Source organism: Muscardinus avellanarius (genome assembly GCF_963383645.1).
Source record: "Muscardinus avellanarius genome assembly, chromosome: 15".
Taxonomy (NCBI): domain Eukaryota; kingdom Metazoa; phylum Chordata; class Mammalia; order Rodentia; family Gliridae; genus Muscardinus; species Muscardinus avellanarius.
In genome coordinates this window covers 19,641,729-19,712,326 of record NC_137801.1, presented here as the reverse complement: position 1 = coordinate 19,712,326, position 70,598 = coordinate 19,641,729, and the positions used below count along the sequence as shown (strand labels likewise).

Here is a 70,598-nt window from a genome sequence, read left to right as displayed (position 1 = left end):
TCTGGGAGTGTAGCTCAGAGGTAGAAAACCCATGGGTTCCATCCCCGGCACCCCGACACACACAAATAATAGTAAGTAAAAAGCTGAGCATGGTGGCGCATGCTTGTAATCCTAATACTTGGGAGGCTGAGACAGGAGGATCCAGGTTCGTGGACAGCCTCAGCTACTTAGTGAGGCCCTTTGCAACTCAGTGAGACCCTGTTTCAAAATATAGAATAAATGCCAGGTGTGGTGGCGCACGCTTGTAATCCCCGCGCTTGGGAGGCCGAGACAGGAGGATCGCGTAGGTTTGAAGTCAGCCTCACTAACTTCCGAGACCCAGTTTTTAAATAAAAATATAAAAATAGGTCTGGGAGTGTAGCGTGGAGGCAGAAGGGTTTCCAGGAACCCCAGTACCACCACAAAAAAAAAAAAAAAAAAAGAATAAAATATAGGGTTGGGGGTATAGCTCGGAGATAAAAGTCCCTGGGTTCCATCCCCAGTATCTCACACACACACACACACACACACACGCACACACAATGTGATTTTGGCCAGACATGGTGACACAAGCCTTTCATCCCAGTACTTGGGAGGCTGACACAGGAGAATTAGAGGCTCAAGGCCAGCCTCAGCAACTTAGCAAGACACTGTTTCCAAATAAAAAATAAAATTAGACTAGGGGTGCAGGTTGGAGGTAGAATGCCCCTGGGTTCAATCCTTAGTACCACTAAAAACTAAAAATTGTGACTCTGAAGTCACACTGGCCTTCTCAGGTACATACACCCAGCCTGGAGGCTGCTCCCCCACCCCCGAGGGTGCCAAGGCCTCTGGTCCCAAGGACAGATGCCCAGGGGGACGCTTTGCAAGGGTCACTCTGCACAGAAAGGTCTTGGGAAGTTGTCAAAAACCAGGTACTGCTGGGCGCGTGGCGCACGCTTGTAATCCCAGCATTCGGGAGGCTGAGACCGGAGGATCGTGGTTCACGGGCAGCCTCAGCTACTTAGTGAGGCCCTCTGCAACTCAGTGAGACCCGGTTTCAAAATAAAGAATAAAAAATTGGGCAGGGGGTATAGCTCAGAGCTCGACTGCCCCTGGGTTCCATTCCCAGACCCACAAAACAACAACAACAACAACAAAAAACAGGTACCTTTTAGACTCCCCCCCCCCAACACACACACACACAATGGGCTCTTGGAGCCGCTACAGAGCAGGTCACCCTGCACTGCCTCGGCGCCTGGTGTCACTGTCCGGGACAACGGGGCTGAGGGCACCGCTGGTCTCTGGGCCTCTGCTGGGCTTCGCAGGCCTGGCTGCTCCGTTCCTTTGAGCAGCATGAAAATAGAAGAAAATAGAGTTGGGGGCAGAGCTGGGCGCTGAGTGCACTTCAAGCCCATTGTCGTGCGCTGCGGCGGGAGGAGGCTGGCCGCTCCCGGCTTCCGAGTGCCTCTCCCTTCTGCGCTAATGGATGTGCGTTGCCAGTGCCCTTCCTGGCCAGCGTCACTCTCCCACCAGCACCCCTGGATGGAGAACTCTGCATTCTTCTAGAAAAGCAGCAGTCGTGCCCCGGGCCCCCACAAAGACTTTTCCTCCACAAAAGCACCATTGTGGTCCCCGCTGAGTCAGAATGACGGTGGCCCCGGGCTCCGCCTGCAGTGAGCGGTGGTAGGGAGGTCACCAGAGAGTCCGTGTGCCCCTCATGTCCAGGACAGTGCCAGCGAAGGCCTCCTCCAGGAAGTCCCTGGGGTTTGGGATGAGGATGAGCCAGTGCCTTTTTTTTTTTTTTCTTGGTGGTGGTACTGGGATTGAACCCAGGAGTATTTTACCATCCAGCAACACTGCTAGCCCTATTTTATTTTATTTTTATAAAACAGGATCTCCCTAGGTTGATGAGACCCTTGCTAGTTGCTGAGGCTGTCCTCGAACCTGTGATCCTTCTGTCTCATTCTCCCAAGTAACTAAGATTACAGGCGTGCAACACCATACCCGGCAAGGCAGTGTCTCTGAAGGAAGACACAGGACTCTATAAGGCGATATCCTCGTGCACGGAGACCAGGGGCAAGAGGGCCCGACTGTGTGTGTGTGTGTGTGTGTGTGTGTGTGTGTGTGTGTAGTACTAGGGATTGGACCCAGGAGCATTCTACCTCCAAGCTACACCCCAGCCCTTTGTATTTTTTGGTTTTGAAACAAGGTCTCGCTGGCCAGGTTGCTAAGGATCTTGCTAAATTGCTGAGACTGGTCTTGAACTTGGGACCCTCCTGTATCAGCCTCCCAAGTACAGGTGTGTGCCGACATGCCCCTCTGAGTCTGACATTTCTAGAGCAGGACTGTGCGTAGATTCTTGGGCCTTTCTGGAGGCCCACCACGCTGCGATGGGCCTGTGTCCGGAGGCACCGCAGGGCTCTTTGACACTGGCCGTGCACAAGCCGGCTGTGGGAGCAGCATGGGAATGAGTGAAGTAACCCTTCTGGCCTCCTGGGGACTTGGGGTGGGCAGGCCAGAGAATGGGCCACACCCATGAGGGGGCTGGAGCAGATATTCAGAGAGAAAGAGGCAGCGAGGAACGCCCTGGAGACAGGGTAGAGCTTAGCCCCTCAGCCCAGAGGGCCCTTAGGGCCACATCTGGATGATCACTGCGTCCATCACAGAGCTCCATTCTAACCTGAGCTTAAATCCATTGAATGTCAGGCCTGGAAGCTGGGCATGGTGGCACATACCTGTAATCCCAGTACTTGGGAGTCTGAGGAGGATTGCAGGTTTGAGGCTAGCCTTGGGAATTTAGCGAGACCCTGTTTTAAAATAAAAAAAAAAACCAAAGCCCGCCATGGCGGCGCACGCTTGTAATCCCAGCATTTGGGAGGCTGAGAGAGGAGGATGGCAAATTTGCAGCCAGCCTCAGCTACTTAGTGAGGCCCTCTGCAACTTAGTGAGACTCTGTTTCAAAATAAAGAATACAAAATAGGGCTGGGAGTGTAACTCAGAGGTAGAATGCCCTGGTTTCAAATTCAATCTCTAGTACTGCAAAATAAATAAATAAATAAATAAATAAAAATAAAAAAAGCTTGGAGGTAGAATGCCTCTGGCTTTAACGTTCAGTATAAAAACAAAACAAATAAACAAGCAAAAGACAACAATGGAATGTCAGGCCTGGAGAGGACCAAAGGCCAGGAGCCCCAGCCCATGGCCCAGGTGCCCAGGCTGGCGGCCACAGGGCTGGGCCGAAGCCCAGGGCGCCTGCCCCTCCTCACTGCTAACTCCTGCTGGCCTCTGCCTCAGCAAGGGTGCTGGAGGCGCTTCCCAGGGAGGGGCCCAGTCTGGGGCTTCTGGCCCCTTCTGTCAGGCTAATGCACACATTAGTGGGTAAAGGCGGTCTCTGGGGTGTCTTCAGCATAGCCCCTTGGCTGTAATAAAGCAAATTAAAACCCCATTCAAAGGTCAATTGAAATCTCTTTCATTCCAGTTCTCTGTACAAATTCATTCCTCTTTGCCCTTGGGGTCAGACTGAATGCCCGTGGAGGGGCGCAGCTGTCTGCTGTCGAGCTGAATGGGAGCCCTGAAAGGCACAATCCTGGGCGTGGCAGGGATGAGGGGCAGTGGGCCCCTCCCCATTCCCTGCGCCATCTGGGGCACCCTGGACTCTCTGTCATGCTCCAGGCTACAGGGCCTTTTTCCAGAGACCCACTCTGGGCCCACTCTCCAGGCTCCCCTTGGAATTCAGAGCGAGTGTGTGAATGTGTGTGTGTGTGTGTGTGTGTGTGTGTGTGCACGTGCGCGTGTGGTTCCAAGGATAGAACCCAGGGGTATTCTGCCTCTGAGCTATATCACCAGCTCCTTGCCCTAGCCTCGAAGCTGTTATCCTCCTGTCAAGGCCTCCCGAATACTGGGATTACAGGACCTTACCACTGCACCCGGCAAGGAATTATTATTGTCATTTTTTGGTACTGGCAGTTGAACCCAGGGGAGTTCTATTTTTGAGCTATACCCCCAGCCCTATTTTATTTTTAAATTTTGAAGCAGGATCTTGCTAAATTGCTGAGGCTGGCCTGGAACCTGCCGCCTTCCGGTCTCAGCCTAGTGTTTGCATTGATGATCTCAGGGGTCCTTAGGATTTCTCCAACCTGCATACACTCTCTAGAGCTCTGCAGGCAGGGCTTGGCATGTGTCCAGAGAAACTCAGAGAGGGCAGTTCACTTGCTCAAGGTCACAGAGCTCATGGATTCCTTCTCCAAACCTATCCCCACTCAGTCTTTCCCACATCCCTGAATGGCACCACCAACCGCCCAGAGGCTCAAACGAGAAATCCAGAACCATTATGGTTCTGGCCCTTTGCTGCAGGTCCTACTGCTTTCTAGCTCCCAGACAGAGGCCGTGGGTTGCAGGCCCTCTAAACGCTTCCCTGGAGACAGCCAGAGGCGCCATCTGAGGTCCTGCCGGGTGGTCCCACCTCGCAGGCTCTCTGTCGCGCCATGCTTTCTGCTGTCCTCATCCCTTGCCTCCCCCAGGGGCCGCCTCTGCACCTGCCTCTGTAACACGCTCACACTCTGGTGACATCTCCTTCCAATTAGACCCTCAGAGGTGAAAAGCTGATGACGAAAGTCGCCCCAGCTCTGCACCCGCAGCCACCTGGCATGACTGCGGCCGGGGGTAGGGGCATCATCCGGTCTCAGGAGCCTCACACACAAGGACTCCAAACACACTCACCCAAAGACGTCCCTCCCTCCCTCCCTTCCCCATCAGCACCCCCAAGCCGTCGTTGAGCTGTTGAGCCGCTGAGGATGAGGCTCACACACACACACACACACACACACACACTGGGGATAAAACCCAGGGGCATTCTATCTCTGAGCTACACCCCAGCTCTATTTTATTTTTAATTTGAAACAGGGTCTCCCTAGGTTGATGAGAGTCTCACTACTTGCTGAGGTTGCCCTCAAACCTTCGATCCTCCTGCCTCGGCCTCCCTAGTGCAGGAGGGATTGCAGGCCCCACACCCGGCTGGGTTTTCCCAATCTAACCCAAGGCGATTTCTCTTCTCTCCTGGGATGTTTCCCTCCGCATGTGATCATACTCCACGACCTTGCAGCTGTTTTATCTCTGATCCTCATTACCCTCCAGCATTTCTACAAAGACTTGTTTTATTTTTATGTCAGAATCAAAGGGAGAAATAGATAAATCTGAAAAAAAGAATGAGATTTTTAAGGCATACTTCTCTCATTAATAGAATGATGGGAAATAAATCAGAAAGGACACAGGTATAGGAAGGAGACTGACTATTCCAGCAACCACAGGATACATATTCTTTTGAGGCACACACGAAACAGGTCAAAGTGGACCTTAGGTTCATTCATTAAGAAAGCCTCAAAAAATTTCTAAGGTCTGAAATCAAACAGACCATGTTTTCTGACCACAGGGGAATTAAGTTAAAATTTGGTTTCAAAACACATTAGAAGCCAGGCACAGTGGCGCACACTTGTAATCTCAGTAGTAGGGAGGCTGAGAAAGGAGGATCACAGGTTCAAAGTCAGCCTCAGCAACTTAGTGAGACTCTGTTTCCAAATAAGAAATAAAATCAGATTGGGAATGTAGCTTGGAGATAGAATGCCCTAGAATAAAACCCCAGTAGTGCGCACACACCACCACCACCACCACCACCACCACCAACAACAACAACAAAATACTAAAAATTCCCAAGCACTGGGAGTTAGCCAAAACATTTCTCAATAATCCATAGGTTAAAGAAGATATCTTTAGTTGGAGGTGGTGGCGCATGCTTGTAATCCCAGTACTTGGGCGGCTCAGACAGCAGGCTCTTGGCCAGCCTCAGCTACGTAGTGAGGATACTCCACACTTAGTGAGACCCTGTTTCAAAATAAAGAATAAAAATAGGGCTGGGGTGTAATTCAGAGGTAGAATGCCCCTGGGTTCCCTCTCCAGTGCTGCAAAAAAAAAAAAAAAAGACATCTCAATGAAAATAAAGTATTTTGGGGTAAGTGGTAACAAAAACATGACATTTCGAAACTTTTGAAATGCAACAAAAGCCATACTTAGAAAGAAATTTTTGGCCATATCTATATGTGTTCAAAAAAGAAAAAGAAGAAGAGCCAGGTACAGTGGCACATGTCTGTAAACCCAGTACTGGGGACACTGAGACAGGAAGGTTGAGGATTTCAGGCTAGCTTGCAATAACTTAGGTAGACTCTGTTTCCAAATAAAAAATAAAATAGGGCTGGGGATATAGCTTAGAGATAGAATTTCTGCCCCCTCCCTGTTGAATTCCCTAGTATCAGATACACAAAAGACATAGGCTGAATATCCATGATCCGAGTAAAAACCGTTATTTATTTTTGGGTCCTGGGAAGTGAACCCAGGCATTCCACCATCGGGCTATACCCTCAGTTAAGTTGCTGAGGCTGGCCTCAAACCTGTCATCCTCCTAGTATAGCCTCCCTAGTACTGGGATTACAGAATGCTCCACCATGCCCGGCCCACTTACAGCCTCTTGGTCCGGGCACTGGTCTGGATATTTTTCTTCACTGGGTCGGGCAGTCTGACCCTTGGCCATGGCTCCAGCCACCCTTTGTCTCTGCCCATTCCTACCTCCTGGTTCTCCAACCTGCCTAGTGGTTCCTACTGTTGTCCAATGACCTTCCGTCTACTTGGGCCAAAGCAGGTTCTGCTGCATGCAATTAAGAGCCTGGCTGAAATTGGGCCAGTCTGAACTTTTCCTGGTCTGACTTGACAGATAAGGGCAGTGTTGTCCTCTTCTCCTGGGCCTGTCTTTTGAGTCCAGAGCCGAGCCGTTTCACTAAGGTTGTCTGAAAGTGCCCAGACCACCTGCCAGCTCACAGCCGCAGGGAGGGCGCAGCGCCTGGAGGGAAAGTGCTTCACAGAGCTGCCCTCTCCAATACGGAACAGAGAGATCGTGATTTCTCAGTACAGTTCCCAAACATTGGGGACATTCAGGCACAACGGCTGCACTCCCTTGGTGGTGATATTTACCTTCAAATGCCAAGCAGGTGGATGCCAGCCCCCCATGCACACAGGTGATTTCACCCCGATTTCAGACCTCAGAGGCAGCGAGGCCTTCCCACACTGGGGTGCTAAGCTCCGCTGTCCTAAGCCGAGACCCAGCACCAGCCTTAATTAAGTCCTTCCTGGCCACCGGCCGCCAGGTGCATCTTTTGGCAGGATACTGCTAATGCCTCCACCCGGCTCTCCGGGTGCCGCCCCGAGCTCAGCCCCTGCCTGGAAGCCCCCTCCCGCGCCCCACGGCCCCCCTTCGCAAGCCCGGGAGTCGCATGTTGCTGCAGAAGCGTGGCTAGGAGGGTCACGTCCAATGCCCAGGGAGCCCTGCAGGTATATAAGGACCAAGGACAGCGACTGGGATCAGAGAGGCGGTGGAGGAGGAGACAGAGGGGTCCAGAAGCGACTGAGAAAAGCTCCCGAGCATTTTCATCCCCCAAAGCAGCCTCCTCGCCACAGGTAAGGGGCCGCGGCACCGAAGCACTCCCATCCGGAGCCCCTGCCCCGGGAACTCGGGATGCTCGGCAGCCCCAAAAGACCGGGCTTTGCAAGCTTCCTGAGCAGACTGCGGGGTGAGAAGCCTCCTGCCGAGGAGCGGCAGAGGCAGGGTCCCAACCCCAGAGGGCTGCGATGCTGCCGGCGGCGCCTCCAGGGAGCCGGGACCTGGGCTCCTTCGGGGATCGCCGCCGGATGGGGCTTTCTGGCACTCGGGGACAAAGGTGACACTGGGCTGCTCGGACCCTCGGAGACTCCCAGCGCCCTCTCGGGAGATCTTGGGAAGGCTCCCCGTCGGGTTCCTCTTCTCCCCGATTTTCTGGATAGGCGCCACTTCTTCAAAGTAAGATACCGCTTACTGTAGAGCACAGGAATGTTGAAAACCGGCGCAGGAGAGAGGAGAGAAGGCCAAGTCACAATAAGCTTGCATTCTGTATATATATTTAATTTCAGAGCCTCTAATCCTTGCTCACACGCTCCGAGGTGGCTGAGCTGTGATAACGGTATATACTTCGGGGTTCAATTACAGGACTGAACAGTCGAGTCCCTCCTCTCCAAGTCCCAGACTGGGTTAAAAACAGGTGGCCCGGAGGGAACTGTCCGAGGTCCTGAAACTCCCTGTCTGGTTCCAGATGCAGGCCCTGGGGTGCTGAATCCTGCACACAATTACAACTGACTGAGGCTCGGGCGAGGGACGTGTCCAACGAAGGAGGGACCGTCTGGGGGGCGTCCAGACCCCCCAAATTCTTCATATATAAGTGGGGCGGGGGTAGTTTTCACAGAATGGCTGGAAGGAGCCAAGTAAACAAAAAGTGTGTTTGTTTTGTCAATTATAAGATATGTACAGATTGTGTCCAGTATAATGACGTACTTCGACACTCTGCTCTAGGAGTGTGCATTTTGTGTAAGGATAAGACTGCACTTCTGTTACCTGGGCAGAAGGAAATGGCCGGTGTTTCAGAGACACAGACGCAGTGTTTTGTTTAGGGAATTCTCTGAAGTCGTACTAAGTGTAGTTCTCTATAAAGTTAGTGTCAAGATGAACAGTTTGTAAGCTATTTTTCTAGGGCTTTCAGTTATTGGATTATTACACTCCCCCAGTTGCAAAAGGCGCAGGACTTGAGATCACCTCACTTTTTTTTACGGCATCTTTTAAAAATGGCACAAATAAGATATTTTTGTCTATTGTATAAAGATGAAAAAATACACATAAAGGCAAAACAAGGTGTTTTCAGAAAACCACCTCACTTTTTTACAAATAGAACAGGAGCTCTGGCTGGGCGTGGTGGCACACACCTGTAATTCTAGTTCTTGGGAAGTTGAAGAGGATTGCAGGTTCAAAGCCAGTCTCAGCAACTTTGTGAGATCCTGCTTCCAAGTAAAATAGAAAATAGGACTGAGGGTTGTAGCTTGGAGGTAGAATGCATCTGGTTCAATCCCCAGCAACACACATACACACGCACATGCACACACACACACACACACACACACACACACACACACACACACTCACATTCAAAACAGGGGCTCTGAGAGGGTAGGGAGTGGGAACATCTCCGTGTTGTACAACACAGCCAGCAGGGAGGAGGGGGACTTTAGAAAAAGGTGACTTTCCAGGAAGGCCTCCTTAGAGACTGGAAGTCACTCCAGAAAGGCCCCCACTGAAAGGACTTGGGAGCCGGGCGTGGTGGTGCACGCTTGTAATCCCCGCGCTTGGGAGGCTGAGACAGGAGGATCGCGCAGGTTCAGAGCCAGCCTCAGCTACTTAGTGAGGCTCTCAGCAACTCAGTGAGACCCTGTTTCCAAATAAAATAGAAAATAGGTCTGGGAGTATAGCCCGGAGGTCGAAAGCCCCTGGGTTCTACACCCAGTACCACACACACACACACACACACACACACACACACACACACAAATAATAATAATAAAAGGAATTGATATATAACCGAGGGGACTGTTGGACCGCTCTGATTCTATTTTTCTCAAATAATATGTTATTTATTTATTTATTTCAATACTGGAGATTGAACCCAAGGGTGCTCCACCATGGAGATCCACCCTCCAGCACTTTTTATTTTGAGATAGGTTCTCTCTAAGTTGCCTGGGCTGACCTCAAATTTGTTGTCCATCTGCCTCAGGCTCTTGAATAGGTGGGATTACAGGTGTGCACCACTAAGCCTGGCTAGGATACTGTGTGTGTGTGTGTGTGTGTGTGTGTGTGTGTGTGTGCGCGCGCACTAGTGGGAATTGAACCTAGGGACATTCTACCCCCAAGCTACACCCCCACCCTTTTTCTTTTTTGTTTTGAAACAAGGTCTGGCTAGGTTACTGAGAGTCTCACTAAATTGCTGAGGCTCCTCTTGAGCCTGCAGTCCTCCTATTTTGGCCTCCCACGTTGGGATTATAACCACATTTGGCCTAATATGTTGTTTTAAAATAGCATTTTTCTTCTCCTGTAACGTCTGGGTGTATTTCCGACCTGTGTGGTGTGCTACAGCACTGCCTTGTTGACCAATTTCAGCTTGTCTGCTTGAATGGAGCATGAGCAGGCTACAAAAGGGGCAGCCTGCCCCTGGTCAGGAGGGGACAGCAAGCTTGGCCAGTGCTGTCTGTGGCCCCCATGGCTGCTCACTGGCTACCAGCGCCATCTAATGGCTGCTCGGAAAATGCTTGGCCCAAGCCTGGCAACCATTCCGACTCCAGTCCAGAGCTCCTGGGGAATGGGTAGGGGTGGGGCGGAGAGAAGTGGCTTCCTGAGGTAGACAATGAGGGCCAAGGGAGGTCTTTCATTTCTAAAGCCTCTGCTCTAAAAAAGATTTGGCTCGGAGCCGGGGTGTGGTGGCGCACGCCTGTGATCCCAGGATTTGAGAGGCTGGGACATGAGGATCGCAGTTCGTGGGCAGCCTCAGCTACTAGTGAGGCCGAGGCCCTTTGCAATTCCGTGAGATACTTTTTTTCCAAAGTTAAGAATAAAAAATAGGGCTGGGGGTGTAGCTTGGAGGTAGAATGCCCCTGAGTTCAATGCCCCTCCAGTACCACAAAAAAAAAAAAAAAAGAAAAAAAAAGATTTGACTCATGCCTTACCCATGGAGGGATTTCTTTTAGGCAAACTTATTTTAAAATATAAATGTTCATTAGGAGTGACAAAGACACTTAGTAATCCATGCTGTGATGTGAATTACTTTTCTCATCTAATTAGACTTCTTTCTAACAGCTGGTGGGGAAGAAGTTCTGAAATTCAAAATGATTGCAGAGTCGGTGGTGACCGAGAGGTGGCTTTTGGGGCTCACCTGGGTGAGGGGGAGTGTGGCAGTATGAGAGCCAAAGGTGCTGAAGAAAGGACTGAGACCCGGGGCCAAAGGGGCCTGACCTCCTGACCCCAGCATCTGGCCGAAGGTGCTCTCTGGCCAGATTCTCTAATAATATCTCCAGTGGATATTCACATTGGAGGTGGCTCCCTTCCGTCTATCTGTCCATCGTTTCTCCCTTGACATCTACATCTTCTTCAGATTCAGCTATTTTACACTACATCTGGGAGACTCAGAGAATGCGGCTTGATATATACTGTGTTCAGAAGATGAGCCAGTTTTAAGAGAATGGGATTCGAAGCCGGGTGGTGAATGGGATTCGAAACAGGTTCACGCTTGTCATCCCAGCATCGGGAGGCTGAGACAGGAGGACCACAGCTCCTAGTCAGCTTCGGCTACTTAGTGAGGCCCTTTGCAATTCAGTGAGACCCTGTTTCAAAATAAAGAATAAAAAGAGGGCTGGGGGTGTTCGAAGGTAGGATGCCCCTGGGTTCCATCCGCAGTACAGAGAGAGAGAGAGAGAGAGAGAGAGAGAGAGAGAGAGAGAGAGGAGAGGAGAGGAGAGGAGAGGAGAGAAGAGAAGAGAAGAGAAGAGAAGAGAAGAGAAGAGAGGAGAGGAGAGAATGGAATTCAAACTAAACCTCTCCAAAGTTACTAGGGTCTGGGAAATGGGATTACCTGAGCGATCTGTGTATAGGACATCAACCTGAGTTGCCTGAGGTCTTGACTAAACGGGCCAGGAGTTCTATTTGCCTTTATGCAAACCTATATTCACAGGAAATAGAGTTTCAAAGGAATGATAAGATCCTGGAGGGGAAAAGACCATTCTCAGCAAGCGCTATAGCTTCATGCAGGCACTGCAGAAAGAAAGGTCCTTGCTGAAAGCAGAACTCAGCCTCAGCTTGGTATGAACATGAACATAAGGGTCTCTCCTGGGCTCCAATTTCCCCCTCTCTCAAATAACGGGTGGACCAAGTGAGCCCCAAAATAGCTTCCAGCCCTAATCTCCTTAGGGATCTGGTTTTAACAGGAGATAAAGGGCAGATCGCCCCTGGTTTTCCCAGGTCTTCTCTCCCCCATCACAATTCCACCTCACACATCTCCCTTCTCAACTCTGCTCCTGTCTGTCCTCAGAAAGCCCCGGACTCCTCAAGCTAGCCTTGTTGATGTTGGCGCTCGGTCCTTCCTGGTGAGGAGCCAGCATTGTTCTGCTCCTCGCAGGGGTCCCACCGATCTCCTTTGCCTCCGCAGAGCCTCAGGCGGCCACCTGGAAGATGCCGAGACTGTGCTGCAGCCGCCCGGGGGCCCTGCTGCTCGTCTTGATGTTTCAGGTCTCTGTGGAAGTGCGTGGCTGGTGCCTGGACAGCAGCCAGTGTCAGGACCTCGCCACAGAAAGCGACCTGCTGGTATGTGGGTCACCGGTGCCCCCTTGCATCAGATGGGACGGGGCTGGGGGGCCCAGAGGAAAGGGGCATGGGGAAAGGGAAACTCATTTCCACTGAATGGGGAAATTCAACCCAGGCAGGAGCAGGATTTTGACATGAAGCCAGAACTGAGCCAAGGAGAGGACGAATCAGCTTTCGGGAGAAGGGTCCTGTCCACAGTGTCTGCTTGTTTAGCCTTACTCTCTGCCCTGTCTTCTGTGCAGACTTCCACACCATCTAACCCCCTGAGAGAGAGAGAGCCACACTAAAAAAAAGGGCTCCCTCAGTTCATCCTACATCTTCGTTCTTTTAGCCCCCAAAGTATTCCTCTCTAAAATAGCCTTGGATTGCTGGGCGTGGTGGCGCACGCTTGTAATCCCCGCGCTTGGGAGGCTGAGACAGGAGGATCACACAGGTTCGAAGCCAGCCTCAGCTACTGAGTGAGGCTCTCAGCAACTTAGTGAGACCCTGTTTCCAAATAAAGTATAAAATAGGTCTGGGAGTATAGCCCGGAGGTAGAAAAGCCCCTGGATTCCACCCCCAGTACCGCCAAAAAAAAAAAAAAAATAGCCTTGGATCACCATTTTCACTCCATATTTCTTCCCCCTTTATCTACTACCAATGATTAATCCAGCTAGCTATTAGCTATTTCTACACTTTATCTCTAGAGGGAAGGAGAAAGACCAAGGCACTTTTTTTTGGTAGCTGAAGCCAAACGTCTCATGATTTTTCTGGAGGACTGGCCTCCTGTCAAGTTCTTCTGCAGTTTTTCCAGAAGCATGTAACGGCCTTTTGTGGCAGCATGGAACGTCCTCCAGGTTACTACAGTGTTGTGTGTGTGTGTGTGTGTGTGTGTGTGTGTGTGTGTACACGCACATTCACATGTACACCCAACCCCTGCTAAATGAAGGTGGGAGACTCATCACTAGGGCCTGTGTTTTTTTCAGTGGTGAAGGCAAAGGAAGACCACATATTTTATGTATAACATAAAATAGAAGCAAAGAGCTTGGGGGAGTCTGTGAGTTCTGTTTCAGAGAGACTTAAGAAGACTGTTGATTTGAGGCACCCACTGCACAGCCTCTCCAGCTGAGAGCTCACCAGGGCCGGAGCCCTGGACGTAGTCAGAGCCCATGCGTTCAATGAGCCTGGGGACCTTGCTAGGTTCTTTTATCTGGGTCTCCTTTGTTTAGAGGAGGGGAGCTCAATTAGGTAGTTTTGCTGGGCATGGTGGCACGGGCCTGTAGTCCCAGTACCTGGGAAGCTGATGTAGGGGGAATAAAAAATAGGGCTGAGGGTATAGCTTGGAGGTAGAATGCCCCTGGGTTCAATCCCCAGTGCCCCCAAAACAAAAACAACCCAAAAAAAGAAAGAAAAGAAAAAGAAATTTAAAAAACTCAAGGCTGAAGCCTACGGGTCATTTCCTTAGGCAAGTCCACAGCACAGTCGAGTCCTCTTGGGATGGAGGGAGAGACACCCGCTCCAGGGCATGTGTCATAAACAACCCTGGCCTTCCATTCCTCCCTCCAGTCAGAATGAGATGACAGGGAAATGCCATCTGTTCCGAGGTTCAGAGCTTTCTGGAGAAGGTAGAGGGATTAATTCCGAAGACTCAAAAGAACCAGAGAAAAGGAGCCAGTGGGCGCAGAGAAGTTTTGCAACATCGCGTAGGGACAGTGCTGAGGTAGGGCCTGGAGTTTGCAGACCACGGGGGTAGGTTTCAGGTATTGTTGAACGTCCAGGCCCTGGACGCTAGACTTCTATACCCTGAGAGACCCTCAAATTTCAGCCCGGACCCCTCCTGGAGTTGAGCTGAACCCACCTTACAACCCAATATTCATTAAATGCCAATAGCTACCGCTCATCTGCCTTCTGGGGAGCGATCCTTACACATCAGGTACATAACGGTTTGACTCTTCTCACAAAAGCTAGGGAGGCTGGACCAGGACAGCACGGACGGAGTGGGGCGGGCGTCCGCACTGGTCGCCAGGTAGCGGACTAAAGAGGCCAGGTGCAAGAGGGGCCTGCGATGCCCGGGGGTGCAGCGAGGGCGAGGGCCAGGGCTGGGCGGGGCGGCCTGGAGCGGCCGTGGCGCCCGCGATCGCCCGCACCGGGCAGGTGGGGCGCGGCGGCCGCGGCCCGGCTCCCTCGAGCGCTCTCCGTCCTCAGGAGTGCATCCGGGCCTGCAAGGCCGACCTGTCGCTGGAGACGCCGGTGTTCCCGGGCAACGGCGACGAGCAGCCGCTGGCCGAGAACCCCCGGAAGTACGTCATGACGCACTTCCGGTGGGACCGCTTCGGCCGCCGGAACAGCAGCGGCGGCGGCGGCGGCGGCGCGGGGCTGAAGCGCGAGGAGGAGGCGGCGGCGGCGGCCGACGGCGGCCCCCAGCTCGGCGGCGGCGATGGCGCCCGGCCCGGCCCGCGCGAGGCCAAGCGCTCCTACTCCATGGAGCACTTCCGCTGGGGCAAGCCGGTGGGCAAGAAGCGGCGCCCCGTGAAGGTGTACCCCAATGGCGCCGAGGAGTCGGCCGAGGCCTTCCCCCTGGAGTTCAGGAGGGAGCTGGCCGCCCAGGACGCCCTGGAGTACGGCCTGGGGCTGGACGTCGAGGCCGCCGAGGCCGAGAAGAAGGACGACGGGCCCTATCGGATGGGCCACTTCCGCTGGGGCAGCCCGCCCAAGGACAAGCGCTATGGCGGCTTCATGACCTCCGAGAAGAGCCAGACGCCCCTGGTGACGCTGTTCAAGAACGCCATCATCAAGAACGCCCACAAGAAGGGCCAGTGAGGGCGCAGCCCCCGGAGCCCCCTGCCCTCCCGCCCTCCTGGCGCCTCCCAGCCTTGGCGGCGGGCGCTCTGCCTCTTAGAGCTGTCTGTAGTTAGGAAATAAAGCCTTTCAGATTTCACAGCCGGCTCTGACTTTGAATGTAGTCTGTGAATAAAATTAACACACGGGCCGGGCGTGGTGGCGCACGCTTGTAATCCCCGCGCTTGGGAGGCAGAGACAGGGGGATCGCGCAGGTTCGAAGCCAGCCGCGCGCTGGTTTAGGAGACCCTGTTTCCAAATAAAAATGTAAAAATAGGTCTGGGAGTGTAGCCCGGAGGTAGAAGGGCTTCCAGGAACCCCAGTACCACCAAAAAAAGAAAAAAGGAAAAAAAAAATTAACACACGGCCATCAAAGAGCGGCCTAGACTGGAAGAGGAACAGAATGGCTTCCGTGTGCCGACGTGATAGTGGATTTCATGAGATGGGGCAAGAATGGAAAGAAAATGTACCCCCGCCCCCATTCCTTGGTCTTTAGGGGATCAGATAGTTTGGCTGACTCAGGGTGTCCGTCCAACGTCCCTAGGATGGATACATTTCCCCCTCCTTCATTGGGTGGCAAAGACGGCTCAGCTAGCAGATGTGCCCAAAGGCAGGATTCCAACAAGAGTGGCCACGGGGACTCAGGAGCCGGTCAGGCACCCCGTGAGGCCCACCCACCACTGGGAGGGCTCTCCGGCTGTCAGGTGGGAAGCTGTGGTCTGGCTGCCCTGGGTCTGAGTCCTGGCCGTGCTCTCTGGCCTCTGTGTTACCTCAGGCAAGTTCTTAAATGTGAAGATCCGGTTCTCTATTTACCACTCCCTAGCATGAGGGCGATGGTGAGGATTCAAGGAGTAAATGAGTGTGACTGTGTCCTGAAGGAGCCAAGTGTGAAAGCTAAGGGCTGCTGTCAGTTCCCGTCGGCTACTTGCAGCTACTCTCAAACATGATTTCATCCCCTTACAGACATCCCTGTGGAGACACGTCCATTTCCAACACCATAAACACAGATACCTCTTCCAGCTCCTCAGGCTCAAGTCTTGCTGTCTTCTGTCTCCCCTTGCTAAGTCCCAGCTCCTCGCTCCCCAAGTTGCCCAGATGCAACCCATCTCTGTTCTCAATCTTTCCTGCTCAGGAGGCCTGCTGTGTAAAATTGACCTCACAAATTGGTCTTCTCCCATTGTGCACAAATTATTCATATTAATGTATACAAAATCTTACTTCTCCACATTTCCTGGCTCCTGAGCCCAATCTGTACCTCTGTTCCTCCGTTTTCCAGTAGTTCCAAGCTACTGGGCAAGGCATGCGGGGCTCTAGTCAACCAGGCCCACTCTTCTGGCCACGTTTTTCTCCCCCATGTTTTCCCAAACAAAGGCTCTGCTTCAGGCCTCTGCCCTTCTCACTGCTCCTCTCCCGCCCTCCGTTGTTTGGACCCCGCCTCCCAACACTATGGATGCAGTCTTTTTTCAACACAAGCCTGGGTTCGAGTCCAGCTCTGCTGGACAAGTTGTGATCTCTTCTATCCACCCCTGACTTCAAGATTTTTAGTCAGCCTGGAGGCTGACTATCCACCCCTGACTTCAAGATTTTTAGTCTGCACTGGAGGTTAGGCTGTCTAGCTAGTTACTTGCTGCGCGGATGTCTTGTCCTCTTCCTTTCAGGAAACTCCAAGCTCAGCAGGGCAGAAGGCAAGTGTTATGTTTCTTTTCTGCCTCTCTGTGGTGTTCTCACCATGCTGAGCCCTCCGGTTGCAGCCGTACATTTACAATCCACAGATACCGCCAGGCTGCGCGGGTGTCGGCCACTTGCATCAGATGCACGATGGGTGGTGTACCTCGAAGCGGCTGGGGAGTATTTGTATATGGCACTTACACGTGTATTCCCGTAGTTGATGCTCTGAGAGTTCACAATGAGAGAGAATGGAGAATTCCCCCTGGGAAGTCCTGATGTGAGAATTAGGAAGCCAGGTCCTTAAGGTCTTCCCTATGTGAGTTAGAGGAAATGTTCTAGAATGAAGAAATGGCCGGAGCCAGGCAACTGAGGTTGCCACATGCTGGGAAGCCTGGCCTCAGGTTTCTATCTTGGGAAACCTCCTGCACCTCCTTCCTTCTGAGCCAGGTAAAGTGAGGGTCAGTGGGGGTGGCTAAATGTCAATGGTACACAGTTGATATTTTCAGATTCCATTTTTATCTCAAAAAACCATTTACTTTAAAGGAATCAAATAAACAGCCATGTGATGACAACATTAACATTTATTCGAAAAGGGCATCACGAAGGCGCATCAGGAAATTGCAACTAGTAATCCTAAAGAATGGTTTGCTACGAATCCTTCCCAGGCCCCCCCCTCTCCTTCCCCGCTTCTTTAAAATAAAACTGCTTGGATTCAAGTTTAAGATACAGAAAACTGCCACAGGCACTAATTCTGCACTCACATATAAATATGTCAGCTGTTATATACATATATTATCAACTACAAACTATATTACACACATGCACACACATGGGTGCACACACGCAGCCACGTACGAAGGTGGGAATGGACCAGACATGTCAACATATGGGCTACAGCATTAGCGGATGTACAACTCTGCCCTCCACGTGCCCAAATCAAGAGTCATGGAAGAGGAGCTGGGGAGGGAAGACGGTGGAGAGAAGCCCTGGCCTGCCAGGCGGGTGCCCAGGGAGAGCAGAGAAAAGAGGCTCTGGCCACGAAGCCCTCCCCTGCCCCAGGGCTCTCCTCACCACTCCATGAACCTCCTTCTGCAGCCTTCAGACCTAGGCCCGATTTGGCATAAAGGGTCACAGTACCTAGATTTCTAGGGCTAATGGGATGAAGAGGCCCAGAACCTTCTCTCTAGGCGTAAGGAGGCTGCTTGTTTCAGTATGACCTGCCTGCCAGGGCCAGGGTCACAGGAAGCAGGTGTGGCCTGTCTTGATGAGATGACCTCCCTGTCTCCCCTCTCCTTTCTGTGTGTGTGTCTGTGTGGGGTACTTGGGATTGAACCCAGGGACATTCTACTTCTGAGCTGTACCCTTAGCCCTTTTTTATTGTTTTGAAACAGGGTCTCACTAGGTTGCTATGAATCTCACTTATGCTACCAAGGCTGTCCTTGAACCTGCAACCCTCCTGTCTCAGCCTCCCAAGTGCTTGGATTCCAGCAGTGTACCACCATGCCTGGTTCTGTCTATCTTTAAAACTTCAGCATAACAGTTCAGGTCTTGCCCTTTCCCACAGGCCTCCAAACTGGCCAGCTGCCATTTTCTGGTCCATGACAAAGATTTGGGACAAGCATCTCACTTCTCAACGGCGCTCTGTGGAGCCAGGTCGGAGGGATGTCAACTGGAAGGCACTGTGACCCAGGGGCCCCAACAAGGTCAGGTGTGTGCAGTTACAGGAACCGTAGGCTGTTCTGACTCCTATTCTAGCTGATCGCGTCCTGTGGGACCGAGGACAGCCGAGGCAAAGGGCAGCATGTGAGACCTGTGCTCCTTGAGGACACGTGTTGGTCCCGGGTCCTATTTCTCCCTCTTCATCCATTTGTATGTGTGCACGGGGAAGGGGATGGGATGGGAAGGGTGGGGTTGGGCAGAGAGGGGTATCTGGGGACTTTCCTGGTTCTTCTGACTTGCTCAGGCTCCTTCTCTTTTGAGGAGGCCACTTAGGAGTCAAGAAATCACTGCCTAGTCTTTAAGGAGAGGACAATAGGAAGAGACCCAGGGCTCTGGAGACCTGTGTAAGAAAAGCAAAAGGTGTCCTGGGGTTGCACGGTTATTTTTATGACTCAACTAAATCAACAGAACTTCCTAATTTTAAATACATTTTATTTATTTAATTTTGGTGCTGAGGATTGAACCCGGGGGCATTCTGCTCTGAGCTACACCCTGAGCCCTATTTTACTTTTATTTTGAAACAGAGTCTTGCTAGGTGGTTTCAGGTCTTGATAAATTGCTGAGATGGGTTTTAAATCTGTGATCCTGCGGTCTCAGCCTCCTAAGTGCAGGGATTCCAGGTGTGCTCCTCTGCACCTGCTATGCCCATTAAATTCTATCAGCAGGGTGACAACCGCCCTACCACTGCCCACAGAGTCAGAGTCCTCAGTGGCTTTGGGGACAGCTGGTCTGAATGGGCTTGGGGATCCTCCTGGCTTAAGTTCACAACAGAGGAAGGGAGCAAATGGTCACGAGGCAGTGTTGCGAGATGCCAGAGGGCCTGGAAGGTGGATGCAGGGATGCTAAGCCGGCTTCCTCCCTCTACCTCCCACCCGCATCCATTTTGCCTCCCTCCCAGGCCTGTGATGGGGTGATGGACACCCCTGCATTCACCATTTAATTTTCTGTCCAAGTTAACACTCATCTTAAACACTCTGACCCCGAGGCACACTCAGCCAGAAACCAGACCCTACTCCATGTCAGAAGGCAAACTAACCTTCCACTGAGTGTAAACTGAAATGGAAACTGAGATGAGGACAAGAAAAAAAGGTCCAGTTCTTCAAAAGCAGCACAGCTTTGCTAAGTAGCTATGGTGTCAAAAAGCTCCTGGGAAGAGATGAAGAAGGAACGGAAGAAGGGTCTATGCAGGATTCGAACCCTGTACCTTTTTCTCTTCTCTATTCCCAGGAGGTGAGAGAGGGACAGACATCTGAGTGGACCTGCAGGTCTCTGGTTATGAAGCTGGATCTAGAAAGACGCTCTAGGGAAGTGATCCCCAAGTCCCCGAGCCCGGGCACCGCGGGCAGCTCAGGGTGAGCTGCCCTCTTGGGTCCACCCTAACGCGTGAGCACAAGGCCACCGGGCTCTCGTCAAAGCCACGTGTGGATAGGAATGGGAAGACCTGGAGAGGGAAGACGTGTTTGTGGCTCGAAGCTGAGGTTTTCTTTAAAGTTTCTTCCAAAGTTATGTTAAGCTTGGTTTCTTAATAAAGAGATGTTAAGGAGAAATCTAAGTCCATGCTTGCAAAGTTGGAGGAGCATAAGCTAAAAGCCATAGAACAGAGCCAAAAAGCTGTGGGGGAGCAGGAGCCCCTCCCTGGGCCTGGGATCATGCAGGCCGTGCGGAACACGCGTGCCCCCGCACAGGGGTGGTGACCGCAGCAGAGTCGCACCCCGAGTGTGGAAACTGCAGGCACAGGGCCAGACGGCCCTTTCCCCATGTTTACTGCACATGCAACAGGAAAGTGCAGTGGTAAGGTCCTCTAGTTTTGGAAAATGCACCGGTCTGTCCTGATGAGGCTGCCGCTGAGCGTCTGTGCGGGGCCACACACAGGGGTGTGACGTAAGGGTGCCCTGCCCTGCCCTTAGCAGAAACAATCGCCTCTCCCCCCCAAGCCACGCTGCCTCAACATGGACCCTAAAAAGTGATTGATTTGGGTCAAGAAATGATTTGGGTCAAGAAATTACTCACCCTTCCTTTTCCTAAAAAGCAAATTCTCTAGGGAGGGGACACTTGACCGTTCACACCTTCTGTGAGTTATGCCAGCTCAGAAAAGTAACAGAAGGGAAGGTTAGAAGAAATGGAAAGGGCTGTTTTGGAACACAGGGTGCTGCCCCTGCAGGAGCCCAGGCGAGGCTGGGGCCAGGGCGCCCAGGGAGCCCACGGCACCAGGAGGCGAGATCAGGAGGCAGAGGCAGGAGGGGCAGCAAGGGCCCTGCCGCCACGCTCCCTGTACGCAGGAAAATGGAAGCCCGGAACCCACAGGGGTCTCCACCATCCCTCCCCAGGCCACCGCTCAGTTACTGACGTCCCAGACTTTGTCCAGAGAGTGAAGAAATCATTCCAGTGTTGGGTGCTGAGTCCCTCTCCCCTCCCATGGAATACCCTTTGACTTCTGACATCCTTCAGCCCCAAAGTCCACTTTCCCCACACTCCTCTCCCCTCCCCCGCCCAGGCTGGGAGCCTCTTCTGTGGGAGGCGATGGGCAGGCCTGGGGGGCTCTGGACTGCCTTTTCTGAGTCTTCTATTCTAGAGCCAGACTGTCTTGGTCTGCCTTCCCTCAACACAGAGGCTGTGGAAGTATCTTAGGACCCTTAGAAGAAAGACATCGAAGAGAACCTGACTGACTCAGAGAAACATCCAGAAGAGAGGGAGCCGTGGGAGGGTCACCGGGAGCCCCTCGGAACGAAGGCGGTGAGGAGATGCTGGAAGGAGGTGGACCCGCGGGGCTGCCCTTCCTTCCTCCGCCTCTGCTGCCCGCAGGTGTCTCCACCCCCAGCTCCCACCATAAGGACTCAACATCCATCACATAGAGAAAGCAACCGAGTGCCGATGGCTTCCTTGGGCCAACAAGTCCCCGTGTCATGCCCTCCTCTGGGGGTCACAGACGACTCCCTAGGGAAGCCCAACACTCCTTGACTTCTCTCTGGAGACCCCCCAGGGTTCTCCCTCCCTGACTGACACAGAAGAGAAGACAAAGGGTGCAGGTAAGATGCTTATTGGCTCCAGAAGGGCAGGTGGCTGGATCTCCCTCAGAGAGGACAAGGAGGAGGCAGCAGGGTCTCCAAGCCTCGAGGGGCCGGAGGGGGGCTCCACCTTCTATAGCTGGTCGCCGTCCAAGGTGACTGTTTCTCAGAGATCCCGCTAAGTTTCTGTGTGGTGGGGTGGGCGAGAGGGCACGCCCTCCCTCAGACCCTGGCCCTCCCAGGAGCTCCCTCTCTGTCTCTTGGGATTCAGTATACACACAGGTCGGGAAACTTCATCTCGTACACGGGGATGGAGTGGTTTTGTGGCTGGCCGTAGGCTGCAGTGATGGTCCCCGACGGGCTTGGGGGAGGCCTGGGGAGCATATGGAGGAGAAAGGCAGGAAGTGGGTACTCTGACGTCCCGCCCCTGGGCAACCAAACCAGCTGACTTGGGGTTCTCTTTACACAGAGACTTCATGCCACAGGCTCCCAGATTTTGAAGTTGTTCTAGAATCTGATGCTCAGCACAACTTTTCACAGGATCTACAGTGTCACTGTTGCTTTAGAAATTAAGTATCAGCCTGGAACATTAGGACTCTGGGCCTTTTCCAGGCGTCATGAGCCAGCCCAGCCCCCCCCCCATTTCCTAGGGACACTTGGCAGCGCACTCCAGGCCTGGGGACAGAGGTTGTGGGTAGGAGGGTGATGGCAGGTGTGAGAGGGACTCAGGACGAGTGGTATTGGCCACAGGTGCGGGGCCCAGTCCGGGGCTGCCACTTACCGGATGGTGATTTCGAAGATCTGGTTGAGTTTGCTCTGCAGCAGTGATGCCTAGATACAAAGAGGGGAGTGAGGGGGGCGCCCCAGAATCCCAGCCAAGGACACGCAGGAGGTGCGGGCAGACACAGCCACAGGAAGGCAGCAGCCAGGTGGACTCTCTGTTGGTCCCGACTGTAGAATCAGACCAGCGAGAGACCCCCCCAAAGGCCAGGGCAGCAGGAGGGTTGGGAAAAGAAGGGAGACCTCTACAAGCTTTTATTTTTTTTTGTGGTGCTGGGGATGGAAGCCAGGGGAATTCTACCTCCAAGTTACACCCTTAGCCTGATTTTTTATTCTTTATTTTGAAACAGGATCTCACTGAGTTGCAGAGGGCCTCACTAAGTAGCTGAGGCTGGCCGTGAACTGTGATCTTCCGGTATCAGCCTCCCAAATGCTAGGATTACAGGCGTGCGCCGCCACGCCCGGTATATAAGCTCCTCCTCCTCCTCCTCCTCCTCCTCCTCCTCCTCCTCCTCTTCCTCCTCTCCTCCTCCTCCTCCTCCTCCTCCTCCTCTTCCTTCTCCTTCTCTTCCTTCTCTTCCTCCTCCTCCTCCTTCCCCTTCTTCTTCTTCTTCCTCTTCTTCTTTTCAGGGTGCTGGGATTTGAGTCTAGAGGCATTCTATGTTTTCAATTTTTATAATGAAATAGTCTCGCTAAGTTGCAAAGGCTGGCCTCGAACCTGCAATCTTCCTGTCTCAGTCTCCCAAGTCCTGGAATCATAGGCATGCCCCACCACACCCAGTACCACTGCCTCTTAACGTAGGTCAGTAGGGTCTGCTGGGCATGGAGCCAGAGGACTTGGAGCTACCGCCAGCTCTTAATTCACACGTGTCCAGTACCTGGGCCTCAACCCCTACCTCACCAAGAGGGCAATGTGTACCTCTCAAGGTGGGATGAGAACTTAGGATAACATAGGCTCTGGATAACCTGTATTTTATTACACATAAATATATAAATAGGACATAAAACTATATATATAAAACCAAGCTGGGCGTGGTGGCGCACGCCTTGTAATCCCCACGCTTGGGAGGCTGAGACAGGAGGATCGCGCAGGTTCAAAACCAGCCTTAGCTACTTAGTGAGGCTCTCAGCAGCTTAGTGAGACCCTGTTTCCAAATAAAATATAAAATGGGTCTGGGAGTATAGCCCGGAGGTAGAAAGTCTCTGGGTTCCACCCCCAGTACCACTAAATAAATAAATAAATAAATAACCATACACACACATTGTAAAAATTACATGTACTTTGGAACAAAAGTTACTTGTAGATATTTTTTTTTTTGTGTGTGTGTGTGTGTGTGTGTGTGGTCCTAGAAATTGAACACAGGGGCATTCTACCTCTGAGCTACACTCCCAGCCCAATTTTATTTTTTATTTTGAAACAGGATCTTCCTAAATTGTGGAAGGCCTAGCTAAGTTGCTGAGGCTGGCCAGGAATCTACAATCCTCCTGTCTCAGCCTCCCATGAACTGCAGTTATAGGTGTACACCACCATGTCCAGCTAATTGTAGATTTTGAATGTTTGCAATTATGGTTCTGTTACGAAGTTTGACACTGTGGCTAAAAAAGCCCAGCATTTAGGCCGGGCGTGGCGGCGTGTGCTCGTCATCCCAGCACTCGGGAGGCTGAGACCAGAGGATCACGGTTTGTGGTCAGCCTCAGCTGCTTAGTGAGGCCCTCTGCAACAGTAAGACTCTGTTTAAAAACAAAGAATAAAAAATAGGGCGAGGGGTATAGTTCAGAGGGAGAATGCCCCTGGTTTCCATTCCTGGTTCTGAAAAAAAAAAAAAAAATCCCAGCATTTAATCAATTTCAAATCAAAACGTGGGTCTGCATCTGTATTTGTCTGGCTGCCTCTCTTTCAAATCTCTGCTCCGAGACTTGGCTCCTCCTCCCCTTGCTGGGGTCCCCTGGTTGAAAGAGGCCCCTCTGCGAGCACTGACCATCTTTCCCTTACCACACATCCTTCCTGCAGCCCTCCATCGTGTGGCGTCACCATGGCACCAAGCTTACAGTTACCATGAGAATAAAACACACTAATAAACAAAAGTTGCTCTGGTGTGCAGTCAGTGCTGTTTATGTATGTGCTGCCATGATCATGAGGTGGACAACTGGACCGTGTGGTGCTGGGCTCCTTCCTTCCATGGGAACTGTGAGGTCAGAAAGAGAGGATGACTGACACCCAGGCCTTTGGGCTCGGGGGAAGCGGTGTAGCAGAGGGCACTGGCAGCAACAGCAGAGGTCTCTGTTCTAGAATTAAAACCCTAATTTCTGGAGGACAAAGAGTCTAGGTCAACAAGCATGGTGGTGCACACCTATAATCCCAGCACTTGGGGTGCTGAGATAGGAAGATAGCAGGTTCGAGGACAGCCTCAGCAACTTAGCAAGACCCTATTTCAGAAATTAAAAAATAAAATTAAATAAAAGGGCTGGGGGGTGTAGCTCAGAGGTAGAATTCTCTTGGATTCAATCCTCAGTACCAAAATAAATAAATAAATAAATAGTCAATATCTTCTAAACTCTGCCCTGCCCTGGACCCTGATCTGGCCCAGCTGGCTCTGGAGGACAGCCCTGTGAAGCCTCACTTACCCGGGCACCGCAGTGCGCCGCGATCTCCTCGAAGGGAGCCTTCTGGAATTTCTCCACCACCTGTCTCCGCCGCTCCCGCTCCTGCTCCTCCACGGCCACACTGTCCACTGTGACACAGAGGGCTGGGTTAGTGCTGGGTCCTCCCCACTGATGGGGAAGTGGAGGGGTGGGGACTTGGAAAAGAGGGTGGGCTCCTCTGGTGGGGAGGGGATACTGCGTGGACTCCACCCTCCGGGGAACCTGGTGCAGGAGCTCCAGCCCCGCGCCCCCCCCCCCAGGGTCCTCAGGCTACTGACTCACCAATGGCCTTCTTCAGGGTCTCATAGGTGATCTCCTCCGCGGGCACTCGCTGAAGGAGAGGGGACAGAAAGGCTCAGAAAGGTGTAGAGAAGCCGAGCGTGGCAATGCACGCTTGTAATCCCAGTACTTGGGAGGCTGAGACAGGAGGATTGCTGGTTTGCGGCCTAACTCAGCTACTTAATGAGGCTGTCAGCAATTTAGCGAGACCCTGTTTCTAAATAAAAAATAAAAATAGAGCTGGGGGAAGAGCTTGGAGGTAGAATGTCCCTGGCTTCCATCCCCAGTACAAAAGAAAGGAAGGAAGGGAGGGAGGGAGGGAGGAAGGGAGGGAGACAAGGCAGCCCAGGCTTCCTCAGCTGCCTGCAGTCCCTTTGCTTCTGGGAAGAGTGTGCTTTGTTCATCCCTATCCCCACCAGGGGCTCTGGAAGCTCCCTGGACAGGCACAGAGGACAGCAAGCGGGGTGCGGGCGGGGATGTGAATGAACTCATCAGGTTAGGATTTGGAAGAGTCCCGAGTCTCACCTAAAATGAACCTTGGAGCAAGAACAGTAGAGAGGTGAATGGGAGAAGTGGGACTCGAGCTGGGCAATGAAGAGCAGGTGGCACAGAGGCACCCGGTGCAGGAGGAAGGGCGATCCCCACATGGCCTTCTGCACTGCAAGCTCGTGGCCGGCATGGGGGAAACCCGGGGCAGTCTAAGAGTGGGATGGTGGCGGTTTCCTGTGGGGGGCGGGGGGCAGGGCCAGCCCCAAGTATAAATGTTCTGAATGCCGAGCACCAGGACTGGGATTTGACCACGCCAGTGCAGAGTCATCATCCACCTCCTCAAGAGGCAACAGTGAGCGGGTAGCTGTGTGGCCAGTGCTCCTCCTGCTCCTTCACGCCCACCTAACTCATCAGTTCCTGGGGTCTCAAGTCTTGGAAAGGAAGAATCACTTCTACAGGGGAGACACTGGACGTTCCCAGCCTCCCCAGCTGGAGGGGCCTCCGAGGACCCCTGTTTGACCTCCTCCACTGATGTGTTAAGTTACCCCTCATCAGAGTTCCTGCCAGAGTTCTGAAAGTCCAATAAGTGAAGCTGTGGAGGGCACAGCCAGGAGACTAACCTTTGCGGATCCCCACCCCAAAGACGCTTCCATGCTCTGATCAGATCTAGGGGAGGACTCGGTGTCAAAGCTGTCCTCCACGCTGCGCCAGCCCCGGACGACTGCCCCAGGGACTCAGGAAAGCCAGGCGCTCTGTGCCTGAGGACCATGTGAGTTGCCCTGTTCCAGCCCACCCACACGTGTGGCCTTACTTTTCATGAAATTTCCCCCACAACTCAGCCAATTTCCTTTAACCAAGGTGGTCACCAAAACAAACACCCTTCCACCCCCCCAAAAAAACATCCCCACCAGGTATAACCCACTGGCCGCCTCAGGACTCCTCTCCCCTCCCCTCCCCATTCGTTCCTCATTTGAAGAGTGAGTCAATTTGGTGCTTCTACTAAGACTTCCTGTTCTCCCTTGCTCATGGTACCTCTGCTTTGTCTGCTGAAATAAAAGAAATGAGATAACAGCCAGGCAGATATCACATGCCAATCTGAACAGAAATGAGATATACATGGCCTTCAGGGGAGAATGAAAGGAAGAGAGATTTTGAGTGTGTGTGTGTGTGTGTGTGTGTGTGTGTGTGTTACTAAAGATGAAACCCAGGGGCATTTTACCTCCAAGCTATACCCCCAGCCCTATTTTTTATTCTTTTATTTATTTATTTATTTATTTATATTTTTTTATTTTTTATTTTTTTGGTGGTACTGGGGTTCCTGGAAGCCCTTCTATCTCCGGGCTACACTCCCAGACCTATTTTTACATTTTTATTTGGAAACAGGGTCTCCTAAGCCAGCGCGCGCAGCTGGCTTCGAACCTGCGCGATCCTCCTGTCTCAGCCTCCCAAGCGCGGGGATTACAAGCGTGCGCCACCACGCCCGGCCTTATTCTTTAATTTAAAACAGGCTCTCACTAAGTTGCAGAGGGCCTCACTAAGTAGCTGAGGCTGGCCGTGAACCATGATTCTCCAGTCTCGGCCTTCTGAATGCCGGGATTATAAGTGTGCACCACCATGCCTGGCTTATTCTTTATTTTGAAACAAGGTCTCAATAAGTTGCATTTTATTTATTTATTTTTTACTTGGAAACAGGGTCTCTGTAAGTTGCTGAAGGCCTCACTAAGCTGCTGAGCCTGGCCACAAACCTGCCATCCTCCTGTCTCAGCCTCCCAAGTACTACGATTACAGGCACATGCCACCATGCCCAGCTTCAGCAAGCCTTTTAAGAGTGATTTTTGTGACATTCTCATGGGACTAGAGGGAACACTAATATTTTTTCCAGATATAAATGCCATATATATATGTGTGTGTATATATATAAATATTTTACACACACACACACACACACACACACACACACACACACACAAAGAGGTGGCAAGAAAGTGTGTTTACTTGAGAATCTAATTTCCACGTCACCTTCAAGGCTCCTGTTAGGAGGGCCTGGCGCACTGGGCATCTAGGAGCTCCACGGGCAGTGACGAGGATACTCACCTCCTCCTTCTCCGGGCTATTTCTTGATTCCACCTCCACCTGCAGGGAAATCGTCTCTCCAATGCTCTTCCTCTTGGATAAGCGGTCCTCATCTGGAAGAGAAGAGCCCTAAGGCTGGAGTTTCCAGCCCTGAGAGCCAGGCTCGAGCCCCCGGCCCCTCTGCCTTTACCCGCAGCCCTCTAGGGCTCTCTCTTGGGCTACACCCAGAGCTTAAAGAAGCTTCCAGTGCCGTGGGCTTCCTCTACCCATCTTAGGGTGGTGGCTTTGCTCCTTTGGGCTAAGATTTCGCAAACAGTGATGAAAATAAAGAAGCTGCTCATGGCCAGAGGCACATCCCAGCTGGCACGTGCGCTGCCTGAGAACAGCGTCCGCGCGCTTTCATCCCTGTACTGTATCGCGTGTGCTGTCTCATGGCCTCAGAGATCTCACCCATCAACCCTCCATGGCAGGTATTTCACAGTGGAGGAAGCTGACACTCAGGGATGCCCAGCAATCTAAGGTTTTTTTTAGGCCGTAAATGATCTCCAACTGGGTCTCTGCTTCTGTAGCCTACACATTCTCTTTCAGGCACAGTGGACTCCCCTGCCAAAGGCCAGGCTATTTCATGGGCCAGCTACTTCCTAGATCCTCTTGCGCTGAGGAGGAAAAGGAAAATCACTATAACTTCTGCTATGTCTTTCAGCTCTTGTGCAGCATCCGAGATCCCTCGGAAGGTGACCAAAGGACGCATGATTCCTGTACCCTCGGGCCCTCAGCTGAGCAAGGGAAGGCAGAGGCGGGCTGGGCTCCCTGCACGCCGGCGTTACCTGTCAGCTGAGGGATGTAGGGCAGGCAGAGCCTGTCGGAATTGTAGCCGCTGCCCCCCAGGACTTCACTGATCTTGCTCTGGCGGAAGAGGAACTCGATCACCACGCCGTCGAGATTTGGAGACAGTCTGAGTGACAGAGGGAGGGAAGAGGCGAGATGGACCTGTGGGTACCTGCAAGGAGTCCCTGACCACTTTCCTTCTTGCAAGAGTCACATTCATTATGCAGAATGGCAGAGAAGCAAAAGGGAGAGAAAGTCACCCACGGTCCGGTTTCCAGGGATCTCCGCTCGTCACATTTGTGCACTGTTCTCAGCCGAACGTCCCCTGCCCCAACACGCTGTTCTGTGGCTTATGTATTTATTTATTTTTATTTTTGGCGGTACTGGGGTTCCTGGAAGCCCTTCTACCTCGGGGCTACACTCCCAGACCTATTTTTGCATTTTTATTTTGGAAACAGGGTCTCCTAAGCCAGCGCCCGTGGCTGGCTTCGAACCTGCGCGATCCTCCTGTCTCTGCCTCCCAAGCGCGGGGATTACAAGCGTGCGCCACCACGCCCGGCTGTGGCTTATGTATTTATTTATGGCACTGGGATGGGGCCAGGGGCATTCTGCCTCCGAGCTACACCCCCAGACCTTTGTATTTTATTTTATTTATTATTTTTTTTTTGCAGTACTAGGGGTTGAACCCAGGGGCATTCTACCTCCAAGCTATAACCCCAGCCCTAGTTTTTATTCTTAATTTTGAAACAGGGTCTTCCTAAGTTTCAGAGGGCCTCACTAAGTAGTTGAGACTGGCTGCGAACCTGAGATCATCTTGTCTCAGGACGTTATCGTACTGGAGTTACAGGCATCCACCACCATGCTCAGCTTGCATTTTATTTATTTATTTATTTATTTATTTATTTATTTATTTATTGCAGTACTGGGGATGGAGCCCAGGTGCATTCTACCTCTGAGAGACACCCCCAACTCTAATTTTTTATTCTTTATTTTTGAAACAGGGTCTCACTGAGTTGCAAGGGGCCTCACTAAGTAGCTGAGGCTGTCTGCCAACCACGATCCTCTGGTCTCTGCCAACCGAATACTGGGATTACAAGCGTGTGCCACCACACCCGGCATATTTCATTTATTTATAATATTTTATTTTATTCTTTGCGGTACTGGGGATGGAACCCAGGGGCATTCTACCTCCAAGCTACACCCAGCCCTATTTTTATTTTGAAACAGGGTCTCACTAGATTGATGGGAGTCTATTTTCTGAGGCTGTCCTTGAACTTGCAATCCTCCTGACTTAGCTTCCCAAGTTCCAGGTGGCCCTTTTTATTTATTTTTTAATTTTGAAACACAGTCTTTCTAAGTGGCTGAGGCCATCCTCAAATCTGTGATCCTCTTGTCTCAGCCTCCCAAGTACTGGAATTACTGCTGTATGCCACCACGCCTAGCTCTGTGATCTATTTTACCCACCTATTATATAGTGAAGATTTCCTAAAATCTTCACTAAATATTCTCGGAAAACATCACTGACGTTATTTATGAGGGTGTTGATTTGCCATAGTTTATAAAACTCCTCCCTATTGCTGGACAGCGTGTTGTTTCAAAACATCTTTCCCTTGAGTTTGTCTGCGGCTGAAGCCACCTCAGCCCACAGGCAGTCTGTGAATCACCTGGATGGACGGCAGTGGCAGTCAGGAAGGACTCCCCCAGGATGCACTCCTCACGGGTCTGGCCACACCTCCCAGAGGCCGTCAGGGTAGGGGTTAGTGTTACAATTTGAAATGGTGGGCTTCTTTTTTTTATTCAACTAAGGTTGGTTGAATAGAAAAATTAACGGGCTGCTCAGTGCAGCTTTAACAAATCTTTATTACAAAATCACTAGGAAATAGAGAAGAGAAAAAGTAGCATGCTGACCCACAAGCTGGGGAGCCCGAAAATGGAACTCCAGCCCCTTTTGGGGACCTCAACCCTTAAATAGATTTTGTATTGGTATCTTTCTCATCAGCGTTACCAAGGCAATGGGCTAGTTACTTATACTATTCCTTAGCCAGGTGGTGCCTCTTTGTCTCCGGACAGTACACTTCCCAAGTGCAAGGGTCAAGAATCGACCTGGCCCTCGGCTCTATTGTATTGGGCAGTATTGGTTGCTCATCAACTAGGTGTGAAGCTGCACACAAGCACACAAAGTTTACCTTTCCGAGGCCCAAGCCGGATCCCAGAGGAGAGGAGGTAAACAGAGGCACCGGTTGCCTCTATTGTAGTTTTAGGGCTAATGGCTTCCGTTGACTCTAAGGCTTTTACTATAGGTTAAAGATTAGAATGAAGGGCAAAGACAGAGAGGAACTCTGCATTGTAATTGCCGCGGCCCCCTCCCTGTCTGAGTGCTAGCACAGCACCTAAGCACCTAAACTCTGACTATATTTTACACTTTGGAAATTATCAAAGCAATTTTCCAATACCGGCACATTAATACGTTTTGATGCCTCTTCCCAATACTGGCACAGTTAGAGTCCTGTGACCAGGGCCAGCTGTCCAGGATTCCCACACAGGCAGCCTCCGCCTCCTTCCTGGATTCCACAGCAGCCTAAGCTTCCTGGTTTATGTACATCCTCTGCTGGCCTCAGGCTGCCCACCTCCTAGTCTCCTGCCCTGCCCTCCGTTCCTCACCTGGGTCTCTCCACAAACACATCCTCAGGGAGCATGTACGGAGCCTCCTTCTTCCTGGTCTCGATCACCTGAAGTTGGGAGGAATCGAATGATGAGAGCGGGGTCTGGCGGGTGAGGGAGCTCAGCGCGGGCAACAGAAAGGGCAGCCACCCGGGCTCAGTGTCCAGGCCCTCCAGAGGCCTCTCTGCAGACTTCTCAGGGAGAAACCCAGATCCGCGGCGGCCCTCGGGGCAGCACAGGAGCCCGGGAGGCCGGCTGGGGGCACGCCGCACCCAGGGCCCTCCACGCACAGGCGCTTCTCTCTGGAGCCCCGCTCCTGTGCTTTCTACTCAAACACATACACACAGGATATGGGTCGTGCCGGGTCCTCAACCTGGGCATGCAGAAACGTCCTGATGAACAAAGACATCTCCGGCTTCCTTGGGCATGTTCTGGATGTTTTTGGCAGAAAGGTGAAAATGCAGGAGGGCCGGCCACGGGCCCGCCACGTCCAGCAAAGAGGATGTCTGCGGCCCCCACGCTCTCCCTTATCGCCCAGAGGCGGGAGGGCCCAAGTCCCTTGGGGTTGTCTCTGACACAGTGACACGGCACCTTTGCCCAGGTCCCAGCCGGCCCGGAACAGTGGAGACCTGGAGCTTGTCCTTTATTTTGTTTTGCTAGCGCCTTCTCGGGGAGCATGTATGGAGCCTCCTTTTTATTTTTGATTTGTTTATTTTTGCGGTACTGGGGATGGAAACCAGGGCCATTCTACCTCCAAGCGACACTCCCAGCCCTATTTTTTATTGTTTTATTTTGAAACTAAGTTGCACAGGGCCTCACTCAGTAGCTGGGGCTGGCTTCAAACCCGCGCGATCCTCCTGCCTCGGCCTCCCAAATGCTGGGATTACAAGCGTGCGCCACCACGCCCGGCACTAGTGCATTTTAAAGTTCATCCTGGGCATCTACCTTTGAATACTTCAGCACATTTTAAAAGATCTTATGTCGCCGGGCGTGGTGGCGCACGCTTGTAATCCCCGCGCTTGGGAGGCAGAGACAGGAGGATCGTGCAGGTTCGAAGCCAGCCGAGCGTGTTGGCTTAGGAGACCCTGTTTCCAAATATAAAAATGTAAAAATAGGTCTGGGAGTGTAGCCCGGAGGTAGAAGGGCTTCCAGGAACCCCAGTACCACCAAAAAAAAAAAAAAAAAAAAACTTATGTAACAATTGAGAATATATGACTATAAACAAGGCAACAGATATTACCAAGGGAGGCAAAAACATGAATGAGGTATACGACTAGCATAACGGCCATGGGGAGAAGAGCCCATGTTTGGATTTTTGTCATCGTTGTTTTGTTTTTTAGCCAAAATAGTGATATATGTAAGGCGTAAGACAGCTGGGACTTTTCTCTTTCTTTCCTTTTTTTTTTTTTTTTTTTTTGGTGTGGTATGGAGGATTGAACCCAGGGGCATTAACCTGAGCTACACCCCAGCCCTACCTATCATCCATCCAGCTATCTACCATCTATCTATTACCTATTTATCTATCATCATCATCATCTATTTTTTGTTCTGCGGATGGAACTCAGGAGTATTCTACCTCTACACCCCCAGCCCTATTTTATTTTGTATTTGAAAACGGGGTCTCGCTAAGTTGCTGAGGCTGGCTTCGAAGCTGCGATCCTCCTGTCTCGGCCCCCCAAATACTGAGATTACAAGTGTGCACCACCACGCCCAGCTTTATTTATTTATTTATTTATTTATTTATTTATTTATTTATTTTTGCAGTCCTGGGGATTGAACTGAGAGGCTTTCTACCTCCAAGCTACACCCTCGGCCATTTTTATTTTATTTTTTAAACAGAGTCTGGCTAAGTTGCTAAGAGTGTCACTACATCGATGGAGCTGTCCTCGAACCTGCGATCCTCCTACCTCAGCCTCCCAAGTACTGGGATGACAAAGCGTGTACCTTCACGGCTGGCTGGAGCGCGGCTTAAAAAAAAATGTTCAGCAAAGGAAAAGAAAAGGAAATCGACGAGGCGAATGTGGGAAATGCTTCCTAGGTAACCTGCCCGAGAGCCAATGGATGCTGAACATCCTACTCATGTGGCTTTTGTGGCACTTGAGAAATTTCGCGATTGGCCATTCTATTAAATGGTGATCTGAGGGCTACGTGTTCCATGAGCTGGGCGGGGCAGGGGGCAGGACCAGGTACAGGACGTTCCTTTCCTGACCCTCCCGGCTCTAACTTCTCACCTCCCTCCTTCTCCCTTCAGGGCCCAAGAGTAAGCACAGTGCTAATGCACTGAGGACGAGCGGGTCCTGGGAGGCCCCACGGAGGCCTCCCGAGCCACGGGGCGAGGGCACTGACCTCGTGGATGTGCTGGCAGAAGGCGGGCACCGTGGTGAGCTGGCTGATGAGGTTCAGGTAGGCAGCGCCCAGGGCGTAAAGCGCACAGCGGTTGTACACAGGCAAGTTCTCTTCATTGACTTGGGCCACGTCCTGCAACAACACAGAGTTCTGGAGTTTTGTTTTGTTTTTGCAGAACTAGGGATGGAACCCAGGGACATTCTACCTCCAAGCTATACTCCCAGCCCTATTTTTTATTCTTTACTTTGAAACAGGGTCTCACTGAGTTGCAAAGGGCCTCGCTAAATAGCTGAGGCTGTCTCAGCCGCGATCCTCCTGTCTCAGCCTCCCGAATGCTGGGATTACAAGGGTACGCTACCATGTCTGGCTGAATATGTATTTTTATTTATTTATTTATTTTTGCGGGTCTAGGGGTGGAACCCAGGGGGCATTTGACCTCCGAGCTACACCCCCAGCCCTATTTTTTATTCTTTATTTTGAAACAGGGTCTCACTAAGTTGCAGAGGGCCTCACTAAGTATCTGAGGCTGTCCGCGAACCACGATTCTCCGGTCTCAGCCTCCTGAATGCTGGGATTACAAGCGTGTGCCACCACGCCCGGCTGAAAATGTATTTTATAATAAGCACACAAGGCAATTCTAAGAAACAACTAAGCGTGAGAAGCAGGGGATCTTTAGACATGTTTGTTTTAGGATGGCGCAGAGCTTGGGAACACTTCTAGGGAAATGCTGGAGCCTTACACAGAGCCGGAGGGGACTTGAGATACTAGGGGCCGCGGGGCGCTTCCCAAGGACCCTGTTCCCTAGGTCTCCTTTAACTCCAGGATGAACCACTCCCATGAATTCAGCAACCTCCCGGGTCCCCAAACAAGACCAAGGTGTGGGGTTTCGTGGAGGAATGGCCAACCAAGAGTACAGTATTTCCAGTCCCCGACTGCCACGCAGGACTCCTATCAGTGCTTGGCTGAACGGGTGCCCTGCCCATGATCCTGCGCGTGTGTCCCACCTGCACGGCCAGCACCAGGCGGATGAGGTCCACCACCACCTCCTCGTTGGCCAGCTCGATGCTGATGAGCGCCAGCAGGCCGTACAGGGCCTCGTAGTGCTTCTGCACGTTGGTCTCGTCCTTACAGCTCAGGTAGATGTGCCTGTAGAGCTGCTGGGAGTGCTGGGGACAGGAGGGACCAGGAGAACAAGGAGGAAGACCGATCTGAAGGGGGCATGGCGGCGTGTGTGTCCCACCTCCAGCCCCAGGGAGGGAATGCCTTTAAAATGGACCCAGTGGAAGAGATCACATGGGGGACCATGTTTAGGGATGACGGGCCCCATGGATATCAGCAACCAATCCCAGTTTCAGGAGCTGAACGTGGCTAGTGGCCTGGACTAGTCATGGGAGGGTGAGGGGTTTCTGGTTTAGGCCTTGGCCGGCCCTGCCAAGGAGGCAGCTGGTTAACCTGACCAAGGGCATCGCAGAGGGCCCAGGCAGGCTGCGGGGGGCCGTGGCGGGCAGTGACTCAGAGGGTGGAAGGTTGGGGTGCACAGGCCCACTTGCTTACCTTCTTCATGAAGACGGTGTCCTGTCGGGAGCACTTGTCCACCTTTAGCTTTAGGGCTGAGATGTCACTGAGGGTGCTGCAGGGGACAGAAAGGCCTTCAGCCCTGGTGTGGGGCTAGCCCGAGCTCACACAGCATCACCGGGCTTCATGCCCAGCGCTGTGAGTTGGTACCAAAGCCGCCCGGTGTTCCCTGGCCCCAGTTCTTGGTCTTAAGTTAGTATTCCTTTCTCCTAAATCTTTGATCCTGGTTCTTCTTCTCTTCCCCTTATTCCAAGTCCTCTCAGTTTCTCCTAATAACCTACATCTTCTTCTTCCCTTCACCTGAAAGCTCCTTATGGGACCTTCTCTTTATCTCCCAAATCTCGTCAACCCCGCAGGCCCCTCTGGTTCCTCCTCCCCTTGCAGGACCAGGGTCCAGGTGAGTGATGACTCCCCCGCGGAGCTCACTGTCTTCCCACCTGGGCGTGGGGCTGCTGGCCAAGAGGGCAGGGCCCACTGGGAGTCCTCTCCCCCGCACAGGTCAACTAGAGGAGGGACCCCAGGTTCACCTGATGGTAGAGAACTTGTGGCGGTTGCCATGACGATCAATGAAACTGATGAGAATCTCTAGAACAAAGAGACGGATTTCTGCATCCTCCATGAGGGCAGTGGAGAGAAGGCGGTCGAGGAAGTTGCTGGGCAGGGCTGACATCATGTTGTTGCACTGGAAACCTATGGATACCTGCAAGAGAGCCCGGGACAGGGGTGCTTGGGAACAATGTCACCCTTGGGTGCAGCGAGAAGATGGAGGAGCAGCCAGCAGAAATTGGGTCCAAAGCCTCCATCCTCTTTAGACATCTCCCAGTCCAGCGTCCCCTCCCTGACCTTCCAGGCCCTGGATGCCACAGGCGACTCTTTTGAACACTGCAACATCCACTTACACAACCTACTTGGTGCAGCTCAGCAGACATGGAGGGACAGGGAGAGTGCGCAGGGAGACTGTGTGTTAAAAGCAAGCAAGGGATGAATACAATGCTTCATTGTATTATTACAATTATTGTATTATTACATTGTATTAATTACAATTGTTCCTGGACAGAGCCAGGGATAGTGGTGCACACTTGCACTGCCAATACTTGGGAGGCTGAGACTGGAAGATTTGTGATCAGCCTTAGCAACACAGTGAGGCCCTCAGGGACTTAGTGAGAACCTGTTTCAAAATAAAAATAAAAAGGGCTGGAGTTACAGCTTAGAGGTAGAATGCCCCTGGGTTTGATTCTCAGTACCATAAAAACAGCCAGTATGGACAGGCTGGGTATGGTGACATGTGCCCGTCACGCTGGTACTTGGGAAGCTGAGACAGGAGGATCACATATTTGGCGTTAGCCTCAGCAACTTAGAGAGACTGTCAGCAACTTGGTGATACCCTGTGCTTTTTTTTTTTTTTGTGGTACTGGGGTTTCTGGAAACCCTTCTACCTCCAGGCTGTACTCCCAGACCTATTTTATACTATTTTTAAATTTGGAAACAGGGTCTCTTAAGCCAGCAAGGCTGGCTTTGAACCTGCATGATCCTCCTGTCTCTGCCTCCCAAGCACGGAGATTACAAGCGTGCGCCACCATGCCCGGCGTGAGACCCTGTTTAAAAAAAAAAAGAAGCTAGATGTAGTGGCACATACTTGTAATCCCAGAATTTGGGAGGCTGAGACAGGAGGATCGCGGTTCACAGACAGCCTCAGCTATTTAGTGATCCCTTTGCAACTCAGTGAGACCCTGTTTCAAAATAAAGAATAAAAAATAGGGCTGGGGGTGTAGCTCAGAGATAGACTGCCTCTGTGTTCCATCTCCAGTACTGCAAAAGAAAACAAAACAGAAAGAAAGAAAGAAAGAAAGAAAGAAAGAAAGAAAGAAAGAAAGAAAGAGAAAGAAAGAAAGGAAGAAGGAAAGAAAGGAAAGAAGATAAAAAGGACTGGGGGGGGGTATAGCTCAGAGGTAGAATGCCCTGGGTTCAATCTCTAATACCAAACAACAACAACAAAAAAGTACAGATTGTCAAAAGAACTCACAGAGAAAGGACTTGCAGCTGGACACACACACATGACAACAAGAGTGGTTCAGACAGGCCACGCTGGCTGTATCTCTTCTAGAACAACAGAAACGGGGCCTCTGACCAGCAGAGTCGGTTGGCATTCATAAGGCACGCGTGTAAGGAGTCAGAGCACCCAACGGCACCACAGCCCACTGACTGTCAAGTCCCTACTGCAGAGCAACGGAAGGATGCAGCCCAACATCAGCAGCGGTCATGGGTGCTCCCTGGAGGGGGATGTGTGTGCCCCAAACCGCCACCTTAATAAGATGCTGGCAACAGACCAACCAGGGGAACTCGGCAGGGAAACGGTGGGAGCGTGGAGGCCGGGAGATAGAGAAGTGACCAGACGTGGGCAGTGTCAGAGCAAAAGGGCTTCATAGAAGCACAGTGGTGGCCGGGCTGGCCACACCTGCAGTCATGGTACTTAGGAGGCTCAGATGGGAGGTTGCAGGTTCAGCCTCAGCAGTTGAGCTAGACTCTCAGCAACCTCGCAAGACCTTGTTTCAAAACAAAATAATAAAATAGGGCTGGGGGTGTGACTCAGAGGTAGAATGCCTCTAGGTTATATCCCCAATAGAGCATGAGTGTGTATGTGTGTGTGCGCTCACACACAGACACACACAGACACACACACAGACACACACACAGACACACAGACACACAGACACACACACACACACACACACACACACACACACACACACACACGAGAAGGGAAGGGAGGACTCTTCTGGAAGGGGCGGGTCTGTCCAGCCCGGCTTGGCTGCCACAGAGTCCAGGGCTGAGCAGTGAACGGGGCGTCAGGGAGGGAAAGGGTGCTGGAGACCTTCCATCCTCTGTCTGAAAAGGCTGCAGTGTGGGTGATCATGCACTGAACAACCAGTCCTGCTCTGAAACAGCGAGATGCCTGGGTAACAGCATTTCTAGAAAATTCTTATTGTGGCTGTATTTATTTATTTAATTTTTATTTTTATTTTCAGTATTGGGATGGAACTCCGGAGTATTCTACCTCCGAGCTACATCCCTAGCCTAAATTTTTTTTTTATTCTTTATTTTGAAACAGGGTCTCACTAAATTGCAGAGGCCCTCACTAAGTAGCTGAGGCTGCCTGTAATCCCAGCCTCCTAAATGCTGGGATTACAAACATGCACCACTACGCCTGGCTTATATATTTATTTATTTACTTATTTATTTATTTACTTATTTATATGTGTGTGTGTGTGTGTGTGTGTGTGTGTGTGTGTGTGTGTGTAGTACTGGGGATGGAACCCAGGGTCATTCTATCTCCAAGCTACAACCCCAGTACTATTATTTTTTATTCTTTATTTTGAAAAAAGGGTCTCACTAAGTTGTGGAGGGTCTCATTAGTAGCTGAGGCTGGCCGTGAACCTGTGATCCTCCTGCCTCAGCCTCCCAAGTACTGGGATTACAAGCGTGCGCCACCACGCCCGGCTTGTGGTTGTGTTTATGACAGTTGAAAGTGGTGGGGATACAAGCAAATATGAGAATACTTGAGTTGTGACATGTCCAGAGTTTAGGCCAGAGTTGGGTATAGGAATACCTGGGAGCTTATCGCAAACGCAGAGTGGAGACCCTCACTGTGACGGACCGCCCAGGATCTCCAGGGAACTTATCTTAACTAGGTGGCCAGGGGAAAGGTGTTTGAGAATGACGGATTCTGACTCCAGTGATGGCTACAAAGATATAAACAAGAGGCACAAAAAACACCACCAAGGGGAAAGCTGGTGGCTGGGAGGTGAGATGGTACAATGCCAGAGGAGAGACCCTGGGGGACAGGACCGGGAACATGCCAGGAAGGAGACAGAGAAGGAAACGACAGATTCCACCTCAAAACAGGGCTATCAGTAATGATAGGGAGCCTCTGAGAGAATCAGAGACAAGTCTCCAGCCTGCTCTGGGAACTGGAGCCAGTGCTAAGGGCCCAGCTTGGCAGGGAGTGGATTTCAGCTCCTCAGTCGGCCTTGTGCCTGGGCTCGCTTGTGCAGTACGCACCCGGCATGACCGTACATGGCGGCCTTCTCTTGGTTCTGGGCAAGGAGCTGCCCTGAGCAGGCAGAGCACATGGGGGATGAGAGAGGCTCACCTGAAGGAGGGATTTCAGCAGCATAATCTGGGTCAGCCGGTTCCGGTTCTCCCTGCAGACCAGAGACACACGCTCACCAGGATGGTGACGTGGACCGACGTCCCCACACCTGCCTGCTGGGTTGTCCCTCGGATGAGTTTTCCAATGAAGCCCACCCTGTTGCTTACCCAGTGGCTTCCACACCCAGGAAATAAATGGCTGCCTCTTACCAGGGGGACGAGGGTAGTCCTGTGGGGCAGCCTGGGAAGCTGTTGTGGGGACCCAAGGGCCCCACTTAAGGCTACTGAGGGCTTTGGAAGTAGAAGAGGGCAGAGCCAAGGAAGCTGAGGCGGATAAAGGAGGGAAGCGGGGGGGGGGGGGTCTAGGTCGGGAGAGGTGGCAGGCTCACCCCGTCCTCCCGGTCTCCACGGGGTGGTGCAGGGACGGCAGCGGGACCTTGCTCATGATGAAGAGGATCACCTCGGAGCGTTGGTAAGTGGGCAGCGTGCTGGCGAAGGAGCCTGCGGGGAGGGATGGTGGACAGCGCTGGCCTGGGAGGCCGGCGGGCAGCTCCTGGCTCTGCCGCTGCAGAGTGAGGCCGCCGCTCCCCAGAGGCCATTCAGACCCAGAGAGAGAAACTGCCTGTGTGGCCTGGGCCTCATCTTGCCTCTCCAGGAAAGGGACTCAGGCTCTGAGGGCTCGCCAGGTCCCTCTGACTGCTGGGGTCCAGGTTAAGGTCCTGGCTCCTTTCCTGGGATGGGGTGGGGTGGAGTGAGTGGTGCGGCTGGGCCCGGGTCCCTCACTGGTGGCTGTGAGCCCTGGGCAAGGCTTGCCTCCACACACTCCAGGGCGTGTCAGTCGGCCTCGTCTACCGCACACAGCGGTTGGGAGGCACAGAACCAGAACATTCGCTAGGACAGGGAGGCGCCTCACACCCTGAGCTCTTCTCCAAGGGCAGGTGCACCTACACTATTCCTCGCCTCTCCCTCCCTCTTCACTTCCTCCTCTCTCCCTTAGTCCTACCTCCCCTCCAGCCTCCCAAACATGGAGGCATCAGGGGCTAATGAGGACCAGGACACGGGAGAACCCTCCCTCCCTTCCTTTCTTCTTCCCTCCCTCCCTTTTTTTCCTTCCCTTCATACTGGGGTTTGAACCCAACAGCGTTCTGGCATTCTACCTCTGAGCTACAGCCCCAGCCCTTTTTACTTTTTATTTTGCGACAGGGCCTCACTAAGTGACTAGAGTCTTGCTAAGTTGCTGAGGCTGGCCTCGAACTTGCCATGCAACCTGTCTCAGCCTCCCAAGTCCTGGGATTACAGACATGCACCACCATGCGGGACAGGGAAGCTTCTGGACAGTCCAGGCTGGGAAACTCATTCAGGTTGTTTTGCGCTCAGAAGACCTGCCCGAGACTGACTCCAATTCCCCCTGCCTCAATGTCCATCAATCAGTATGTCTGACACTCCTACAACTGACACCTTAGTGGGAATCCTACCCTCCCATCCTTTTCCTCTCAGGCCCAGGCCCCGCCCCTTTCCCCTGGACCCCTCAGGCCCCGCCCTCCAGACAGCCACGCCCAACATCCCTAGGCCATGCCCCCAGCCCAATTGGGACCGGCTCCACCCGCAGGCCCCGCCGCTCCAAGTAGCCCTGCCCACCTCTCCCTGGGACCCTCCTTCAGCCCCCATGGAGACTGTCTCTGCCCTTAGGACCCCCCCTCCAAGTAGCACCGCTCACATCTCACTTGGCCCCGCCCCATTCCCCGATCGGGGCCGCCTCCATCCTCAGGCCCCGCCTCCAACCCACTCGGGACCTTCTCCCTCCGCCCTCAGGCCCCGCCCTCCTAGTAGCCCCGCCCACCCCGGGCCTGCCCCGCCCCGCCCCACTCGGGCCCGCCTTCCCGCCCTCCTAGTAGCCCCGCCCACCAGCCCCTCTCGGGCCCGCCTCCCTGCCCTCAGGCCCCGCCTTCCGAGTAGCCCCGCCTCCCCGCCCCGGCCCGCCTCCCGCCCTCAGGCCCCGCCCTCGTACTAGCCCCGCCCCGCCTCCCCGCCCGCAGGCCCCGCCCTCCGAGTAGCCCCGCCCACCCGGGCCCGCCCCGCCCCCTCGGGCCCGCCTCCCCGCCCGCCTAGCAGCCCCGCCTACTTGCCCCGCCTCCCCGCCCCCAGGCCACGCCCTCCTAGCAGCCCCGCCCACCCGGGTCCGCCTCCCCGCCCTCAGGCCCCGCCCTCCTAGTAGCCCCGCCCCGCCCTCGGGCCCGCCTCCCCGCCCTCAGGCCCCGCCCTCCCCGGACCCGCCTCCCCGCCCTCAGGCCCCGCCCCGCCCCTCGGACCCGCCTCCCGCCCCGCCCCCGCCCCGCCCCCTCGGGCCCGCCCCCGCCCTCAGGCCCCGCCCACCCGGGCCCGCCCCGCCCCTCGGGCCCACCTCCCGCCCTCAGGCCCCGCCCACCCGGGCCCGCCCCGCCCCCTCGGGCCCGCCCCCCCGCCCTCAGGCCCGCCGCCCCTCCCACCGATCGTCTTGATGACGGCCTCCTGGAACATGCGCTCCTCGTGCTCCTTGATGATCTTGGTGCCCAGGCTCATGGCGCCGTCGTAGCTCCCGGTCAGCGCGTAGTCGATGCTGAGCCGCAGCTGCCGCAGCAGCGTGTTGAACATCTCCAGCACCGTGGGCCCTGGCGGCGGGGGCGTCAGCGCGCTCCTTCCCGCCCGCGGCCCGCCCGCCCTGGGCCCCTCTCCCTCGGGAGCGGCCCCGCGGCCCGCGCCGGCCTTACCCACGGAGCCGGTGGCGGCGATGACCGCAGCCTCCGACAGGACCTCCACGATGCCCGCGCGCACGGTGGCCGCGCTGCGGCTGTTGGCGTCCAGGTGGCTCAGGAGCTGCTGGATAACCAGGTGCGAGTGCTGCGGCTGCGGGAGGAAGGAGGGCCGGTCCCGCAGCAGCCCCGCGCCGCCCCCGCCGCGCCGGCCCGGCTGGCAGCCTCCCCTTGGGCCAAGTCCCAGTGGAAACCCGCGTTTCCGCATTTTTTGATCCCTTTCACTTCGAAGGGATGCAAAAGTCCACTTAACAACATTGTCTTTTTCATTTCCTCTGTCCCCAGATTTTACTGGCCAGGGCTCTGAGGCCACACGGCCATGTCACTTGCTGCTTAGTGTGGTCCCTGGGCCGCTGCCAATTCAGGGTCTGTTGATACCATCCACACTAAGAACAGAAATGGAGAGTCAGTGTGCAAGAATTTGACAATGCTTGGGTGTTTGAGGGTGTAGTCTGTGGGACTGAATGTTGGGTGAGTTTTATTTTTATTTTTGGTGGTACTGGGGGTGGAACCCAGGGGCTTTCTACCCCCGGGCTATACTCCAGACCTATTTTATATTTTATTTGGAAACAGGGTCTCACTAAGTTGCTGAGAGCCTCACTAAGTAGCTGAGGCTGGCTTCGAACCTGTGCGATCCTCCTGTCTCAGCCTCCCAAGTGCTGGGATTACAAGCGTGCGCCACCACGCCCGGCTTCACTTAATTTTTCTAAAAAGTCTGTCTCTCTCAATTGGGGATGGAACCCAGGGGCGCTCCACCACTGAGCTACATTCCAGCCCTTTTTATTTTGAGACTTTTTATTCTAGCTAAGTTGTCCAGGCTGGCCATCCTGCTGTCTTAGCCTTTAGAGTTGCTAGGATTATAGGCCTACACCACTGAGCTGGGATTTCTTGGTGTATTTTAGAAAAGTGTTGTTGATATATGATTTACTAGGAATAAAACCAAACTGGCCTTTCTCCAAAGTTAGCCTCAGCAGCACTGACACCCAGGACTAGGGGCTTAAGGGAAGTCAGAAGACATCTCTACTGTACTGCGCCCTCCCGCTCCCAGAGCCGTCCTCTGCGGGGGCCAGCTGGACCAGGGGGCAGCGTACCTGAATGGAGTACATGATGATTTTAAAGCAACGAATGGCGAACACCTTGGGTTCCCAAAGGGAGTGGTTATCCAGGTGGCTGGAGGAGAGAGCATGGGGGAGTGACTGGATCCTCGAAGTTAGTGAGGACAGATGAGCCAGGAGGGATGGTGACCCCTCCTGAGAGCACCTCACAGCTCCCAGGCAGGTGAGCCAGGGCCACAGGTGTAGGTGGGAGCTAACTCATGCAGGACCCGGGGCTGTGGGAGGCCCAGGACAGAGCTCTGCAGCTGGACACAGGGCACGAAGCTGGGTGCCCTCCTGCCTCTTCCACCCCCAAACTGCACATGGCCACTGCCACAACCGAGCCATCTCCCTCCCTCCTCCCTCATCAGCAGGGGGTGCTGGGACCTGGGACATTTCGAGGCCGAAGGCTGGGGTGGACAGGGACACTCAACTCACATGAGGACAGGCTTGATGGCGTTTTTGATATTGCCAAAGGCAGCCCGGCCCAGCAGTTCCCGCAGGCACCTCTCGGCCAGCTCTGCTGGGTTCTCCTTTTCCTTCTCTGGTGCTTGGAGGGGTGAGGGAGACCGGCTGTGGAAACAGAGTCCCACGGGTAAGGGATGAGGTACAAAGCTGGGAGCCAGGCTCTGTGCACCCCGGGGCATCTGTGCTTCCTCTATGCCAATGAGGACAGCAGGCAGGACAAGAGGGGATTTGACACAGGCGGCTCCAGGCAACAGGGAGATGCTTGTAGCTGTCAGAAAGTAAAAAGGCTAAGAAAATCTGAAGGAGTCAGGACAGAGCACTTTTTCTGGAAACCCCCAATGCATAGGTTGATGTGTCTCTGTAGGACGAGGCTACGGGTGGGGTGAGGTGCAAACCACAAGTGTCTCCATGCCCCTAAGGCTTCAGAAAGAAAAAAGATGGGCCATAGAGAGAGGGAAGGAAGAAAAAAGAGGGCATGGAAGTTGATTTGGGTGTGACTCAATGGTACCTAAGGAAGTAGACCCAGATCTGAGTTGAGATCTGAGACCTGAGACCTGAGACCAGAGCAGTTTGTCAGAGATGGGCTATTCCAGAAAAAACCACCAGAGGGCACACTTACTTCCCCTGGGGGTCCAAACATCAGACTGACCAAGCAGAGCATCTTTCCCCAGCATCTGTGCACAGCAGGACGAGTCTTTCCCTTCATCCCACTCCAGGGGCAGGAGAGGGACAGGGAAGGGGATGAACCACATGCTTAGGGGTCCCAAGATTAAAACCCACTGATCTACAAATTATTTGTGGGTACTGGGGATTGAACCTAGGGATGTTCTACCTCTGAGCTACATTCCGAGCCATATTTTATTTTACTTTATTATTTTTTGTGGGACTGGGGATTGAGTCCATGGGTGTTGCACCTCTGGGCTCTACCCCTAGTACTGTTTTATTTCTTATTTTGAAACAGGGCCTCACTAAGTTGCTGAGGCTGGCTCTGACTGTGCAATCCTTCTGTCTCAGCCTCCCAAGAACTGGGATTACAAGCGTGCGCCGCCTCACCCAGCTCCTATTTTATTTAAGCAGGGCCTCACCAAGTTACGGAATGCTGGCTGGCCATGAACTTTGAATGATCCTCCTATATCAACCTCCCAAGTACCGAGAGTATAGGCGCATTACCACTGTGCGCAGTTCTGCAGCTGTGTGTGTGTGTGTGTGTGTGTGTGTGTGTGTGTGTGTGTGTGTACTGGGGATTGACCCCAGGGGCATTCTACCTCTGAGCTACATTCACAGCCCTATTTTATTTTTAAATTTTGAAACAAGGTCTGACTAAGTTGCATTGGGCCTCACAAGTTGCTGAGGCTGGCCGCGGACATGCAATCCTCCTGTTTCAGCTTCCCAAGTAACTGGGATTACAAGTGCGTACTACTGCGCTGGGCTCTGCAACTCTTTTTGAGTGGCGGTGGCTGGTCCAGCAGGCAGTTGTAGGGCCTGGAATAGCATCAGGAAATGAGGCAGGAAGGAAGGGCCAAAGGGAAAGTCCTCAGAAATTGGGCCCCGAAAGGCATTTTAAACTTCCTTGGCCTGCTGAGAGACAAAGGAACCGACCCTTGGTTTTTCTGTGTTCTGACAAGCACACACTTGCCCCCTTCACCCCCAGGGAGCCCAGTGCTGCCGGCCCGAAGCCAGACCTGAGGCTCCCAGGGAGCCATCTCTGGACTCCACGCAGAACAAGTCACGGAGCTGCGGCGTTTACCTTCCAGCCCAAGCCCCGTGCCTCGCCCATAGCCCCGTGCGCCCAGCTTGGCCCGGCCCTCACCTCTCCGCCTCCTCCACGTGCTGCAGGTTGAAGAGCAGCGACGGGACGATCTTGTCCATGTGCTGCGGGTCCCAGATGTTGGCCTGCAGCTCGTCATTCACCGTCTTCCTCACCACCCCCTGCAGGCCTTTGATGCCCGACATTCGGATTCTGTAAGGAGAGGGTGGCTTGGGACCGTGATGTCCTCGCGCCCTGAGAACTGCAGCTGCTGTGGCCGGGAGAGGAGCACAGCGGGGGCTGGGGCGCGCACGTCCATCTGAATGGAGGGACACCACGGCCCTCCTCGTGTGACGGGCCTGCGGGCTGGAGGGCATGGCCCAGGAAGCTGTGTGTCCGGGCTTGACTTGGGGACCCCAGGCCTCCCTTGCCCTGACACTATGCGGGCTCTGTCCTAAGGTGCTGGCCACCCCAGCTTGCCCTCCTTGGTACTCAGCTGGGTTTCCTAGAGCACAGAGCTTGGGGTGCTTCAGACAACGCGTGAGACAGAGCCCAGGGCTAGGAGCAACCTGGGGAAGGGAGCGGACCTGCAGGGACAGGCACGAAGGGCTTGTGGCTGGGCTAAGCTGGCGGGGAACCAGAGGGGAACCCAGGAACAGCACAGAGGGGCCCTGCGCACGCCCCAGCCCTGCCGCGCAGGCCTGCGGGAAGGAGTCCTCTTCAATGTGCACCTACTTCAGCCTGAAGCTCCTTTTTAAAAAAATATTTTTTTTTCCGATTATAAAGCAATGTATGCTAATTATAAGAAGTATAAAGAAGAAGCTGGGCGTGGTGGTGCACGCTTTTAATCCCAGCATTCGGGAGGCTGAGACCAGAGGATCGCAGTTCGCGGACAGCTTCAGCTTCTTAGTGAGGCCCTCTGCAACTCAGTGAGACCAGGTTTCAAAATAAAGAATAAAAAAGAGGGCAGGGGGTGTAGAGGTCGAATGCCCCTGGGTTCCATCCCCAGACCCGCAAAAAAAAAAAAAAAAAAAAAAGTATAAAGAAGAATAAAGGTTCCCCTACCATCATCACTCAGAGATAACATCACTCAAATTTTGACATCTTTCCTTTCTTTTGTACATAACGTGTAACACGATTAAAAACCAACTGTGTGTTTAATTTGCATTGGATTTTTCAGATATTCTGTTAAGTACTTTCTATATCATTGACTCTTCATAAACACATTGAGTGACTGAATGGTATATGGCCATAAGAACTTTCTAAACTAGGCTCCTAACAGGTCATTTAGTTGTTTCCAGTGTTGGCTTGTTCTTCTAAGAATACTCTGATAGGCATCGCTGTATAAAATATTGTGCTAGTTTTTTTTTTTTTTTTTTTTTTTTGGTGGTACTGGGGGTGGAACCCAGGGGCTTTCTACCTCCAGGCCATACTCCCAGACCTATTTTATACTTTATTTGGAAACAGGGTCTCACTAAGTTGCTGAGAGCCTCACTAAGCAGCTGAGGCTGGCTTCGAACCCATGCGATCCTCCTGTCTCAGCCTCCCAAGCGCGGGGTTTACAAGCGTGCGCCACCATGCCCGGCTTATTGTGCTACATTTTGAGTCATTATCACAGGTAGAGTCACTGAATCACAAGGCAAAAAATGGAGCCAGGTATGGTGGCAAACGCCCATAATCCCAGTACTTGGGAGGCTGAGATGGGAGGATTGCAGGTTCAAGGACAGCCTCAGCAGCTAGTGAGACTCATCAACCTAGCAAGACCTTGCTTAAAAAGGGTTGGGGGGGCTGGTAGTGTAGCGGGAGGTGAAATGCCCCTGGGTTCAATCCCCAGTATACAAAAAAAAAAAAAAAAAAGTTAGAAATGAAAGGCTCTCCATCCTGCCAAGTTCCCCACCCCGTGCACAAGCTGCAGGGGAATGCACCCTGACCGCTCCAGCCCCTCTGCCCTTTGGAGGCACGAGGGGAGGTGGCCACTGGGGAAGCCAAACCAGTGGCAGCGCAGCCCCGGGGCATCTGTCCTCAGGAGAGGCCCAGGCACTGGAGGCCGGGAAGCTGCCATCCCACTGTCCTGGAACCTGGCTGGGGACGGAGGGCCTCGTTTCCTGTTTCTGCGACCCACAGTGTTGGCTGTTGCAAGGGGTGCCCTGGGTTCCTGACCCTGCGGTTGGTTCTGTGTGATGCTTGGGACCCCTCTGAGGTCTGATGTGATGGAGGATGGTCCACTCTGGCCTGCTTTGGCACTCTGGCCACTGTCCCAGCCGGCCCCTGCCCCTGTCTCTGCTGGTTCTGTAGCTGTGACTGGCGTGGACACCGGCCTCCTCCTCCCTCCTCCTTTCCTTAAACATAGATCCTCTAGTTCCGTAGTCTTCAGGAAATGACACCCACTCTGTAGACAGAGGCCTACTTCTCATTCTTTTGTACCCTCTAACTCCAAGGACCACGCCTGGCATGAAGCCCTTACTCCATCCCACACATGCTGACTGTGTGCTGCGCCTTTATGTCAGTGCCAGCGTTATTTATTTGCGTTTCTATGTGATTTTATTTCAAAGGGTTTTTCTTTTTCCCCAGTATTGGGGATTGAACCTAAAGGCATTCTACCTAAACCCCCAACCCTATTTTTTATTCTTTATTTTTGAAAGTGGGTATCACTAAGTTGTGGAGGGCCTAAGTACCTGAGGCTGGCCCCGAACCGGATCCCTTCTGTCTCAGCCTCCGAATGCTGCGATAACAAGTGTGACCCACCCTGCCTGGCTTTATTCTTTATTTTTAAAAAAAATTTTGTAGTGCTGGGGATGGAACCCAGGGGCATTGTACTTCCGAGCTACACCTCCAGTCCTATATTTTAGTCTTTTTATTTTTTGAAACAGTCTCACTGCGTTGCGAAGGGCCTAAGTATCTGAGGCTGTCACAAACCATGATCCTCTGGTCTCTGCCTCCAGAATGCTGGGATTACAAGGATGCGCCACCACGCCCGGCTTTTTATTCTTTACTTTTGAAATCAGGTTTCACTAAGTTGAGGAGGGCCTCAGGAGGTAGCTGAGGCTGGCCGAGAACCTGCGATCCTCCTGTCTCAGCCTCCCAAGTACCGGGATTACAAGTGTGCGCCACTACACCTCGTGACAGGTCGTATTTCTGGGTTGATGAGTTTATTTCTGATTAAGCGTCTTTGTAAGTTTGAGGACGTGGACTTGCGAGTGTATTTTGTACTTTGGGTTGTCTGTGTGAAAGCAGTCACTTACCCCTTCACTGAACGAGGACGCATTCTGTCTGCTGCCCCGGGACACTGCTTAGCCCCGGGGAAGCGTCGGCGGACAAGAGGACTGCTGTCCTTCTAAAGCTCCCCAGTGGGGAGGCAGACAATGACTAAAACACACGGTAAGGACATTATGAAGCAGGTTAAAGGGGATGAGTGCTGGAGAAAGCCAGAGCGGGTACGGGGTGTTCAGCGCCGGCTTCGTGGACAGGGCGCACTGGGCACTGAGCTGTGCAGGTCCACGGAGGGAGCTTTCCAGGCACCGCACAGGCGAGCGAGAGCCCGGGCGGAGTGTCCTGGCAGGCTTGAGGCCCGCGTGGCCGCAGGAGACGTGCAGGAGGCCGCAGGGACAGCCGGCGTGAGACTTCAGCTTTTATTGGTGGGTATAGATTTGGCTGGACTACGAGTGGGTGGTCTCGAGAGTGTAAAAATGCGAATTATAAGTCCTGAACACGGAGCGAACGGAGGTGCGTGTGTGTCTAGTGGTCTGTCCCTGCCTCTCCAGTTCAGCTCAGAACTCCGTTATCTTACCTCCAGCCCTATTTCCTGGTGCCAAAGAGTTTTTCTTTTCTTTCTTTTCTTTTCCTCTTTCTTCTCCTTGCTGAGACTGGCTTCGAACCTGCAATCCTCTTGTCTCAGCCTCTCAAGTTCTGGGATTACAAGTGTGCGCCACCATGTCCAGCCCAAAGGGTTGTGTGTGTGGGGGTACTGGGGATGGAACGCAGGGGCCTTCTACCTCCCACCTACACCCCCAGCCCTTTTTTATTCTTTTTATTTTGAAACACCATCTCACTAAGTTGCAGAGGGCCTCACTAAGTAGCTGAGGCGGACCTCAAATCTGTGATCCTCCTGTCTCAGCCTCCCAAGAACTGAGATTACAAACGTGCACCACCACGCGGGGCTAAGGGTTTTTCTTTCCGAAACTCATGTTGGGAGCCCAGCGCTGCCCCCTTTCGTCCAGCCACACCAGGGCTGAAGGCAAGCCGACAGGGTAGACAGGCGAGCCCACTGGGTTCTCTGAGCCTCTGCTGCTGCCGCAGCCCCGCGTCCGTCCCCCTACTCACTTGGTCTTGATCTCCACGTCATCGTGGCTTGAGTGGCACATTTCACTGAATCGGGACACAAAGAAGTCATAGCTGCGGTGGTAGGACGGCGTGTCTTCCTCGATGTTGGCAAACTTCACAAACTGTGGGGCGTGGGAGGAGACGACCAGACAGAACACACACATGAGAGGTGCCTCCCAGGCATGGCCCCCGCCATGGGCAAGCCCTGAAACCCCGAGACCCGGGACCAGCTCCTGTTTGCGCTCAACCAGACACGTGCCTGGGAGGCTGAGTTCCAGCCCTGCGCGGGCTTCCTGTCTACGCTAGGCTGGAAGCCATGGCCTTTCTTGGGCCTTCCCCATTGAGGGAAAGAAGAGGGAAGAGCGGAGGAAGGGAAGGGGGCGCCTTCTTCCATCTGGGACCCCACAAACCCACACGGGCTGAAGGCCCCCACCAGGAATAACACAGAGAGAGCCGGTGCCAAGGCGGAGTCAAAGCCCGGAGCGCCAGTGAACTCTGGGACACGAAAACAAATCTGAAGTTTGATTTACAAAGGTCATTACAGCCGGGCGCGGCGGCGCGCGCTCGTCATCCCCGCGCTCGGGAGGCCGAGACCGGAGGATCGCGGTTCGCGGCCAGCCTCAGCTACTTAGTGAGGCCCTGTTTCAAAATAAAGAATAAATATAGGGCAGGGGGTGTAGTTCGGAGGTCAAATGCCCCTGGGTTCCATCCCCAGACCCACAAAATAAATAAATAAATAAGTAAATAAATAAATAGGCAATTACATTTAGTTTTGTTTTGTTTTGCAGTACTGGAGATGGAACCCAAGGGCATTCTACTTCTGAGCTACACCCCCAGCCCTATTTTTTTATTCTTTATTTTGAAACAGGGTCTCACTGAGTTACAAAGGGCCTAAGTAGCTGAGGCTGTCTGCGAACCGCGATCCTCCTGTCTCAGCCTCCCGAATGCTGGGATGACAAGTGTGCGCCACCACGCCCTACTAAAACGGTAATTACATTTTACTTTTGAAATCTGGAGTAGATGTTTCAAGCTTGCCGTTTTCGGGGTCCTGGGGGTGGAACCCAGAGGCCTTCTACCTCCAAGCTATACCCCCACCCCTATTTTATTTATTTATTTATTTATTTATTTATTGGTGGTGATACTGGGGGCGGAACCCAGAGGCTCTCTACCTCCGGGCTATACTCCCAGGTCTTTTTTTTTTATATATATATATATATTATTTGGAAACAGGGTCTCACTGAGTCGCTGAGAGCCTCACTAAGCAGCCGAGGCTGGCTTCGAACCCGCGCGATCCTCCTGTCTCGGCCTCCCGAGCGCGGGGATGACGAGCGTGCGCCACCGCGCCCGGCTAAGCTTGCCGTTTTCGGTTTGGAGAGTCTCCGTCAGCATTCAGGCTGTGACTTCCCTGCACTGTACATTTACAATTCTACACATGGACTACATTTCAACAGGGCCCGGCAGAGAAGCAAGGCTTGCCGACTAAATGGAGGTAAATTGCTAAAAATTTCATATCGTTCTTACAAGTTATTTTGTTTAATGTTATAAATGTAGTACCCCGAATGGCTCTAAAAGGATTTATAATGAATTACAGTCTTTGTTATTTGGCCATGTATTATTATTTAATTTTTCCTTTTTTTTTTGGTTTAAAAAGGTATATATTGTTCTTCCTAAAAGTAGCTAGTTTCATTAGGAAAGTATTACTTTCATAATACTTAGTGTTAATTGCTGATCTCTATGTCTCTATTTAATTACTTAAAAATTTGTTACGCAGGGCTGGGGGCACTAGCCTATCATCCCAAACACTCAGGCGGATCCCAAGTTTGAGTCCAGCCCAAGCGATTTAGGAAAACTCTGTCTCAAAGAAAATTTTTTTGGGGGGTACTAGGGATTGAATCCAGATGTGCTTTACCACTGAGCTACAAACCCAGCCTTTTTTATTTTGAAACAGTATTTGACTAAATTGCCAAGGCTGGCCTTGAACCTGAGATCCTTCCGTCTCAGCCTCCAAAGTACTGGGATTACAGGCGTGCACCACTATGCCCAGCTCAAAGTAACATTTTTTTAAAGGGCTGGGGTCAGGAATGGTGGCCCACGCCTATAATCCCAGTACTTGGGAGGCTGAGACAGGAGGATTGCGTGTTTGAGTCCAGCCTCAGCAACTGAGCAAGACCCTCGGCAACTTAGGAAGACCCTGTTTCAAAATAGACAAAACAGGCCTGGAGCGTAGCTCAGAATGTAGAGTGTTCCTGGGTCCAATCCCCAGTACCATAAAAAGCTGGGAGGGGGCGCGGGATGCAGTTCAGTGGTGGAACATCTGCTTAGCATGTAGGAAGCCTTGGTTTCAATCCCCAGAACCACGAGAGAGAGAGAGAGAGAGAGAGAGAGAGAGAGGTCTGCTGACTGATAGCATCTCAACATATAAAGCAGATAAGGTTATCTTTCCTTCCCAGCTACATCTAAAATGCATGCATGCATATATTTGAAAGCGAATCTTCTGCTATAAGCAATAAAGACAAGCGATGCTGTCTGCCTCACCGCCGTGCTGATTCAGGAGAGGCAGAGGGGACCCTGTGCTCACAGCACCGCTGATCTCATACAGATTCTGGAAACAAGGCCAAGGCGGGCACTGGGCTGTGTGGCCTTCCTAAACCCCAGGGTGGCCCTCAGACCTGGCAGACGCCAAGGCTGAAGCGAGATTGGGCTGAAGTTAAATGTGTGTGTGTGTGTGTGTGTGTGTGTGGCACTGGGGGTTGAATTCAGAGGTATTTTACCTCTGAGCTACACCCCTAGCCCTATTTTTAATTCTATATTTTGGAACCAGGTCTCACTAAGATGTGGAGGGCCTTAGTAGCCGAGGCTGGCCTCAAACCTGGAATCCTCCTGTCTCAGCCTCCCAAGGACTGGATTGTAATGTGTGCCACCCCGCCCAGCTGCATGGCTACTTTCAGTGGGTGGCGGGATGTTCCCAGGCTCCTCCCACCTCATAGCCAAAGGCTGGCCTGGCCAGGTGTCTGTCCACACTAAGGGCACACACAGCTTCAGGGGGGTTATAACCTTTAACTCACTTGTGACCGCTGAGGGGCCATTTCACTTCTTTTAAAATATTTTAGTTTTTCCACATGTAAAAATAAATAGCAGTATTCACTCAGGTTCTTTTATTTTAAGGGTTTCATATTGTATCTACCTCCAATATGACAAAGCAGCTTAAAATAAGACTTCTAGTGTGTGTGCAAGGGTGCACACATTCTACAATGATTGTGTGTGTGTGTGTGTGTGTGTATACATACATATATATATTTAAGGTATACAACTTAATTTTTGACATACACATACACTGTGAAATAAGCACCGTAATGGAGTTAATTAACCCATCGTCTCCCCTGGGCACCATTTCCTTTCCTTCCCTATTCCTCTCCCTCCCTCTCCCCTACCATCCTTCCTTCCTTTCCTCTTACTTTCTTGCGGCGAGTATGTTTAAGAGAGCCAAGATATGGAAACACTCAAAGTATTGAAGGACAGATGAGTGGGTGAAGGCAACGTGGCCTATGCCTGTGGGCGCCACACACATACTTATACACATTACTCAAGGATATCAATACACTGATATTACTTGGCATGCAAAAGAAGGCCCTGCTGCGTTTGACAGGTAAACCTGGAAGACGCTATGCTAAGTCCCATACGCCAGACACAGACACATACGGCCTGATCCCAGCCTAGTGGCATCTGAAATGGTCCGAGCCAGGGGAGCAGAGTGTGGAAGGGTGGTTGCCAGGGGCTGGCTCGGGGAGATGGGGAGGTGTGTCACGGGGCCCAAACCTTCTCCTGGTTTTTATCTCTGTCCTCTGCTTCCCACAGAGAGCTGCCTGGGCTGGGGTGTGATTCTGTTAGTGGGGAAGTGAGCGGGAGATGAGGAAGTGGTTGCATCCTCCATGGGTGACCTCTTGGTCTTGCTGAGGGGGGAGATGGCAGGCAATGTGGGGCTGGAGAAGCCAGGACACCTGCTTCAGGCCCTAAAGGACGACAGTCAACAGGGGCCGGTTAACCCTAACTAGGAGTACAGCGGCCCTGTGCTCCTGCGTTGGTCTGAGGTCTCCCTGGGGTGGGCCCTGGCCCCTGCTGAGGACCACCGCAGGGCCTCCTCCCCACGCTCCTCGGAGGCCGCCTCTGATCTGGGTGGATAATGGCACCAAGTCCCCGTCAAGCTTGGCTGTGACCTCCCCCTTCCTCGAGGCGCCTGGGGTCGGCCAGTATCTGTTCTGACTTGAACCACTGTGATGTTCAGATGCAGCTGTATTTCAGCCTCAGAATTACTCTCTGGCTGGGGTTAGAATTTTGACTAAAAGTCTTTTTTTTTTTTTTTTGGTGGTACTGGGGTTCCTGGAAACCCTTCTACCTCCGGGCTACACTCCCAGACACCTATTTTTTATATTTTTATTTGGAAACAGGATCTCTTAAGCCAGCGAGGCTGGCTTCCAACCAGCGCGATCCTCCTGTCTCCGCCTCCCAAGCACGGGGATTACAAGCGTGCGCCACCACGCCCGGCTCTTTTTTTTTTTAATTGAAAATTCCTCGACAGCCTCGAGGCAACTTGGGGTGGAGAGCTTGCCGGGGAATTCCTTCCCTAGTGTCATCGATAGCATTTTCTCGACAGGGCCAGCGGTTTCTTCTTCTATCCCAACCCGGCCAGCCACAGTGGCTAGCCACAGGGGAAACGCCCGCATCCTCGTCTTCTGGGACTTCGTTTGTCCCTGGAGCTTTGCTCTTCTGTGCTCTTCCTCCCGGGAAACTTAGTTTGGAGTCTTCTTTTCAAATATTGACTTTCACCTTGGGGCGGTTGCATGGATGTAGACAGCCGTCCACCGACGGCCAGGAACCCACTTCCTCCCTCCTCTGGGTGTCCCCTGTGTGACCGACAGGAGCTGCGTCATTTCATCTGTAAGGTGGGGAACACTAGGGCCTCAGGCGTATGCTGGTGACCCGGATGAAAGGAGGGGGTGTGTGCAGAGCGACCGAGGCATGTCCATAGCAATCATGGCGACAGTGGCGCTTTGTGGTCATCTCCATCAGCTCTGGTGTCCGGATGAGGCACGTGGCGTAGCAAGCGGCCGACCTCCAACGAGACGCCGGAGAGCAAGGGACGGGGAGAAGGCCGTGAGTGACCGCCACGCTTCAGTGGCCTGGAGCCTGAAGGTGGCGTGGGGGTAGGGCGGGAGCTGGATGGTGACAGCCAAGCTCCCCCAGGCTCCATCCAGGGTTGGACGTCACCTGGTACAGTAGGGCAGGGCAGAGCCCAGCACGAGGGGCGGGGGTGGGGCGGGAAGGGCTCTAGCAGCTGTGGCTGCAAACCCAGCAAGACGTGGCTGAACATTGCTTTCTTCTCCCTAACATGGACATTTATTTATTTATTTATTTATTTATTTATTTATTTATTTATTTTTGCAGTACTGGGGATGGAGCCCAGGGGCATTCTACCTCCAAGCTACACCCCCAGCCCCACTTTTTATTCTTTATTTTTGAAACAGGGTCTTGCTGAGTTGCAGAGGGCCTCACTAAGTAGCTGAGGCTGTCCTCGAACCACGATCCTCCTGTCTCAGCCTCCCAAAAGTTGGGATTACAAGCGTGCGCCACGCCCGGCGGCCTGACATGCATATTTCATATTTCATGCCCTAGGAACACGAATAAAAAGAGACGATTCAAAAAAGCTCCCCCCGCTCCTGAACATCAGGAACTGATGGATTCGATGCATATTATTAATAAGGTTCTGCTCACAGGCTTAAGCTTTCTAGGGCCCTGCAGGAGTCCACACCCACCGCACAACCCTTGAACAGCAGTGTTTGCTGAGCAACGTACACACATCCCAAAGGCCACTCAGAAAACAGCACCCATTCCGCACATGCCCGGGTTGCCACTCGTGGCCGCACCCCACTTGATCAGAAAAACAAATGTCACGTACGGTTGCAGTAAAGTGTATTTGCTTTGGCTTAGCCCATGCCTTGCTCTGTTGGACAGCTTCAAGTATTCAAAAGGCACCAAGAGGCACAAGTCCTGGAAGAAGCACTTCACAGACACCGGAGTTTCTGTCAAGAACGGCCACACCGGGGCCAGTGCCCTATCTTCAGAGGGTCTCACCGTGTTGCCCAGGCTGGCCTTGAACTCGTGATCCTCCTGCCTCTGCCCAGGCTGGCCTTGAACTCGTGATCCTCCTGCCTCAGCTTCTCAAGTGGCTAGAAGGGCAAGTGTGTGCCTCCGCACCCGGCCTCAGCGCCCCTTTCTCAATGCCAGGTGTGGATGGCAGCGATTCGCAAGAGGAGCAGCGGACACCTGTGCGCTCAGTGACGGCAACATTAAACACTGCTGCGCACCTGCCGCTTCACGTCTGTGCCAGTGTCCGCGGGCTGCGCTGCCTGCCTCTGTCTTCCCAGCATCCTCTCCTCTGAGTGTCAAACCTCAAACCTCCCTTTCTTAGAAGATGCTTGTGATCGTGTTTAGATCCTCTAGATAATCTCAGTGTCAAGATCCTTTGCTTAATCACATCTGCAAAGCCCTGCTTTTATACAAGGTAACAGGTTCCAAGGATGAGGACTCAGGCACCTTGTGGGACCTGTTCAGCAAACCAGCTGGGCATGGTGGTACATACTTGAAACCCCAGGACTTGGGAAGCTGAGGCAGAAGGACCTCAGGTTCAAGGACAGCCTCAGTGACTTAGTGAGGGCCCACGTGCATTGGGGAAAAAGCAATTCCCAGACACCGGAGTGTCTGGGAATGGGCCTCCCCCCGGCTGAGTGGGGCTGGGACTCCTGGGCTTCACATTGGGTGTGGCCTTTGCCCCTCTTCTAAGAGGCAGAGGAGCATCGTGCTTATGCAGACTGGCTTGCAGCTGGATTGAGTATTTGAAGTCCCACTGGTCTGCCCATCAGTAGGGTGACCTGGGACAAGATACTCATACTCCCTGGGCCTCAGCTGTCCCACCTGTAAAATGGGAGTCATGACCACCTGCCTTGTCTGCTTAATATGACCAGAACTCTAGCGGCCCCACTTATTACAGTTGACGGCCATGTCCCCAGTGCATTTTCTGGCTCACTGTCCATGAGGTCTCACCGAGGTTTTCTAAAATAGTCACATGGGTGACTTCCTGTCTGTTTCACTCCTACCATCGCTAATTCAGACCTCACAATTGGCTTTTGTTTAAATGGTAGTTTCTTAATGAAATCATGAAAGAATTAAGTTGGGCTTTTGTTTTTTTGTTTTTTTTTTTTTTTTTGAGACATAGCAATGATGAGGAAGGTCTCCATAGCAACGAACTAAAGATTCTGAACATGTGACTTTTCAAAGGCCAACAGGGGACCGCAAGGGCCACCTTTCAAGATCAAAGTTTCAACTCTTTATACACAACAAAGGGTGGCAAGCTTGCTTGCTGGAGCGGATCCTGGCAGCAGGAGCCACAGTTGTGTGAAAGCTGAGGGTTGCTAAGGGCCTGGTTAATATGAAGAGGCTTCAAATATTGACATTGTGCTAACAGCTCTCCCCTGTCTGGAAAAGGGACAGAGAGTTGCTCGGCCTGACTCTGACACCGACCACGTCTCCTCGAGTAGGGTTGGCCTTTCCTCTGCTAGAGAGGGGCCTTCTGAGCCAAATATCTTCCAACTATCAACAACAAGAGGCTGAGCTTGACGGTGCACACCTGTAATCCCAGCACTTGGGAAGCTGAGACAGGAGAATCGCAGAGACCAAACTTTACCTCTCCCTCAGGCCTCCTACAACGGCAGGCCTTTGTGCCGAGTTTATCTCCCACAGGAGAAATGGGAAATGCCTCTTTGCTTCACGAAGACAGACCTAGCAGCAAGGCAGATCTTGCAAACCACACGGCTTTGACGCGCACCCTGCCCTCCCCTTTCTCCTCACTGTCCCTGTTCACAGCAGCTTCCCAGAGTAGTTTTTATTATAGCCGGAGGAACAGTCCCACTATAGCCTGACCATGCCCGGCCAAAGCACAGAAAGTCCCCACACCTGACACAATCTCCTGTCTACCCCCATTACACCCTCTGTCTTTCACGAACGTTTGCAAATCCAGCTGTGGTTCTCAGAACAGGAAATGTCGAGTCCTTGCCACCTGTGAGAAGCCATCCCTTCTGGCCTGGAGCGGCCCCACATGCTGGCCCCTGGGGTGTGCACTCTGGAAGTACAGACCTGGGGACGCAGTGGCCTCTGATGCTGAGCCCCCAGCTTGAGCCATGCCTCCCCTTGGGGCAGACAGACTGCTCCAGGAGCACCCGCAGAGTGGCTTGGGCTCTCAGGAGAGAACCCCGTACTGCGTAGGGCCTGGTGAGAAGCCGCTGACCTCGCCAACGCTCAGGTTCTGTGGAGAATACAAACCCCCGCCTCGCTGCTCCCAGGTCCCCGTGAAGACCATCCGACTCCCCAGGCTAAACTTTTGAAGGTCTTGTCAAGCACTAGCTGGACATCTAAACCATGAAGAACCAAGCATGAACCTCTCAGGAGGCTCCAGAAGGCCCCCGGCTCAGAGAGCGGGAAGGGAGAGCCGGATGAAGGACGATACCAGGGAACCAATGCCTCCAAGCTGAATTCTGAATCTACTGCAATTTTTTTTTTTTCTGGTAGTGGAGGTTGAACCCAGGGGCCATCTACCTCCAACTTACTCAGAATAGCTCTCTCCCAGTCGTCTTCTTGGCCACACGGCGGTCACTCCTGCTGACACAGGGAGTCACTGGGACGGGGAAAGTGCAGGACACTGAATTTCCAAAGCTCTAGCTAATGTAACCCCTACCCGGGGCTAGGGTTTGCCATGGGAAAATGGGAGGCCGCCGCCACCTCCTACTGTGACCCCCATGGAGACGCGATGGTGACTGGTTTATTTTTCCATTCACATGCTCTCTTCTAGACTGTAGTTATCTTAAACAGGACAACTAAAACAGTGTCTGAAGCCGTTGCCAGGGCAACCTGACAAAGGACTCTGCCCTCAGCTCCTGCATATGTGATTTGTTGAAGGCAGCTGGAACACAGGAATTGCAACGATGGAGGCTGATTGTGACCGGGTTCCTGGTCCTGGAAAGAAATCTTAGAAGTCTTTCTTCTGGTTGAACCAAATTCTATACAATAGGAAAGAAGTCCTAACCTGGGCAGTAAAAATTCAGAGGGGTCAAGTTGGGAATGCCAAGGGAGAAGCCTTCTGCTTTTTCTCTTGTGCTCTCTACAGGCAGATAAAGGCCTCTGCTAGACCTGGGGAACAGTTAATCTAAGCTGCTTTAAGTCTGCCCTGGAGGGGAGGGACCAGGAAAGAAGGCAAGAAGTTAAAGAAAGCAGCCAGAAAATTATTATTATTATTATTATTATTATTATTATTATTATTATTATTATTTTGCGGGTCTGGGGATGGAACCCAGAGGCATTTGACCTCCGAGCTACACACCCTGCCCAATTTTTTATTCTTTATTTTGAAACAGGGTCTCACTGAGTTGCGGAGGGCCTCACTAAGTAGCTGAGGCCGTCCGCGAACTGCGGTCCTCAGGTCTCAGCCTCCCAAATGCTGGGATCACAAGCGTGCGCCACCATTCCCGGCAACATTAGAGAATTTTTAAGATACACATGACACTGAAAGTTGTTGACACATCTGACAGTTCTTTCACAAATCATAACATCCTCTGGGCTGGGACGTGGCCCAATAGCAGAGTGCTCGCCTGGCATGCATGAGGTCCTGGGTTCCGTCCTGTGCATCACCAAAAGAAAAGAAAAGGCTGGGCGTGGTGGCGCACGCTTGTAATCCCAGCTCTGGGGAGGCTGAGCCAGGAGGATCACACAGGTTCAAGCCAGTCTCAGTGACTTAGTGAGGCTCTCAGCAACTTAGTGAGACCCAGTCTGAGAGTATAGCCCAGATGTAGAAAGCCCCTGGGTTTTGTCTCCAGTACATAAAAAAAAGAAAAGAAAAAGACAAAGAAAAGGAAAGAAAGAAAGAAAGAAAGAAAGAAAAAGAAAGAGCCAGGTGTGGTAGCACACACCTGTAATCCCAGTTCTTGGAAAAAAAAAATAGGGATGGTGGTGTAGCTCAGAGGTAGAATGCCCCTGGGTTCTATCCCGGGGAGAGAGACAGACAGAGAGAGACAGAGACAGAGAGACAGAGACAGAGAAAAACACAGAAACAAATGGGCAAATCATAACTTCCCATGATGGCAGGTACTCGTACTGAGACCAGCAACAGAGACTTAGAGAACCTATGGAGACCAAATTCAACCCACTCATGGTGTCCAGGAAAAGACTGGGGAAGGGTCTCATCTGCTTCTCTGTGGCCTCTCCACTTCTCTGGTGCCTTTGTCCTGTGGACATCAGTTTACTCTATCTTTGAAAGACATATACTTTGGACCAGTTTTCAAAAGATGTCCCCAGTACCTGGGAGGCTGAGACAGGAGGATCACAGGTTCAAAGCCAGCCCCTGGGGTCAATCCCCAGGGTCGCACACACAAAAAAGTACATCAGATGGTGCTGATGGTTTGTGTAGCCTTGTGAATATACTAAAACTACTGAATTGTATGCTTTAAAATAATGAGTTTTATTTTATCTTTATTTTTCAGTATTGGGGATGAAACCCAGGGGCATCCTACCTCCGAGCTGCAACCCCAGCCCTATTTTTTATTCTTTATTTTGAAACAGGGTCCCACTAAGTTGCAAAGGGCCTCACTAAGTAGCTGAGGATGGCCATGAACTGCGATCCTCCTGTCTCAGCCTCCCGAATGCTGGGATTACAAGCGTGTGCCACCACGCCCGGCTGTGAGTCTTATTTTTAAAACCTATTTTATTAAGTTTGTAGAAATCATATGCTGTACAAATTCTATAGTGATTACTTAGAAAGAGAAGCAGTGTGTTGTATGTAGGGCCAGATACCATATAGGAAGAGAACACAGCAAGGCTGAGCCAGAGGCCTTCTACCCCGCACCCCACCCAGGCCTAGCTGGGGACCAGTGGCCGCCGCTCCTTACCGAGTTGGTGCCCAAGATCTGAAGGTTGGGCTTCTCCGACTCCAGCAGCTTGGCCACCATCTTGAGGAAGCTCTCCACGAAGAGGTTGATGCTCTGGCAGTGGCAGGCCATGAGCAGCTGGTCCAGCGCCTCCATGGCGATGCACACGTACCTGGGGGAGGGGCTCCATGGCCTTCACCGCCTCCCGCCCAGCCCACCACCCAGCCCGGCGGCCCAGCAGTCAGTGCGCGCCCGCCAGCGTCTGGGCAGCCATGCCCACCAGCGCCCACTCCCGCCCGGGACTGAGAATCAGAAGCAATTACAGCTGCGAGGGGGCTTTTAGATAAACGTCAATGCTGCGGGAGGACTGAAGTCAGGCTCACCTGTGGTCTACACGATAAAGGACATGTCTAAATAATTGGTCTGTGTCTTAACCCAAATCTTATCCATCTTAAAATGTTAGGCAGATATTAAAAAATTCTTAATTACCTACTCTTTGTCTCTCTCTCTCTCTCTCTCTCTCTCTCTCTCTCTTTTTTTAGTAAAGTTTGGGTAACTAAACGCAATGGCAGGAAGCATGACTGACTTCTTTGGGAGCTGTTACAAGGTCACACACAAGGTCAAGTAATACTGCTGGTGGCAGCACTGTGTGTTCAAACTGCCTCTGGCATGGCAGTGGTGACTTTGCAAATAGAAACATAAAGTAACAGTAGCCATGGTATCTTCTACAGTTGTTGTTGTTGTTATTATTATTATTATTATTATTATTATTATTATTATTAATTTGGTGGTACTGGGGATTGAACTCAGGAGCATTCTACCTCTGAGCTACATCCTCAGCCCTATTTTATTTTTATTTGGAAACAGGGTCTCACTAAATTGCGGAAAGCCTCACTAAGTCGCTGAGGCTGGTTTCGAACCTATGATCCTCCTGTCTCAGCCTCCCGAGTACTGGGATTACAAACATGCGCCACCATGCCCGGCTTCTTCTACTTTTTTTTTTTTTTTTTTTTTGGTGGTACTGGGGTGGAACCCAGGGGCTTTCTACCTCCAGGCTACACTCCCAGACTTATTTTATATTTTATTTAGAAACAGGGTCTCACTAAGTTGCTGAGAGCCTCACTGAGTAGCTGAGGCTGGCTTCGAACCCGTGCGATCCTCCTGTCTCAGCCTCCCAAGGGCGGGGATTACAAGCGTGCGCCACCACGCCTGGCTTCTTCTACGGTTTTTAAAAAAGACATCAGATACCATTTCTTAGCTACCCTTGTACTAACTTCTATGATCAAACTACCATAAACTAAAAGCCTTGATATAGTTTTTTATTCTTTTTTTTTTCTTTTCTTGCAGTGTTGGGGATTGAACCCAGGGGCATTCTACCTCCGAGCCAAACTCCCAGCTCTATTTTATTTTTTATTTTGAAGCAGGGTCTCACTAAACTGCTGAGGATATGGCCTCAACCCGGCAATCCCTGTCTCAGCTTCCCTAGTGCTGGGATTACAGGTGTGTGTACCACCATGCCCAACAACGTCTTGATACTTTGAAATTTTTCTTTCCATTTTTATCTAATGTTTATTTTAGCCAGGTGTGGTGGCACACCTTGTCATTCCAGTACTTGGGAGGATGAGACAGGAGGAGCGTAGATTTGCAGCCAGCCTCGGCTACTCTGCAACTTAGTGAGATCCTGTTTCAAAATCAAGAATAAAAAATTGGGCTGGGCATGTAGCTTGGAGGTAGAATGCCACTGGGTTCAATCCCTAGTACTGCCAAAAAAAAAAAAAGCTTATTTTTATAGAAGTCAACTGTTATTAAATTATGTAGTATTATTAACTTACATAGAATAATGATTAACTATGACTAACTAGTCACCTCTAGGCATATTCACAAATGGATCGTGCTTTGCTCTTGTCTCCAGCGTGTCTTTCAAATGCAAAGGCATAACGGAGCTTCTTTAGGGCAGCCATGGCCTACTCCTCCTCCCTGCCTGGGCAGACGGCCCTGGCCCTGCCCTTCAGAGATGGTCAAGGTCACAGCCCAGGAAACCTGCTGTGCCTTTCAGACCCAGTCCTGGTACGTTGCGGGTACACTGTGCGGGCCAGTGAGGCAGAGCCTGAATCCTGCAGGGCCGGGGAGGCAGACTGACCGGAGCCTTCCCAGGGCCAGGCTTTCCCTGCAGAGAAAGCTGGCCGTGGTCAGGCGGCCAACCCTGGCAGGCAGAGTGATGTTCTCTTTCTTATGAATCACTCCAGCATCTTTCTATATGCAGGGATCCGCTGGCAACTCATCATTATCTTACGGAGTTTAAATGAGGTAAATAAAGAAAGGGGAGGGGGTGGGTGGGTGGGTCAAGGCGGAAAAAAAAGAAAGAAGGAAAGAAAAAAGGAGCTACAAGGTTTCCCAAACTCCAGAGCCTGTATTACTGCTTTTCCTTTTCCTACAAAAGAATTCCAGAATATCCTCATAACCATTCTTTGCTAGGGAAAAAAAAAAAAAAAAAAGGCTATTGACCGGAAGTGGAAATTTCAATGGAAAGTAAAAATTATGGTAGAAGTAAAACTGAAACACAAATAAAGAACTCGAAGGCCTGGTTCTTGAACACACCGCCCCTTGTTCCCATCTCTGGTTCCCACAGCGAGGATGGCACGATTGTAATGAAGCCAATGAAACCTGCGACCCTGCCCAGTGCTCGCTGGGGTGGTCCTCTTTCATTATCACCACCCCCGGCACGTCCCGTCTGTGGTGGTGCACACCTGTAATCCCAGGATCATAGGTTCGAGGCCAGTCTCAGCAACTTGGCGAGCCCCTTCGCCATGCGAGAGGCCAGGACGGCTTATGGGCAACGCGGAGCTGATGGCTAGGTCCAGATATACCAGGAGGCTTCTTAGCAGGGTGCAGTGATAGCCAAGGAGTCTAGGGTGGACCCAGAGCTCGTGGGCAGCAAAAGGGCCCTGGGGCTGGCAGTGACAGATCGAAGGTTAGCAACCCAGGTGGGTTTCAGCATGAGAAAGACCCACAGGGACCTGGTGCTCGGGAGAGGGGCAAGGACCTTGTCTTGAGTCCCAAGCGAGGCGCTGGTTCTGCCTGTGCACCCTGGTCTCAGTCAGGAGCGGCCCTGAAGACCAGGTGAGGCGCGGCACCTCCAGGGAAGAAAGAGTGGGGTGCACACACTTAGTTGGAGAGGACAGACAGGTCAGGGTCGGGGCTGGATCAGCAGGAGGAGGCAGGGCAGCGGCAATGAACCTGTTATCATCCAAGAATCGCTCAAAGGGCAGCGGTCTTGGCAATGGGCCTCTTACCCCCGACCCCCTGGGTTTGGGCCCAGAAGCAGGGCCTGGGGCTTGGCCTGAGTAGGGAAGGGAGGGCTCGCTCTATCGGCTGGCCAGGTCTGCCCCACGCGAGGGTCAGCCAGTCTGTGCTTCTCTCAGGGCCCAGCGGGGTCAGCACTGAGCAGGGTCCTCAGCCTGGAATAGCCTGGTTTTCCCTTGACCTTGGGTGTCTCTGTCCTCAGGCCCAGTGACAGCTCCTGGCACCAGGAAACTGGCAGAGTCCAATATGGCGCCCTGGTCAGTGCTCAGTGGTCATCATGGACTGACCCGAGCCTCACCCAGCACTGCCGTTACCTCCCTTGCTCCCCAGTTTCCAGGGGGCGTTCCAGCAGCTGGGCTAAACTGGAAAGGAGGTGCACAGAGAGGAAAAAGGGAAACGTGAGGGAGGCTCACTTCTGCTGCTCTGCAGATGGCTGACCAGCTGATTCCAGCCTGGAATTTCCCTGGGTCCCCTCTCCGCCCATATCTGGCCATCCTTAGGATGCCAGATGAACCTGGTGAGACCTCGTTTCCAAATAAAAAAATAAAATAGGGGTGCGGGTGTAGCGTGGAGGTTGGGAAGCCTCTGGGTTCCATCCTCAGCATCAAAAGGAAGGAAGGAAGAGAGAAAGAGAGGAAGGGAGAAAGGGATGGAGGAAAGAAAGCAGAAAGGAAGAGGGGAAGAGACGCACCTGCGTGTGCCAGGGAGACAGCCTCTCCCCTGCAAAGCGTGAACGCTTCGCTCTACCTTAGGGAGGAAGAGGAAGGTGTATGAGGCCCTGGGTGGGGAAAAGCAGGGAAGACAGATGAGGAGAGAGAACGAGAGCTGAGCTCCAGCAGATTTCTCTTCTCTTGATGATTAAAGCTCTCGACGAGGCCTTCAGGCTTTAAATACCTAGATGCTGCAGTGGCTATTTTTAACAGGACGATGCCCGTTTTGAATTGCACTTCCAAGGGCGGTGGAAAAATCTGAAGCGGCCGTGTTGGCTACAGGACATTTTTCTTGTGGGAACCATCCCCGTGGAGGGGAAAGGCAAGATTAGTATTAAATGTTTAATGTGATCACCAGCCCATTAGTTTTGGGTTCAATTTAGGATAAAGTCAGTTTTACTTGCTTGAGTATACTTTACAGTATAACAAAGCCCTTTATAGAATCAGCACGCACAGTGTATTTGTGCTGTTTTTATTGTGTGGGGAATCTAATTTTATTATGTAAAGTGATCAAAGAAATGTATTAATTAATTTTTTTCCTTGGTGCTGGAAATGGAATCCAGAAGCATTATCCCTCTCGGCTAGACCTCCAGTCCTATTTTACTTTTTATTTTGAAACAGGATCTTAGTAAATTGCAGAGGGTCTTGCTAAGTTGCTGAGGCTGGCCAGGAACCTGCGATCCTCCTGTCTCCGTCTCCCAAGTACTGGGATTCAGGCATGCGCCGCCGTGCCCGGCTCAGTCCTCGTTTTCAATTCTATATTTGTTAAATATTATTTCATGTTTGTAACTATTTCTAGTTCTCCTTCTGCAAGTTGCTTTTCTATGGCCTTTGCCTCAAACTTTTTAATGTCTCTTGAGTGAGCTAGTATTCATCTATTAAGTTTTGTGTCTTTCTTTTCTTTTTTTTTCTTTGTGGTACTGGGGATGGAACTCAGGAACGTTCTACTTGTGAGCCACACCTCCAAATCCTTTTTACTTTTTATTTTGAAACAGGGTCTCACTCAGCTGCTGAAGGCCTCACGAAGTTGCTGAGGTTGGCCTCAAACCTGAGATCCTCCTGTGTCAGCCTCCCAAGTACTATGATTACAGGCATGTACCACCATGCCCAGTTAATTGATTGTTTTTATTTTATTTTTTTTATTTTTATTTTTATTTATTTTTATTTTTATTTTTTGGTGGTACTGGGGTTCCTGGAAGCCCTCCTTCCTCCGGGCTACACTCCCAGTCCTATTTTATATTTTTGAAACAGGGTCTCTTACGCCAGCGCGGCTGGCTTCGAACCTGCGCGATCCTCCTGTCTCCGCCTCCCAAGCGCGGGGATTACAAGCGTGCGCCACCACGCCCGGCAACTGATTGTTTTTAACATCAAGATGTTTAAGATTTTAAAAGCTAAATCTATGCTTCAGTCATTTTCTTTAAGATTTCTTCTCAGCTGGGTGTGGTGATTATGATTGTAATCTGAGACAGGAGGATTGAAGGTTTGAGAACAGCCTCAGTAAATAGTGCAACTTTCATGAACCTAGCAGGAACCCGTTTCAAAAAATAATAATAACAAATAGGGATGGGGCATAGCTTGGAGATAGAATGCCCCTGGGTTTAATCCCCACTGACACACACACATTTCTTCTTTTTTCCAAACATGGAAAGTCCTTCCCTCTCTGATGATTGATAAATATTTCACTTAAGTATATTTCTAATGGATGGCTCCTCCTTACTCTTTTTTTTTTTTTTTTTTTGGTGGCACTGGGGACTGAACCCAGGGCATTCTACCTCTGAGCTACCCCCCCCCCGACCTTTTACTACTTTTTGTTCTGAGACAAGGTCTTGCTAGCTATCTGAGAGTCTTGCTCCGTTGCCGAGGCTGTCCTCAAACCTGTAAGCTTTCTGTCTCAGCCTCCCAAGTATTGGGATTACAGGCTTGTGTCACCATACTTGGTAGCACAAGTTTTAAAACAGCAAACTGGGGGATATTCACTCTTCAAACCCCGTCTGATTTATCAGTCTTCCCAATAATTCAGTCTACTATCACTTTCTTAAAATAATATTCTATTGTTTTGCCCTGATGATAGAAAGTAGCTTCTGAAAAATCTCCCTCCACCCGTGTCACTTACCCGTATCGATGGCGCCCCACATCTCGGATGAGCCTTTCGGAAAGGTAGGCACCGATTCGGTCTAGCTTCTCTGGAGCAGACAGGGCGTAGAAGGTCAGCTTCTCCATGTTGGTTTTCACCAGCCCATCCTGTAACACACACAGATGGTTGAAAACCACCACAGCCAGGCTACCGCAGAGGGCTCGAGTCTAGGGGCAAACAGTAATTCAATTAAATTTAAAACATTTTTTTTTTTGCCGGGCGTGGTGGCGCACGCTTGTAATCCCCGCGCCTGGGAGGTAGAGACAGGAAGATCGTGCTGGTTCGGAGCCAGCCTCGCTGGCTTAAGAGACCCTGTTTCCAAATAAAAATATAAAAATAGGTCTGGGAGTGTAGCCCGGACATAGAAGGGCTTCCAGGAACCCCAGTACCACCAAAATAAATAAATAAATAAATAAATAAATAAATAAATAAAATAAAAAATAAAATAAAACTTTTTTTTTTTTTTTGGCAGTACTGGGAATTGAACCCAGGGCTTTGTGCATGCTAGGAATAGCACTCCACCACTGAGCTACATCCCAGGCCCATGATGAAATTAGAATTTACACGGGGCCCATTACGCACATGCCAGATGACAGGCTGGGCCTCAGGGACACAGAGATGGTCAAGACTTACTTCCCACCCCCAGTCTAGCCCCAAGTGTACAGCTGTGCATAATCAGAATAGTAACATAAACATGTGTGCATGTGTGTACATATTTGTGTACACGCATGGAATGCACGTGTGCATGAGTTTGTGAAGGAATGATAGGGTTTCATTAAAAACGACTCAGAATTAAGACATGTGGGACACCCAGCGCCAAGGATCCACAGAAGGCACCTGCAGCTCTTGGAGGATTCTCCAGGGGCTGCTAGAATGTGACCCTCCAACTGCCCATCCAGACGAAGCCATTAATCCCCAGAGAGCGAGTCAAGCACATCAGATTCTGGCATCTCCTAGACCACAACCCTGCTGCAGCCTGGTGTGTGGTGTGGCGGCTTGGAAGCCAAGAAGCAGAGCTTCCTGTGCAGACACACTCGGGTGCCTGACAGGTATCAGGGGGCTCCGGGGAGAGACAAGGGCTCCTGAGCCACATTGCAAGACAGGGGAGCGCCCCACGAATCAGCACCAGGGGAGTCAGTATCTCAAGGGACTCGCCCACACAGGGGCGAGAGAAGTTTCAGATGTAGAGCAACGGCACGAACCACACCAGAACACACTCCCAGCTGCCTCTGCCCATCCCGACTTGAGAGACACCCAGCGTCCTCATCTTCCTGCCCAGGCCTGTGGCCAGGGTTTGGGGAGGCCCAATGACCAGGAGCTGCTAAGAGCTGCGAAGCCCACCAGGGACGTGAGAGACCCACCTCGGGATCCTCCGGGAAGATGTTGTCGACCAGCCTCTTGTACCTAGGGCGAAGGGCACCGCAGCAGCCACACACACCTGGAACGGGAATGAGAAATACCCATGAGCAAAGGAGACCCCGGTGCCAGGCCAGGCCCAGCCTGTCCCAGGTGGAAAGGAGCCGGAGGGAGGTGGGAGGCAGAGGGGCTAGCACCGGGTCCTTCTCAAAGGAGGGGCCTACCGCTGCCTCCCACCCCAGGTGCAAGGACCACTCTGTTAGGTCTCTCTGGGGCGCAGGTGGAGTGGGATATGCAGGGGGGATGGCAGGCCCCGGAGGCACTGGGAGGGGCGAGACTTCCTGGTGGGAGGTCATGCAAGTTTAGGTGTGTGCATGGGTACACACACACACACACACACACACACACACACACTTTAGGGACAGCACTATCAAATTGCCTCCTACGGCCCAAGAATCTAACCAAAGGCCGGGCACAGAGGATGGGCACAGCAGGCAGGGCCGAGACCCTCCCAACCGCCCCCTGCGGCCTTCTAACTTCCTTTGTTCTCTGTGCAGTAATCTCCAACCATCCTCTCTCCTGCCAGCGTTTCCTCTGCAGAATGTTATGTGAAACTATTATAAATTAGCATGACCATGAATTATTAACATGTGAGGGTACATCTGTATGCTGGGTGGCCGTGGTATTTGGAAGCCACTATCGACGAGTCAGGCTGGGCGCCCAGGGCCATCTAGCGCGTGGCCTCAAAGACCCCCCTTCCCATCAGGCGATCGCCAGTGTGTGGCAGAGTGAGAGAACGACCCACGTGGCACAGTTACGAAGCCGTGTTTATCCCAGTGAGAAGTCTGAGATGACTGCCATCCTTGACCTTTGGTGTCGTGAAGCGACGGTGTTTAGGAGATCAATGATAAAATGAACTTTGGCAAAATGACTCCGGGTCCCACCATAAGTTTGGTTGATGGAGGAAATCAGAACTTCTGGGCATGGCGGCTCTCATCCTTCTTCCTGATGCAGGAGCTGCCTCTGCACTCTCCCAGCTCCACCCTCACCGTGTGGGGAGGGGAGAGAGTGGGGGGCTGGAGAGGCTGCCAGGGCCTGGGAAAGTCCTTCCTCCCAAAGAAAAATACGCACCCTGTCATACCACCAATTACAGTCGAATTCTATTTGTGCTAGTATTCCACTTGGAACGCAAACATGCCCTGGGAAGATTAAGTCTATGGGTCACCGGGAAAAGGATGAATTCCTTTAGTGGGAATGATCACAAGCACACAAAGAGCTCTATGTAGGCAGGCAGCGGCAGCCAGCTTTGGGAGCTCGGGCTGGTGGGGAGTGAGGGATGCCGCGTGTCCCAGGAGGAGGTGGTGCTTTGGGTCTAGGGCTCATCAGGGTACCAGGGAGCAGTGTGTTCATGGAGATGCTGAGAGTGCTCAGAGGCAGGGCATGGGATTACTGAAGTGTGGCCCCTGCCCTGTCCCCACAACGGGACCAGCCCAGGTAGGTTTGACTGCTGGCCTGGGATTTGCCTGGGACCTTCTTATCCCCGCCCCACCAAGGAGAAAGTGTCAGGACCCTGGCTGGTTGGCATCCATCATTTCTCATGATGGGACAGCTCAGAAGGCCATGTCCCCCTCTTGGTCCTGTAAGCCCAGGGTTGAAGCCTGAGGCTATCCCTGTCCTCAGACCTGGTTCAACTATCAGATGCCCAGGGAAGATACCAACCCGCTTGTTTAGTACCTTCCACAACCCCAGGGCAGATACTATGTTTACCCCTATCTTACAGAGGAAGAAACACGTATTACAAGATAACTGTGCATTACAAGGTTAAGTTACCTGCTCAGAGCTATGTGGCTTGAATAAACCAACCACAATTAAAACCCCAAAAATCAAACCTCAGAGGCCACATGCTTAACCACTACGCTAGAGAGGGATGCATTCCATGTCTTGGAGTTACGAAAACTCGAGGCACATTTGGAAAGACAGGGCGGGGAGGGCAGTGGATCCCAGATGGTCAAGTGCACCGGAGTCACCAGGATCCTGCAGAGATCAATTCTAACTCAGCACCTCTGGTTGGGCCTTCAGATTCTGTATCCCGGGAGCACCAGGCCACTGCTGCCCCTCATCAGTGACTATATTTGGTCCCTGCAGAGCACCAGGCACTGCGGTTAAAGATTTTGGGGTCAAATAGGCCTAGGATAAAATCCCAATTTCTCTCATTTATTTTGGTATGAGCTTGAATAAGTTATTTAACTTAAATCCAAGTTTACTCATACATACATATACATACAAACATATATATATATATATATATATATATATATATATATATATATATATATTATAAAATGAAGCCAGGTATGATGGTGCATGCCTGTAATCCCAGTACTTGGGAGGCCGAGACAGGAGGATCACAGGTTCAAGGACAATCTCAGCAAGCAGTGAGATTCTCATTAAACCTAGCAAGATCCTG

The 70,598-nt window shown here is 52.1% G+C and overlaps 2 protein-coding genes across 2 annotated transcripts; one reads left to right on the top strand and one right to left on the bottom strand.

The window, feature by feature from the left end:
• Positions 1-12,079: 12,079 nt before the first annotated feature.
• POMC (proopiomelanocortin) lies at positions 12,080-15,010 on the top strand (the record flags this gene model as incomplete). The annotated part of the gene is made up of 2 exons (XM_080711700.1): positions 12,080-12,211; positions 14,396-15,010. 2 exons carry the CDS (start codon positions 12,080-12,082, stop codon positions 15,008-15,010), a joined length of 747 nt encoding a protein of 248 aa, XP_080567826.1.
• A 6,677-nt stretch (positions 15,011-21,687) lies between these two features.
• On the bottom strand, positions 21,688-68,214 carry EFR3B (EFR3 homolog B; the record flags this gene model as incomplete). The annotated part of the gene is made up of 22 exons (XM_080711590.1): positions 68,137-68,214; positions 66,755-66,882; positions 60,650-60,800; positions 49,662-49,783; positions 45,405-45,554; positions 43,565-43,699; positions 43,124-43,202; positions 41,991-42,126; positions 41,730-41,891; positions 39,633-39,744; positions 39,245-39,296; positions 35,622-35,794; positions 35,074-35,149; positions 34,524-34,685; positions 33,520-33,651; positions 31,174-31,241; positions 28,512-28,639; positions 27,706-27,797; positions 25,126-25,174; positions 24,826-24,932; positions 22,202-22,251; positions 21,688-21,793 (listed from the first exon to the last, which is right to left on the bottom strand). The coding sequence occupies exons 2-22, from the start codon at positions 66,859-66,861 to the stop codon at positions 21,688-21,690; spliced, it is 2,349 nt and encodes a 782-aa protein (XP_080567716.1). The 5' UTR covers positions 66,862-66,882; positions 68,137-68,214.
• Positions 68,215-70,598: the final 2,384 nt, after the last annotated feature.